This window comes from Crocodylus siamensis, chromosome 5, assembly GCF_052110815.1.
Source record: "Crocodylus siamensis isolate JL-2025a chromosome 5, ASM5211081v1, whole genome shotgun sequence".
Lineage (NCBI taxonomy): Eukaryota > Metazoa > Chordata > Crocodylia > Crocodylidae > Crocodylus > Crocodylus siamensis.
The window spans coordinates 34,474,192-34,546,280 of record NC_143399.1 but is presented as its reverse complement, the minus strand read 5'-3'; positions in this window follow the sequence as shown (position 1 = coordinate 34,546,280).

Below are 72,089 nucleotides of genomic sequence, written 5' to 3'. Positions count from 1 at the left end.
ACTAAATGAGACTTAACACACCATGAATGGATATTAAAGGCTTTGAAAGAGTAGACAATCAGAATAAGTTTGACATAAGGAAAGGGAAGCCAGTACAGGAACCCAAAGAGTGTACTGGTGTAATCAAAGTGATGAACTACAAAAGACTAAGAAAAGGATGACTATCCATAAAAAAAAAAACAAAAAAAAACAAACTGCATTATCAAAACCAAAGGCAAGGATTTTGTAGTAATTGAGATATGCCAATATAAAAGCCTGGACAAAGGTTTTAGCTGTACATATGGAAAAGAAAGGCCAGGTCTTAGAGATGTTGCACAGAAAGAATCTTCAAAATTTAGATGTAGCTTGGATGTGAGGATCAGTCAAGTCAAACATGACATTGAGATCAGGATGCCCAGGAGAGAGCTAAATCAAAGATGATGTCCAGCTTATGAGCCTGAGTGGCTGCCAGAATCATGATGCTGTTCACAGAGATCAGAAAATGAGGTAGCAAGGATGGTTTGGGATGGAGGGGAGAGATCAAGGTTTCTGTTTCAGTCACGCTAAACTTGAGGTGACAGCATGAGGAGATACCAGAGAAACAGGCAAAAATTTTAGTTGGGCAAAAGGAGACAGGTATGGAGTAGAGACACAGATCTGTGAATCATCACCATAGAAACAATAGATTTATTGTTGCAGATGAGATTGATCCAAGATAAGATTCAGAGGTAACAGAGACAGGACAAGACGGAGCCCTGTGGGACTTCTACAGAATATCATGATAACCATGACCTAAGTCCCCTCCAGGGTCCCTACTTTTTAATATACTATCCCTCCGCTGGATGCTGCTCTGTACAGCATAGAAAAACATAATACAGTATTCTAAGAGAAGACAATTTAAGTTTTTCATGAAATCAACCTCCAACAAAAACTATCTTTACTGCCCTGGGCTAATGTGCAAGTTAGCAAAAGATTATGTTTTCATTTCTATAGCAGTTTATGTAGTATGTGACAATCCATAGGGACCTTCCTGTTAGTACTCTACAAATACAAATTGTAATTTTAAACTTCACTTCATCTTGTTAATAGGCTATAAGCTATCTTTCTAAAACCTACAGACTTACTGCTGTCAGCCTAGGAAGACTCAGACAACCTGACTTAATCACCTCCTTCTGACTCACTGCACTATGCCTCATTCTTTTGAACATATATAAATCCTAATTATTTTTTAATCCTTTACTAGAACACTAGTGAAATGACTGCTACACTTTCCGCATACAAATGTGGAAATTTATAGGAGCAGGAGCCTCAATTTCACACTGCTATTCTCTCTCAGGAAACTATGTTGTCAGGAGGAGCTGGCAATAGTTGCCAACATGTTTCCAAGAATAATTTTCTGCTAGACACCCAGATGCTGAAGGGTTATATCATGCATTCCAGTGAATTTTTCATCCTTTGTATTATGAATATATTAATCCTACCTCTTACGTAGACCTTGAAATTTGAAGAAAAACAGTTTTAATGTCCAAACCAATGGACATCTCACATAAACTCCCTTTCTAAAAGATTCTCTTCCCCATGGTTGCTCAGTGATCTGCAATTTATTTCAAGAGAAAATAAAGGCTACCTTCCCCCAGCTCCACCATTTCCTGGTGCATCTCTCTTGGTGGGACATAAACAGGGCATATTCCCTTTTCTCTCTTCCCTCCCTTTGCCATGAGGTGGAGTAGAAAGGCTGCCCTTCTTTTCTTTTCTTTTTTTTGGGGGGGCGGGGGGTGTGGATGGCATTACTCTTCATCTCATTTTTGCCCAAAGGGACTGACTGTCTGTTCCCAACTTTAAGACACATTTCCAGAATTGCCAACTCCATTCATTATAAAGCTCATGAGTCAGGAGCCCAAATCATGATATTAGCCTGAAGTCAGAAGTCATGGGATTTAAATTATATTTTTAGAGGTATTTTTATTTTCCCTTTAGTGTGGTAGGCTTTGTGGGGGAGGGGCATGTTTTAAGTGCTTTTCTCTGCAGCCAACAGGGTTAAAAACTTAATCTGTAAAATTAAAGTTTAAATTAAATGTATGCCGAATGCATGCAATACTATCACAAGGGTAGGCCTTGTTGTTTCATTAATTTAGTGCCTAGTATCCTGCATCTTGTATTATCAGATGGTACAAACAATCAATCAAATAAACCAGCTTAGGTTTAGGCAGCTTAGTTTAAGCCACCTAAATCTAACCCATCTAGCACATGCAGGTGTTTGCTGCTTGCCTGGTGTGGTGTGGGCACCAGAGGTAAGTAACTGAGGGCTGGGGGGAGGCAGGGGAGGAGTAGCTGAAGGGTCCTGGGGTGGAGAGGGAGGGTTGTCAGGTCCAGGAGAGGAAACAGTGAGAGGGCTAAAAATAGCCCAGTCAGGCCTGGGTGGAGCTGGAGTAAAAACAGCCCCATAACCCTGCTGTTAACATGTGCAGGTGCTCACTAGGTCAGGCTAACCCTCCCTAAATTGGATTAACCCTTTATTAAACTAAACTTAATATACCTCTGAGGTGAACTCATTTTAGATCAGGCATACCATTTTATGGCAACTTAAGGCTTTTGAACGTTTGCTTGCTGGGGCATTTAGGTGGACCTAACAAATGCCCTTGGTTACATCAATCTAAATGTAACACTTGTCACCCAGAGAATGCACTTAGTCTGAAAAAGATACCCTAAATATGTAGTTAGATTTTGTTTTTCTATGAATCACACAGTGAGACATTTTCCCACATTTTCAAAGTTCTTTATTTCCTTGGAACAGTGGTCATATTACTACACTTTAAAATATCCCTATCTGTCTGTTTCTCCACTTTCCTCTCTTTCATATATCCCTTTCTTCTGAGCTTAAGATTGAATTTTTTTAATTCTAGAAAGGCAGGTAAGAGAGATTTAATGATGTCAACACCACTGTCTTGGCCAGGAGGAAGAGATGGTGGCTCCTCTCCCTGTCTCATATGCTTTCTGCTTCATTCTGGGCTCACAAAGCAGATGTAGTGGAGACTGTTGGAAAAAGGGAAATGTTGATATCTAGCATCTTGGGTAATACAACATCTCGTAGCAGTTGGAGGTCAACCATTTTTCATATTTAACACAAACACTATTAGCAGGTACACCTTTCTCAGTTCTGAATGCCAGACATACATTACAGTGGCACTAGAGGTAGTCCAAAACCTATAGTTCCAAAACCAGAAGAACTTTGGAAAAGTCTGGAAGCCATATGGTTGTAAAAATACCAAATCACAGTGAGGAAAAGGAACATGGCACTTTACCAAGCATCAGCTGCTGTGTGTGCACGCTTTTACCCTACATGAAATGAATAAGAAGAGTAAACTGGCAAGATTACCTTTCACTTACTGCAGGGCACACAGACAGTTACTGTGAAGCATGTGACATCCTGCAAATTTCCCCCTTGGCTACCTTATAATTTATTCATGTACTTATGCTCTTGGTAGATCTATCAATCAAATCACCTCCTCATCTGTAATCACTGCTAAATGATACTATTTACTTTTTGTCCTGCTACACCTTTCCCATACGCAGGAAATTACGAGGGGGAAGGAAGGGGGGAAGACAAGGTGATAGGAATCCAGTAGCCTTTCAGAGGAAAGATGGTCCACAAACAGCTAACACTCTACTTAAAGACTTTTGGATGTCCACCAGGGAGGTCTCTCTCCTCCTGTCAATAAACTGTTCACATCATAACACACAATTGCATCTGTTATAGGTGTACATACATAATATAATTGTGTCATGCATCCCAAAAGAAAGTAGAGGCACAAAACTGCAGTCTTTGAATGTTGTGTCTTAATAAGAATTAATTGCACAATAGCACCATTGATTTATAAAGTGCTTTGGGACCCTTTGGGAGGTGAACTACTGTTTAAATGTAATACCCTGTATTGTTATGCCTTTACACCTCTGGTCATAAACACAAACTACCGGCATTTCACAGCCCTTTCATTCCAATTCTGTTCTATAATGTGGCTTCTTCTCCTCACATGGAAATAAACCAGAGGCAACTTCTGCTGCCTATTCTAATGTCCCAATTCCCTAGCCTATGGAAAAAATATCTACACTGCAATATATTTCTGTCCAAGACTTTACAGTTAATGTCCCCTGTGGAGTTAGGGATATTGGGGAAGAAGCATTGCAAAAATCAAGCCACTAGCCCTGACTGTTTCACAGTTTGTAGGGAACCAACAAAGCAAATATGGCCTTAGTCATTTCCTAGATTTCAGCAGTAAAATTAAAAACCATTCTTACAAAATGTACTTTAATAAGAAACAAAATCTTTTTAATTTGGATTTTTAAATGTGAGCATGTTATAACTCATAGCTGAACAGTTCTATAAAGATAATTACATGTGGCAAGACAGGAAAACTTCTAAAAAACATTTTCTCTTGAATGTGTGCCTGAATTCATTTACAACTGTTGCTCCTTTAAACACTTCAGGCAGAATAAGTGGATGGCACTAAACAGCTTAGCTGCAATTATTATGGAATGTCTGAGGTATAATTTCCCCTGCGGTTTTGTTAGGCGTACAAAATTCATAATTCTGATTTGTGGCAGGTACTTATTACCCATCACAGGTGGGGATATGCAAATATTATTCTAGTAGGGGTGAACAGCCTTTATTTCAGTATTCAGCTATTAACGAGATTTGTTAGTCTGGTACTCTGGGGCCATTTAATTAATTAGATGGTACAGATAAAATATAAATTGTTTTGTAGGCTACACAATTCCAGTTCTGGGAGATGTAAAATAAGGTTAAATGAACTTACTATGGACTGATTTGTTGTTTCTTGTATAGCTCTCAGTAAAAGTAAAATGCAAATAATTTTTTCTATAATAATCTTATTCAGAATCCTTGCATCATCAGGAATGTGGGAAAAAAAGATGTTAATTATTTGTCAATACTATAACGAATGCCTATCACTTAAGCTCTTTATTGTCTCATAAAAACTGCTGGCATGTATCAAACATGAAAACAATGTGAATAATCTCCAATGCAAATTCAATGTGTGCATGCCGTTTATTTTATGGTCTTACAATGGACTTACAATGAACACACTGGGTTTTGTGGGGCATTTTCTTCCACAGTTCTGACATTTTTTATGTTAAAGAAACTTTTATTATATGTTAAAATCACAGTGAGATGACCAGCTTTTCAAGTACTGTAACATTCCATTTCAAAGTATGATCTACCCCCTGGAGAACATCTAAAAAGTTATTTAATAAATTAGATGAAGAAAGCAGCTTATTCCTAGAGGTGCACCAATATATCTGTGCCATATCAGATCGGCACCAATAAAAGGAAAATTAACATTATTGGCTATCAGCTATTTTTTGATCAGTGTAGTGGATAATGTACTGATAAATATAAGATGCCTTCTGGCCAGGGCCCCCAGACACTGTGTGCATGCATGCAGCCATACACATGAACTGGCCAGAAATGCAGCTAGGCAGCCTCAGCCCTGCAGGTAAGTCTGTGGAGGAGAAGAGGCATGGGGGAGGGAAGGGGCATTGCGGGGAGGCAGATCGAGGACCTCACAGTAAGAGAGGGAGTGGGGCAGGGAAAGAGGCAGGGGCTAGGGCTGGGTGGTGAATGGGACCCTAGGGAAGTGGGATGGAGTTGTAGGCAGCTCGTCCAGGGGATCAGCATCCCAGCACTCAATGGGGGGTGGTACTTGAACTAAAGGTCATAGGATCATCTTTATTTCAAGTGCCTGCACCATCATTTTTAAGCTCTGTGACCTGCTCACTGCAGGCTCAGGGCTCTTCATCCTACTGCCTTTGCCCCAAGATCCACATGCTGGCTGTGCCATGCCCCCTGCCCATCCAGCAGCTAGAAACACAACTCACCATGGCCACTACCACTGGACAGACGGGGGGGAGGTATGGCTCTTGGGGAAAAGGCAGCAGGACAAAGAGCCCCAAGCCCACAGTGGACAACCCACCTCCACTGTTACCCCATTCTGGTTAAAAGCATCCTGGCACTTAAAAATGGTGGTGGTAGTGCTTGAACTAAAGCTCATTCAATGAGCTTCCAGTGCTTTAATTTTTAAGCACTGGAACATGGATCTCCTGAATGTGCCACCAGCGGCTCCATCCCACTCCCCACCCTGACCCTAGGGTCCCATTCACTGCCCTACCCCCACCCCGTCCCACTCCCTTCCTCACTGTTGGGGCCTTGATCTGCGCCTGCCCACCACACTCATTCCTCTGCACAGACTTACCTGCAGGGCACTGATCTCCAAGCTGCCTGGCTGCATTCCTATAAATCAGTTATTGGATCAGTATAAGCTGATATGCATGGTGAATAATTGGCTATTGGTATCAGCCAAGAAAATCTTTATCAGTACAGCCCTCCTTATTAGGCCCATGTGAATAGGGAAGTATTCGATTTGGATTTGGCCGATTCAGAAGACAGTGATTTGATTCAGTGATTCGAATCACCATCCCCATTTGATTCAGACAAATCAGAATCAGAGATTCAATGCTGATTCATCGCTAAATCAGAGATTTGGATTGGCCAGGGAGAGGCAGGGACAGTTGGGGGGCTGCAGGTTCTCCCACAGCTTCTCTGGCTGTGCCTGCCTCTCCCTGGGTGTAGGGAGCCATGGGAGAAGCCCCCATGGCTGCCCTGCCCAGCTGTGGCAGTGGGATCAGGGCCTCTGAGGGCTCATGACAGAGCCCCTCCATGCAGTGGGGAGCAGCAGGGCTTGCCAACCCCCACCTGGCACCTGCACAGTAGCTGCCTCATGGCATGGGTGCAGTGTGGCTCAGCAGGGTGCTACACACTGCCTGGGGGCTGGGTCCACTGTGGTTGAGTAGTGACAAGCTCTGGCTCACTGCTGAATCTGCCCCAGCTCCCAGAAAGTACATGGTGCCCTGCCAAGCTGCACTATACCTGCACAATGCAACAGCTGCCATGCAGGTGCCAGGTGGGACATGATCCCCACTGACCCCACTGCCCCATCCTGTGTAAGGGGGCTCTGCCACAAGCCCTCAGAGGCCCTTATGACTGCTGCCAGAGCCAGTGAGTGCAGGACTTTTTTTATTTTATTTTTTTTAAGTGCTGAGAGATGGGACCAGGCAGGGCAGCCATGGGGGCTTCTCCCATGGCTCCCCCCACCCAGGGAGAGGCAGGCACAGACAGAGGAGCCACAGGAGAACCTGCAGCCACTCAGTTGTGCCTGCCTTTCACCAGCCAATCTGAATCTCTGAATCTGACTGAATCTTTTCTAAATCAATTCAGAAGCTTCGGATTTGATTTGGACCTTTTAATGGGTCTCCTGATTCAATTGAGATCTGGAGATTCAGCTACCAAATTGGGCTGAATCTCCTCTGAATCAAATTGGCAACCAAAGTTTCTCACAGCCTTACTACTTATTCCCCAAAGTAATACCTACAGTAGTCCCAACAAAAAAGTCAACATGTATGAAGGGTTACCACATGCATTAGAGTGGGGAACTACAGTTATTTTTCTATTCCTTATCTAGGGGAAATATGAAACGCCAGAGCGGAAACTTTTTGCAAATGTTAACAACAAACATTGAACGGTAAATTAGATTAAAATTATGGGTACATTGCTATATTATACAATTATAGTACTCTAAAAACTTTCAATGAAAATCAGTTACTTTGACTAAAGAAACAGTATAACCAACAGCCACTACTATTGGGTTTTTTAACATATTTTGGGTCCGTTCAAGTTGTCCTTATTAGCTGTAATGCAAATGAATTTTTACACTACTAGTTTGCTAAGCACTGATAGCTGTAGTACTGTAAATAAACCCCACCGGTTTGTGTCTTCTGGGTATTTACTGACAAGAATGATAAAAGGTACATAAAGTGAATAACAATGCAAAATCAACACAGTGTTGATTTTACACTAGAAAGCTAAAACTAGAAAGGAAAATTATACTGCAAATACAATGTCTTAAAACATATTATATGTTTTGTACAAGACAGCTTACACACACAAGTTCAAAATGACATGTATATCAAAATTCATTAAAGTACATTCTCATGCTTTGGGGAAATTACAGTGACAGTAAGGACCTATCATAGTTGGCACAGTAAACGGTAATTTTTCAAACACAAATGCATACCTTAATGACACCTGGGTATGAATGCAGGAAGTGGACCAGTCAAAATGGCAATGCTGGTCCCCCTTCAGGTGCTGCATTAGAAGCTTCAGTCTATACATAAAACAGTGCCAGAATTTATTTGTAGTCAATGAAGCTTTGGTCACCAGTTCAATTCAGAGGAGATTTGGCCCGATTCAGCAGCTGAATCTCCGAATCTGAATCAAATCAGGACACCCATTAAAAGGTCCAAAGGAATAAAGGAATAAATCTCCCCGTGAAACAGGTGAACATTGTTATCAGCTTCTGAATATCTTGATCACATTATTTTTTCCTGGACTGAGTATGACAGCAGTTACCAAACTATACTCAGTGCCCCTTTCCCAGTGCTGCAAATAGCTGAAGAGCCACATGACAAGTGGCTTAGGAAGAACAAAAGTAAAGTGGTCATGAGGTAAAGTGTATAAGCAGTACAGAATCATAGAATCAATGAGTCGGAAGGAACCTAGACAGATCATCTAGTCCGACCCCCTGCCATGAGCAGGAGGGAGCACTGGGAGTGGCAGGGATCATAAGACCCCAGCCAGGTGCCTATCCAGTCTCCTCTTGAAGATTTCCAGGGAAGGTGAGAGCACCACCTCTCTGGGAAGCCTATTCCAGGCTCTGGCCACCCTTACAGTGAAGTAGTTCTTCCCAATATCTAACCTAAACCTACCCTCCCTCAGCTTGTGACCATTGTTCCTGGTGACTCCAAGGGGAGCCCTGGTGAACAGACTTTCCCCGAGTCCCTGCTGCTGGCCCCTGATAAGGTTGTAGGCAGCCACAAGATTCCCCCCTCAGTCTCCTCTTGCAGAGACTGAAGAGATTCAGGTCCCTCAGCCTCTCCTCATAGGGCTGGCCATGGAGGCCCTCAACCATATGAGTGGCCTCCTCTGGACCCTCTCCAGGTTCTCCATGTCCTTCTTGAAGTGCAGCACCCAGAACTGGACACAGTACTCCAGCTGCGGCCTGACCAGCACCGCAAAGAGGGGAAGCAAGACCTCTCTGGACCTGTTAGTGATGCCTCTGTTGATGTATGACAGGGTGCGGTTGGCTCTGCCTATTGCTTCATCGCATTGGTGACGATAGGCATTCATATTCATCCTGGAGTCAATCCTGACTCCAAGATCCCTCTCTGCCTCTGTGCTGCTGAGAGGGTCAGCCCCTAACCTATAACCATAATGGTGGTTCCCTCTCCCCAGGTGCAGCACCCTGCACTTGTCCTTGTTGAACCGCATCCTGTTTAGATCCGCCCACTTCGCCAACCTATCCAGGTCTGCCTGGATGCAGTCCCTGCCTGCTGGTGTATTCACTTTACCCCACAGCTTGGTGTCATCAGCAAACTTGAACAGGGTGCTCTCCACACCCTCGTCCAGGTGGCTAATGAAGACGTTGAACAGCACAGGCCCAAGGACTGAGCCCTGTGGGACTCCGCTGCCCACACCCTCCAGGGCAAAATCAACCCATCCACCACCACCCTTTAGGTGCACCCCTGGAGCCAGTTTGCCACCCATGTGACTGTGCATTCGTCAATGCTACAGTCCCTCAGCTTGCCCATATCTCTAGTAAGGGATATTAAAAACAATGTGAAAGAGTTCTACAAATGTCACAGATGTCAAACTCACCTTGGACCATAAGTCAGATCTGGGAAACAGGGAAAAATAGAGCCTAGAGAATTACAGACAAGTTAGTCTTACTTCAATACCTGGGAAATTATTCAAACAAACTATAAAATAATCAATCTAGAAACACCTAGAGAAGGAAAGAGTGTTCACTAACAGCCAACATAGATTTTTTAAGAATAAATCATGCCAGACCAATTTGATTTCTTTCCTTCATTTTGGTAACTCGTTTGGTAAATGAAGGAAATATAGTGGACATAATATGCCATATTTACCTGCATGCTTTATGTACCTTTCCCCAAAAAATTTGTCCTCCAAAATTGGGGTGTCTTAAATGGGGAAAACGATTTTCTGCTCAAAAGTAGAAGCACAGTGATACTGTACAATGACTACTGCTTATTTTCTTTCCCTTCCCTCCAGCAGGTGCTGAAGGTAGGGGGAGTCCAGGAGAGACAAATCCAGGGAGTGTAGTCACATTTCCTTTGATTCCTGCTGTACCCAAAGTTCAAAACCAACTGCCAGGCAGCAAGTGGCATTTCTAATCTGTTAGCTACTCTGGTCTGTCCTTTTATTTCACAGTCCTTCAGACTATTTTTAACTCTTTTCAAAATCCTCCACCCATACATGGAGTCCAGTCTTGGAAACTAAGTGCAGTAGCCCTTTAAGTATTCTTAAAGGGGAAGTTACTCTGAGACATTAGAATAGAAACGTATCCTAAGAGCACAGTTTCCTATGGAACATTTTTGAAAAACCTCTAGCTTCTGCACCCCCAAGATTTCAGCGAATGATGTTAAAACTACAAAAGCACCATTTTAAAGTGAAATGTAAGCAAGGAAGAGAAATTCCTGGAGCAGGATATTCTCTTGTTTAATTTTTTAAGATGACAAAGAGCAAGAGGAGTAAAAATTGTAGAAATAGATACCCATGATATTACAACTTCAAATAAGTACTCAGAAATAATCAGAGAATTTTTTAATGTAAACGATAAGGCAAACATGACCTGCAGAAAAATAAGTTCCCTTAGCTATCAAAGACCTTTAAAATGAAAAAGAGAGTTGACAGTGGATACAGAATAGCGTTGAAAGTGGTGAAAATAGTAATTCCAAAGAGGATGTGTTCAGATATTATGAAAAAGATTCATGTGGAATCAAGTCTAGTCTCGTCTAGTATAATTGAGAAGTTAGACAACATGCTTCATTGGCCCAATACCAATGCACAAATAGAAAAGATAGCAAGAGATAGTTGTATTTGTGTAAAGTGCCGTAGACAGGAATACAAATAACCTATGACAATTTGTGGAACACCTAAGCAGTGGGGGCTTCAGCTGGCAATTAACCTATTTGAACAGACAGGAAACCACTGCCCATGTTAGTTGATTATTACAGTTATATATTTGAAGTAATTAAAGTAACCAAAGCAGTATTGGCTCACCCCAAGACAATGTTTACCAAACTTAACATTTCTATTGAGTTAATTACAGATAAAGAACAACTAACCCCTGAGGAATTTTGAGGAACTGCAAAGGCATGGGTAGATCTAGGATTTTGAAAAAGGTGGTGGGAGATGGTGTGGTACATCACCAAATATAGCATATACATGTTTTAATCCAGTTAAAGAGAAGTGGGCAGTGTGGCAGCAAGAAGCCCCCACAGGCTCCGTGGGGACCCAGAGAAAATCCAGGAGCCCCAACACAGGGTAGACAAACCCCCCAACCCAGGAAAACTTACCTGCAGGCGTGCGGCTGAAGCAGGAACTGGCACCACAGCCACACAAGCCAGCACTTCGCTGGCTTTTCAGACAGCTACTCCCTGGGCAGGGGAGCACTGAGCTAATGGTGGGAGCAGGAGATGCCACCACAGGAAGGTTTAAAATCCCTGTCAGAAGCTGGCAGAGGAGGAAGGAGAGAGAGAGAGCCAGCAGGAAGCATACCAGGTGTGGGGTGACTCCGGCTGCTGGCAGGGACATTGCTGCACGTGCAGAGCCTGACTCAGGAGCTGGGGAGTTAGCGTCACTGCATTAGGCTGGGGGGGAGAGGTCCCGGTAAGAGAGAATGGTACGATACTCATCACGCTCACCAAAGTTGCCACAATGGTGCATTGACCAGGAACAGGCAGCTTCTGCATTAGCAGATCAGGGATCCCGACCCAGGTGAAGCACACATGCAGGCACCAGCAGTAGCTCACGTGGAGCTTCTGATGCAAGTTATTCAGGCAATAGGGCAGGTGTTGGAGATACAGCAGCTGCAGAGGGCCCACCAGCAGGAGTGGATGCAATGAAAAGCTGCCCTGTTTCAGATGCCATGAATGAGGTGCGACAATGATTCTGAGGCCTACATAGAGGCATTTGAGCAAACAGCTCTTCAGACGAGGCTGAATTGCACCCATTGGGTCCACCAGTTAGGTGCTCTGGTGATAAATCAGGCCCAAGCTACCTATCAGGCCTTGTCGAGGGAGGACACACGAAATTATGACATGGTGAAGGCTGCAATTCTCTACCGGCTGGATACTTCTCCAGAGAACCACAGGCAGGCATTTCGAGCCCAAAACTCCTGAGAAGTCTCGTCAAGGGGCCAGCATTCTGCTACAATACCTGCAAGACACTCTCCATAAGTGGCTTCCTGCAGGCCAGTTCAACCAAGAGGGGGTCATAAACCAGGTCCTGCTGGAGCAAACCCTCAGGGTCTTGGAGGAAGACACCCAGGTGTGGGTAAGGAGGCACCAACCCTGGTCCACTGAGAAGGCCCTCCGCCTTGCAGAGGCCTTTGCCAGCTTGGAGAATGAGTGAGGTTGAGGACGAGGCCTCCATTCCCTGATAAAGGGTATAGATAGAGAAGAAGAGAGGCAGATAGGTTCACAGAAGAGCACTCCAAGGCGTGTAGTCTATTACAGCTGCAGTAGAGTCAGGCATATTGCAAAGGGATGTGGACTCAGCTTTAGCGAACTTAGTCATGGTATGGCTACCTCCGCCCTGTGGGGGAGTGAAGGAGGGGAACTAAGGGGAGCCCATGGACTGCAAGTTTTGGTTTGGCCACATATGAGGGAGGCTGAGACCACCCGTTCATGACAGCCTGGATTGGAGATTGGGTGGTTAAGGTGACCCTAGACCTTAGGATGCTCACAGTCCCTCCTCTGCACAGACCTGGAATAAAAGAAGCTGGAATATTGGTAATGACATGCATCCTGGGGGCGAGATGTGCCTTCAGAGCTGCTACCTCTCTTTAAAGGTAATGGAGTTCAGAGGCGAACTACGGGTTGGCTTGACTCCAGCACTGGCCTGCAAAATGATCTTGGGCCGAGAATGGGGACCATTTTGCATGGTGCTGGTGCATGTGCGAGTGACAGAAGAGGAGAAGAAGTGACTTAGAAGAGTGGAAAGCTGGGCTGGGGAAACCGCCCCCCCACAAAGGGAAGCTGTCCAAGACCACATTAATATGGAGCAGGTGGCCAGTGCTGCTCAATTCCACCATGCTCAATGGGAAGACCCAGAGCTCCAATGACTAGGGACAGATGACCCAGGAGAGGGGACATCCAGTAGCCACTCCAGCTTTGAGGTAATAGGAGAGCTACTATACCGGGTCCAGTAGGGTCAGGAGGGGATGGCAGAAAGGCAGCAGCCAGTGGTTCTGTCCACGCTTCACCGACAACTTTGGGAATTGGCACATGCCACCCCACTAGGCAGGCATTTAGGGCGTAAACCTGGGCGAGACTAGTCCGGGACTTCTTTTGGCCTCACCTGCAAGAAGATATAGAGAGATGGGGAGCGGCCTGCCGAGAATGCCAGAAGGCCCAAGAATGGAGACCACCGAGGGCACCCTTGCAACCCATGCCCATAATCAAGACACCGTTCTCTCGTGTAGCGCTCAACATTGTGGGTCCCCTACCAAGGTCTCATGGAGGATACCAGTATGTGTTAGTCCTAGTGGATTATGCCACAAGGTTCGTGGAGGCAGTTCCACTTCAGTCTATTACTGCCACTCACGTGGCAGAAGAACTCCTAAAGTGGATTGCTAGGGTAGGAATCCCACGCGAAATACTGACCAGGGAACCAATTTTATGTTGGGCGTGATGAAAGCTCTCTATAACACTTACAGCATCACCCACCTGAAAATGTCGATTTATCACCCCCAAGTGAACAGCTTAGTTGAAAGGCTAAATGGGACCATAAAAAGGATGCTCAGGTGGTGTGCACAGGAGGACCCCCATAGGTGGGATACCCTGTTGATCCCGCTACTGTTTGCCCTAAGAGATGCAACACTCAATTCAACCCAGTTTTCACCCTTCCAGTTAGTATATGGGCATCGGCCCGTGGGTCTGTTGCAGATCGTCTGGGAGGAATGGGAGCCACTGGTGGGACCTGGAGTAGTAGCTGAAAGATAGCAGCAGGAGCTTCAAGACCAGATCAACAAGGCCCAGCAGATCATTTGTCAGAATCTGCGAGTCACTCAAGCACAACAGAAGACCCAGTACAATAGAAAAGCAAAACCCCACACGTTCCAACCACGGGACATGGTCTTAGTTTCACTTCCTGCATCAGCGAGCAAACACCTTGTGATGTGGCAAGGTCCATTTAAGGTGATCCACCAGGTAGGACCAGTAGATTACAAAGTGCTTAATACTGGACACCATAACGAGCTTCAAATTTACCATGTAAACCTTCTGAAAGAATGGAAGGCCCCATCAGGTTGGCTGGTGCAAAAAGAGGAGACATGAGAGGAGCTGAGACCTCACTGCCTAGAGTTAGGGGGATCCATACTAAAGGGGCAAGTGCAACTAGGGGACGGTTTGGAGCCCGATCAATGACAGGAACTGGAGGAGGTGATAAAAGCCTTCCAGTAGGTGTTCCAAGAAACCCCAGGGCAAGCACAGAGAATCAAGCATGAGATCAGGACACCACCCGGTGCACTAGTCAGGGAGAGATGGAGGCCTATACCCTGGAACAGGAAGTACATCAAGAGATTGAAAAGGTGTGGAAGCAGGGAATCATTCAGCCATCTCGCAGCCCATGGCACAGTCTAGTCGTACCAGTGGCTAAACTGGATGGATCACTCTGATTGTGCATTGACTTTCAAAAGTTAAATGCATTGGCGACCTTCGATCTATTCCCCATGCCTCACGTTGCCCACCTCATCGAGAGAATTGGGTAAGCCAGATACATATCCACCATCGACCTAGCTGAGGGGTACTGGCAAATCCCAATGTGACCCATGGACTATGCCAAAACCACTTTTGGAACCCCTTGGGGCCTGTTCGAATTCATATGAATGCCTTTCGGACTGAATGGAGTGGTGGCCACCTTTCAGAGGCTCATGGACACCCTGTTGGCACCCCATGCAGCATATGTGGCAGCTTATATCAGTGATATCAACATCTTCACCTCACATTGGCCCCAACATCTTAAGGTCCTGAGAACGGTTTTGAGAGAACTTCAAACAGCAGAGTTGACTGCCGATCCAAAAAAATGTAAGCTGGAAGGTACAGAAACTAAGTACTTGGGGTTTCGGGGTTTCGCATAGGACAGGGAACCATCTGACCCCTGGTGGACAAGGTGGAGGTAATACGCTCGTTTTCAAGAACGATGCAACCGTTGGCAACTCCATGCCTTCTTGGGGCTTATCAACTATTATCAGAAGTTTGTACTGCACTTTGCAGAACTCGCTGCACCCCTCACAGATGCACTTAAAGGGAGATCATCAAGAACCCTGAAGTGGACAGCTGAGATGACAGGAAGCTTCAAGGGTCTGAAGGAGGTGATGTGCCGCAACGTAGTACATACTCCTGACTTCTCTGCCCCTTTTGTTTTGCAGACCGATGCATCTGGCAATGTCCTAGGGGCTGTGCTACTGCAAAGATGCGGGGGAAGATGAGCATCTGGTCACCTTCACAAGCCGCAAACTCAGCCAAGCTGAAACCAGGTACACCACAATAGAGAGAGAGAGCCTAGTGATACACTGGGCAATAGAATATTTTAAATATTACCTGATGGGCTGGGAGTTCATGGTGGTGATGGACCATGCCCCACTGCAGTGGCTAACCAAAAAACAGAGTGAAAATACCCACCTTACTCACTGGACACTGGCTCTTCAACTATTCAAATTCACAGTAATGCACCACCCCAGCAAGGATAATCTTGTGGCGGATTTTCTTTCTAGATGTTTCAGCCCAGAGGAGCCCACCAAGAAGGCACGTCAAGCACATGACAAGAAACATCAGGCCATTCAGGAGGCCATGCAAGAGGTCCAGACATGACAAGGCAGCTTAAGGGGGGAGGTCTGTGGCAGCAAGAAGCCCCACAGGCTCTACAGGGGCCTGGGGAAACCCCAGGAGCCCCAGCACAGGGTAAACAAACCGCCCAACCCAAGGAAAACTTACCTGCAGGCACACGGCTGGAGCAGAAATCAGTGCCACGGCCATGGCTGCGGCCGCATGAGCCGGCTTTTCAAACAGCTGGAGCACCCTGGGCGGGGGAGCACTAAGCCAATGGTGGCAGCAGGAGACACCACTGTGAGAAGGTTTAAAAACCCCATCAGAAGCCGGCAGAGGAGAGAGGAAGGAGAGAGAGCCAGCAGGGAGCACACCAGGTGTAGGGTGACTCCGGCTGCTGGCAGGGACGTTGCTGCAAGCGCAGAGCCTGACTCTGGAGCTGGGGAATTAGCATCCCTGCATTAGGCTGGCAGGGGGAAGAGGTCCCGATAAGAGAGGCCAGTACGATAACTCATCACACTCACTAAAGTTGCCACAAGCAGTTTTATTAATATGTCAGAATCCTAGAATTATATTTTTCAGTTTAAAATAAAAGCAAAAACAAATATGAGGTTATTGAAATGTGCACAACTTTGCTTGATTATATATTCAGTGTAAAAATACAAGAAACTGGGCAAAAATGGTCAAAATAATTATTAGTCCTGTAGTCATCATAATCAAATGTACATCTCTTATTCAGATTTGTAAAACAAAATCAAGCCTTCTTGAGCCTCTTGACAGTGCCTCCTGACAGTGCCTCCTGACCATCTTGACAGTGCCTGAGTTAACATGACCACACTTGGGTTAAGGTTTTTAACTAGAGTTAATGTAGTCTGAAAAATATGAGAGATTTCCAGGGATGGCTAACAGATGGCAACATTACATAAGAAAGGAAAAAGTTTGAATAGTGGAACATCAAAATCATTAAAGCAGAGAGTCATTAAAACTTACGGCATGAAAAGAGATTAGCAGGAATCAAGTAAATTATAATGAGCCTTTAAATCAATTGAGTCACTCAGGGTTTTCTGAATAGAAATGCCACTGCCCCTCCCAGGTAGTTGGTTTTAAAGTTTGGGTGCATCAAGAATCAAAAGGGGATGCAAATGCACCACAGCAAACCCTCTGGATAGACCCCTGTGTAAAGGACTGAGGTTTCAAGCATATAACTAGCAGTTCGTATTCTCACTATCCAATGGAAGCTAGGTGAGTTACATGAATAAATAATCAAGTAGACACTGGCGAAGGCAAATGAAGACAATCAAGTCCCTCACACTTTAATAAACTACTGAAATACACCCATGGAATCAGGAGCTCTACTTGCATTATTAACTCTAATAAGCAGAAGGCTCAAATAAGTACTCCCTATGAAAGAATCTCCCCTAATATGGAGAGATGCAAAACATGACAAAATGAAGCACAGCTGGGCAATAGATGAAAGAAGTCATAAATCTCACTATAATAAAAATGCAGAACAATGAAACCTTTGACAAGAAACTCCAATTCTGTTATAATAAAGGGCTTAGTCTGTCTGTCTGTCTGTTCGTAATGCTTTTGGCCAACTGAGGATACACCACTGAGAGGGTGGGCAACAATTGGCTGCATGGGAGGAGCCTGTGTGGACCCAACTTTGCGCCACTGCCAGGGAATTTTGTGGTGGCAGCAAACACGCCCCAGCTTCCTGAGCAGCAGGCCTTCCCCCCAGCTCCCTGCCTGTGGGCAAAGTGGGGGTTCACCATGGTGACCGCCTCGCCACCTGTCCCCAATGCCCCCTGGAACAGCCAGCAGGAGAGGGAGGTGCCAGGCAAGGAGGAAGGGCGGAAAGTGTGGAGGCAAAATGGGGGATCACAGTAGTGGCTGCTGTCAGGGCTGCTCTGGAAGAGGAGGCGTGGGCAGGTGAGGGAGGGAGCCACCACACCAGAGGCTGGAAGAGGAGGTAGCGGAGGGACTATTTATATAGCTAGCCCTGAAGGATGAGCAGGAGGTGCGGGGTGGCCTTTAAACACTCCCTGAAACACTCCATCATTCATGAAAGGCAATTGGTTAGTACAACAATATGAATCCCACGTGATCAACAGCACCCGGCGACGATAACTGACCAAGTAGAACAACCCCAGTCATATGTAATACAGACAGATATTCGACAGTTATTTAAGCAAAATCCCACACCTTTGAAGACCGTAACTACCAGTGTAACCACACTAAATAATGAAAATACAACCTGTGATGCTTAAACAATAGGTGAGTAGAACACTAACTGCCATTACAACCAGCTACTCAGCGAAGAGTAGTAACAACTCAGTAAAACCAACACACACACAATCACTAGGTACACTATGACGCTGCTGGCATGTATGAGAAGCAACACTGACTCCTAACATGGCAGAAGATGCAGACCCAAAGACCAGAATTACACATCCTAAAGCTGTTAAATAGAAACACTAGCTAGCAAATTTCCATAACTTCTTTGGTTTATAGGAGGATGGGTGGTGCACGTGCATAGTTAGATAATGGGTATGCTATCCCTGTAAGAGAGGCACAAGAAATAATTGTAGAATACTGCTGCATGCTCTGTGTGTGCAGGTTGAGAGGAACTGCTAAGGGGCAGAATATGTTTGAAAAGCCCTATTATGAATAAAAAGTCTATATACTCTATATAGAACTTTGTTCTTTGGGAACAAGTTCAATCAAGACAAAAACAACCACTGTCAAGCAGTTTGCCAATGGCATTCCCTGTTTTCCTGGTATACCTTATTGAATTGTCAGCAATACTCAGTGGGCTAGATTCTCAGCTGGTTTAAATCATAGTAGCTTCACTGACTTCAGTGAATGGGACAGCTGTACAGAGGACTTCAATGGAGTTATGTCAATATTTACCAGTTGAGGCTCTAGCACTATATATTCAGAGCACTTTCCAAAAATTAATCCAATGAATGTACTAATTAACCATTTCACCTAGACAGAGTAAATGATTGTTTATTGCATAATGATGTTATTTATAAAACATGTGCCTAGAACTACATCCTGTTTTCATATGCACTCCCACCTCCCATTGTCCTGAAGTTAATATCAATTATACATAAGGAATTGTGAATAGAATTTTGGAGCTCATCTTCCCTTTCATGATTCAAATGTTGAACAAATAAAGGTTCGTTCCCCAAGTAAAAAGGTCCTTAAAGAACTGCATAAGTAGAGCAGAAATGCATAAATAGAGCAGAATGTTTGGCCCTTGATTATTAGCATTGAATTACAATATATAAGAAACATTTGGGACTGGAAAGATCCACTAGATGGATTTTTTTTCTAATCTCTTTATGGTCATAATAAAACTGTGGAGCAGGTGGAGGGCAAAGTCTGTTTTTTGAAAACCTGGCTAATATCATGTAGTTAGGTCCAGACTGCAAAGATTTTATACAGAAAACCTGATTTTTGCTGTCTATGATTTCTGAACATCATTTTTATTCTTGACAAACACAGGGAATCTGCCTGAAAGTCATATGAATAGTTTCAGGCCTGAATATAAATTTTATGGAAACTTTAAGGATGCTTGAGAGACATTCTCATTAAAGCAGATGCTTTCATTTTACTTTTTAAACATCTTTCCCTAATTTTTTTGTTCACAGTAATTCAAGAGTAAAGGATACAGTGAACTCCATATAAGGGTCTTGTTACACATTAACTTTAGGAGGCTCTTGGTGCTCTTAACCCCTGGATTGTCCACACATTAACACCTGAAACTAGTTTTAAGCACGCATTAGGTGACTAGAAGTTACTCCACTCCAGGGCAGGTTTATTTCTCATCTGTCTTACCCAGCTCCTATTCCATTAATATGTGGCCACTCCCCACAGATGATAAGCACAAGTTGCAGTCCTCCAGCATCCCAGTATTCAGTGCCCCATTCTTCACCCTCCTGTTCTATGTGGACAAACTTTCCACTCCCCCAAACTCTACTGGCCAGGAGGCAGTCCTGGCACTAAGATAACTCCCCTTCCCACGTCCAAGAGTGCAACCCTTTCCAAACAGCCTGCAGAGCACATGCCAGCTAACCTGGTCACAGGGTATGCGTGAGTCCAGGAGTATAGTCTGGGGAGGCGGGGGAAGAACACAGTAGGAGGCCGAATCACATCTCCATAAGCTGGGGCTTCCTTCCCAGGGCAGAGGCAGTAGCTCCCCCAAAAGTGCCTGCCCTCACTGCTCTCACCTCCAAGCCACCTCAGGAAGCATGACCAGAACCCCACACACTTCAATCCCAAAAACCATTTTGGGATAAAAGTATGAGTCCTTCCTTAATTTACTTCCTCTTTACCTCTTTTAATTTTATTCTTCATTGGCTGACATCCTTCATTTCACCACACTTCCCCCACCACCATTTCCTTTCCACCTCCCATTTCATTACCCACCTGCATCCCATTAACTCTCTGCTTCCCAGCTTCATGATCTTGCCCCCCTCAACCCATCTCTCACACACTCCCATCTAGAATAGGTGGAATGTGAATGCAATCTGTGTAACAGCAGATGGAATCAGGGGGCAGTCTGTGGAGCTGTGCTGACTATTAATTTGGACTACAACTCCCAGAAACCCAGGGGCAAGGAGGGAGTTGGGTAGAAAAAGGAAGAGAAAGCTTGAAGCTGCAGTAAGGGGAAGTATGCACATGGAAAGCCCTACACACACTAGTGCACACTGGAGCTGGAGATCTCACTGGCTTGGTCAGCCAGGACTGTGGATTGAAGCAGCTGGACTCAGACTTGGGATCAACTGCAGGCTGCTGTTTGAGCACTCTAGGGACTAAAGACTTGTTTGGAGACACCTCCAGATATGTGTGTGGGGGGGGAAATTAAGGTGCTGAGTTTATGTTACAACAATGTTAATGTTTCTTTACCTTCTACCCATTCCCTTCCTTTGACCAGTTGGCTCATGACCCTAACCCCTATGATTTTCTGTTAAAAGTGGAAACTCCCCCTTACTTCTGGTTCCAGTTTCTAGGACAGCAGAAACAGGCTTCCAATATAGGACTGGTGAGCCAGGACAGGCTTCTATCCCTTTGTGCCAACTCACAACTGCAGCTCCTCTAGTGACAAATCACAGCTGTGCAGATTGGCAACAGCCAGAGCAGGTGTGGCAGAGACAACAAGGAGGAGGAGAGAAACGTCCTGCTCATACCCCCTCTGTTACCCACACCACATTCGGCGGCTCACCTGGATGGTGAGATTCTCTCAGAGCTGAGAGAACTGGGGCAGAGCCACCACACACTCCCAGCCATGCTGGAAATACTCGCTGGGCCAGGGGCTGACAATGGAGATGTGTGCCAGTGATGCAAAAAGCCGTTCGTTTCTTTGGAGGCTTGCAAAGAATCTCAGACACACACTTATTAGCAACACAAAAGATGTATTTGCAAATAGGGTCAGAGCAGAGTCAAAGACTCAGATTACTCTGAACCCCTGAGGAATTTATCCTTTCCCTCCTGGGCACGTGTGCAGAAACAGGAACTCTTACAGCTCATTTCCGTTTCATACAAACATGTGTGTGGTTACGTTACTACATCCATCGCATGTACATTATAATTAACTACTTAAGTATGCAGGGCGGAGAAGTAAATATGCATCAGCTAATTGCACATGCTCAGAAAGTTCTTTAGGTCACTAAGAGTTTAAATCCCACCCCCTTTCAAGGACACAGTCAGTTGAATTCCAGCTTCTGTAATCTGCATGAGAAAAGCTAGGGGGAGGCTGGGGGAGTGTGTGATTTAGTATAAGAAGAACTGTGGCAAGGCTGGCCAAGGAAAAAAGTCCTTGGCAGTGTTTTTTTTGCTTATCAGGTACGAGATGCAAACTGTGCATTTCTAACAACACTCCATTTCTAACACCAGCACAATCAGGATTCCAGATTGTGGGTGGGACCAGAGCCGCGCACCAGCTGTGCCAGCTTGATGGTTAATCAGGGCTCAGTCATTCCCTCAGCGGGGATCATGAGCCCCCACTGTGTGGCACAAGCAGCTCCTTACTGGAGCAGAGAATCACCAGGCAGCCTCCAGAAGCCCTAGGAACTGAGGCACAGTGGTAAGCAGATGACAGAATGAGCTGAGCACTGGATGGGAGAAGATGGGACTGCCTGAGCTGGGTGCCTGTGGGTGGGTGCCATCCAGAGGGAAGCACCAGCACCCCCCTCCCTGCAGCTCAGGGACTGCCCTGCCCACTAGCAGTTCACCCTCCCCTCTCCACCAGAGAGGCAGGTAAATCAGTTGGGTGTGTACATGACACAGGGGGTTAATCAGCCCAAACTGAAGTGGCATTTTTTTAAACCCACCAATTCAATTTAGGGCCCCCGTTTCATCTACATACGCTCATAGTCTACAAGATGACCAGCTATTCTCTACTGTTCATATTCCCTAAAGTCCTTCACTGAGGATGACAGATCCTATAAAGTTTAGAAAATCTATCCCAACTCCCAAAACTTTATACAAACTCAGTATAACTATCATATATACCTTAAAAACACCACGTTATAACATGCTTTTCAAAAGTTTTTTTAAAGCTCCAAGTCACAGGATCAGCCATCCTCAGTCACGACATTTTGACAACATCCAGAGAAAAGGTAAACCCCACTAGAAGTAAGAGTCACCCTGCATCCCTCTCAATTCTAGCAGTGGATTTTGAACAAGGGATTATACAGACTTTTCAAGGATATAGCCCACAACTTCAGGAGGAAACCATCTTATTGAGAACTTTTTCTTAATGTTTACTTTAAACTTCCTTTGCGTTTGCCTTACTCTTTTGTTGGAGTCCCTATCTGAGACTGAATAAGTCCTTTTTCCCCCCACACCGTTAGTATCTTGGAGTATCCTGTTCCCTAATCCTTGCTTTTCTAGACCCTACATCTCTTTGTACCACTGCATCATCCAGGTATTGTTTCTGCTGTTTGTTTAGAGCAGTGATCTCCAAACTTTTTTGATTGTGCACCCCTATCAGTAAAAAATTTTTGAGCATGCACCCCCAATATATGTATATTTATATTCCCGCACCCCTATCGTAAAAACATTTTGAGCACACACCCCCAATATATGTATATTTATATAAATAGAAATAAAAATAGAAGTTCTAATATTTTCTTGCTGCACCCCAATGGATTGTCTTGCGCACCCCACTTTGGAGACCACTGGTTTAGAGTACCACTACTACTTTTTAAGGACACCAGAAATCTAAGTGCAAGGCAACAGAGAGAGCCACTAATTTATGCTAAGTATTATTGATGTGTTAGTGGATGGGTCTGTATCTATTTATGTTGCGTATTATTTCTATGGTACCTCTCAGAACCTGGCTGCTTAACTACCATGCAAATTCCATATATACCTATGCATAAGGGTTTTAAGCAGTCCACATCTTTGTCAGCTCATGCTAACTATTCTAAGGAGTGATCAGTTTGTATTGGAGATCTTGATGCCTCCTCTGAACCCACTGATAATTTCACTAATAAAAATCAATTTGTCAAAAAAGGAAACAAAATTACCATCCCCTTTTTCAGGAGAATTTATAATAGAGCTGATCTGCATTTAGTATTCCACTTGCTCATCCCTTAGCAACAGTATTTCTGAAGCTCCATTATATTTTATTTATATAATGGATGTAAAAAACCTGCAAGGAATGTTATAGACTAATAATTATTTATTTTCTTCTTTTTTCTGCAACCTCCAGGCTTCTCCTCTTAAAATTTATTTGATACATCCTTTAGACTTGAAAAAGAAGGCTTTATTTGAGTTTCATCATAAATCTTGTTGGGAGAATGGTTTTCATCATTTCCTTCCTGCTCTGACATACCCTCTACCCTCAGTACAATCAAAATCCTTCCCACCTCACTCTTCTTTCACCTCCGGCTTCTCCAATACAGAACATGTTTGTATGAGAGAAGAGGATGGAGACAGATGAAAGACAGGATTACATTCTCTTCTGATCTTTTTTCTCTTATTACCTTATGAAAAGCTTATCATTTTTCTAAGCATTAAGGTGGTACAGAATATCTTCAGAGGCCAGAGGTAATACTTATCACTATTTCAGTTCAGCTGGTATACTTTTATGCACCTCTTAGCATTTTCTATATAGTATCTTCTATGCCATGAATAACACCTAGGATAACGTCAGAAAGCAGACCTCTTTAACGAATACTTTGTATCAGTGTTCCTACATGCAAGTGGTGGTCACCCGCCTGGTCAGATACTGGACAGATGCGGGGGTGGGGGCAATTGCCAACCAATAGCTAGTATCAAACTGTTCAGGGAGCACTTAGAGCAGCTGAATGTCTTCAGGTCGGCAGGACCAGATAGAGTATACCCAAGACTACTGAGACAACTGGCTAGAGTCATTGCAGGACCATTGGCAAAAGTATTTGAAGACATGTCATGCTTCAGGATATCCCAGAAAACTGGAAAAAGGCCAATGTGATTCTAGTCTTTTAGAAGGGGAGGTGGGAGGATCTGGGAAACTATAGGCTGGTCAGTTTGACCTCAATACTGGGTAAAATTTTGGAAAAAAATATCAAGAAGTCCATTTGTGAGAGACTAGCAGAAGGCATGATCCTGAAGGATAGTCAACATGGTTTCATTGAAGATAGGTCATGTTGACCAACGTTGTCAACCTTGTCTCCTTCTATGATCAAGTAATGAACTGCTTAGATGTGGAAGACATAGTTGATGTCATATACTTGGATTTTAAAAAGGCCTTCAATATGGTCTCCCATGATGCTCTTATAAAAAAAAATGGGGGACTGTGGGCTGGCAGGGTCCATGGTCAGGTGGATTGAGAACTGGCTAAAGGGTCAAACCCAGAGTGTGTTAGTGGGTGGGTCTGTATCATCTTGGAGGGACATGGCCAATGTGGTGCCTATCTTTAAGAAAGGGAGGAAAGTGGATCCGGCTAACTATAGGCCCATCAGCCTGACTTCTATCCCAGGGAAGATCTTAGAGAAGTTTATTAAAAAGGCCATCCTTAATGGACTGGCCGACGCCAATATCCTGAGGGATAGCCAACACGGGTTTGTTGTGGGTAGGTCGTGCTTGACCAATCTCATTTCCTTCTATGACCAGGTGATCCCTCACCTGGACAAAGGAGAAGACATTGATGTCATATATCTTGACTTCAAAAAACCCTTTGATCTGGTATCCCATGATCACCTCATGGCAGAACTGGCCAATTGTGGCCTTGTGTCCACCATGATCCACTGGCTGGGAAATTGGCTCCATAATCAGACTCAGAGGGTAGTAATTGATGGAATTCAATCATCATGGTGTCCTGTGACCAGTGGGGTCCCCCAAGGCTCTGTCCTTGGACCCATATTGTTCAACATCCTCATTAATGATGTGGACACTGGAGTCAGAAGCGGACTGGCCAAGTTTGCTGATGACACCAAACTTTGGGGCAAAGCATCCACACCAGAAGACAGGCGGGTGATCCAGGCTGACCTGGACAGGCTCAGCAAATGGGCAGACAAAAACCTGATGGTGTTTAACACCAAAAAATGCAAGGTTCTCCACCTTGGGAGGAAAAACCTGCAGGATCCTTAGAGGCTCAGCAGTGGTACACTGGCTAGCACTACAGAAGAAAGAGACTTGGGGGTCATCATCGACTACAAGATGAAGATGATCCTGCAGTGCGATGCTGCGGCTACTAAAGTGACCAAAATGCTGGCTTACATCCATAGATGCTTCTCAGGACATCATTTTCCCCTTATACTCAGCCTTGTTGAGGCCGCAGCTGGAGTACTGCATCCAGTTTTGGGCTCCACAATTCAAAAAGGATGTGGAGAAGCTTGAGAGAGTCCAGAGAAGAGCCACACGCATGATCAGAGGTCAGGAAAACAGATCTTACAACAACAGGCTGAGAGCCATGGGGCTCTTCAGCCTGGAAAAGCACAGGCTCAGGGGTGATCTGATGGCCATCTATAAGTTTATCGGGGTAACCACTAGTTTCTGGGGGAACACTTGTTCACCAGAGCACCCTGAGGGATGATGAAGTTGAATAAACTACTGCAAGACTGTTTCAGGCTGGACATAAGGAAGAATTTCTTTACTGTCCCAGCCCCCAAGGTCTGGAACAGCCTGCCATCGGAGGTGGTTAAAGCACCTATATTGAACACCTTCAGGAGTAAATTGGATGCTTATCTTGCTTGGATCCTATGAACCCAGCTGACTCCCTGTCCTTCAGGTGGGGGGCTGGACTTGATGATCTTCTGAGGTCCCTTCCAGCCTTAATGTCTATGAAATCTATGAAATCTTTATCAGTGACTTAGACGAGGATGTGGAAAGGATGCTGGCCAAGTCTGCAGACAATACTATGTTATGGGTAAAAGTCGCACTAAGGGATAGGATGCAGATCCAAGCAGACCTGGACAAGCTGGAAAGGTGGGCAGAGTGGAATTGGATGCAGTTCAATAAGGATAAATGCAGAGTGCTTCATCTGGGGAGAAGTAACCAGCAACATTAATATAGGTTAGGAGATGTAGTATGATAGCAGAAAGGGACCTCGGGGCTATGGTTGATCACAGGATGAACATGAGCCGACTGTGTGATGCCGAGGTCAACATAGCTAATTGCATACTGGGATGCATTAGCCAATGAGTCATGAGCAAGGCTCACAGCTGGGGCAGTGTGTTCAGTTCTAGGTGCCTATGATGACTGTAGGTATTATAGGGCTTGCTAGCACTGCCTTGAGCTCATCTGCCTACAGGTAGCAACAGGGTGGCCCTTTGCCCTGCACCACCTGGTCTGCCAGGAAGTGGATCTTATGTTTTCTCGCCTGCCCATGACTTTGATGACATATATATTCCACACTGATCCTGCCTGGTCTTGATCCCTGTTTCTTCTATGGGGCTCCAAAACCTCTCCTTTATCCCAGCCTAACCTCTTCAGATGGTATTCACAATTTTCTTCCACAGCCAAGTCGCACTGCTGCCTGTTGCGGCCTTATTTTGTCCCTCTACCCCAGCGTGTCCTTGGGCCTCTTTGGGTACACCCTTCCAGGGTCCAGTCTTGGTCTGTGCTCAAGAAAATCAGAAGAAACAGTAAAAAAAAAAACACAGAAAAACCCGGCTGTTTCTCAGCCTTCTTGTCAGGCTCTGGCAATGTCCCTGTTACTCATAATCAGGTGCTCAACATCCCAATCACCATAATCCTGACAAAAAAAAATCCCTTAGTCCATTCTTTGCTATGTGCTAGTCTACCCTGCACCCCTATGAACATTCACAGTCTCTTTGGGGTCTCTTCATGTGCACAAAGGCTCTACTTGTGGTTGTAGTTTGTTTTTCCTCAGGTCCGCCTCCAGATCCTCTGTCAAAAGACTCCACTCCTGAGATTCTCTCAGGCCTTGTGGACTCCCTTGCTCTGGATACTCAGCTGCAGCTCCACTCCAGAGATTACCACCAGCCATGTGTATGCAGGCCTCCGCCTGCCTCAGGGTCACTCCCACAGTGTTCCTTGGGCATGTTCTGCAGTCTTTGCCTGCCGGGATGCTCAGCCACTCATCTCTCCCTGCAGCCTGCAGGGAACTGACCCTTCTCTGAGGCTAGAAATACCTTTGGGCAGCCTCCCTCCTCCAATCCTGAGTGAGAAGCTGCTCTGGAAGTTGGCTTGGTATTTTCCTTCCTTTCCAGTCTCCATCTGCAGCCCTGCCAGCCCTCCATGTTGTGAGTTTTGTCTCACTCCTTCACAGTGCCACACTTCAAAAAAGTTGTGGAGAATCTTGAAAGGGTCCAGAGAATTCCCACAAGAATGATAAAGGCCTGGAGGACAAACTTTATTAGGAAAGACTAAAGGATCTGGAAGTGTTCAACCTGGGGAAGCGAAGACTGAGGGGGGACTTGGTGTCCATCTATAAGTATATAAGGACTGAATATTAGCAGCTGAGGGAAAAAAACTTCACTAGGAGAGGACAAGGAGCAATGGCCATAAACTGCTAGAGGATGGTTTCAGGTTGGGTGTAAGGAAGAACTTCTTTACAGTAAGGGTGACCAGAATCTGGAATAGACTTCCCAAGTAGGTAGTACAGTCCCCAACTTTGGAAGTCTTCAAGAGGAGACTGGACAGACACCTTGCTGGGATCATTTGATCTCAGCAGTATTCCTACCCAGAGCAGAAGGGCTGGACTTGATCCTTTGAGGTCCCCTTCCACCCCTTAATTTCTAGGATTCTATGATACACAGTAAACAGAAGATTATTTTGATACCTAATATTTTGCACACTAAACAACTTTTCATCAATATTATCCTGTGTTGCATATGTTGTTCCTTAAAGAAAGTGCTTCAGTTATAGCCTCATGATTAGGTCTTGCTGGAGTGACTTGCCAAAACAGTAATTGAATTGAATTAAGATTGGAAAGTATTATTTCCTTTCAGTACTAATTTGGCAGCTGTTTACTATGCTACTGAAAATACTGAATATGCGTCTTCCTCCTCCATAACATGTTCCTGCATACAACCAAAACTTAGAATTGCAAGAGAGTTTTAGTACAGTAAAAGTTCTGTTATCTGGCATGTTATAAACTGGCATGCTCCACTAACTGGCATGCCGGCTTGTAAGATGAAGTGAAACTGGAAGTACCCACTGTGGCACTTCTGGTTTCTCCAAGCCCCCATGGCTTGTGGCAAAGCTGAGATGAGTAATGTACCTCATACATGGCATCCTAGTAACAAAACATGCTTTTTAGGGTGTGCCTGTTTGGCTTCAAATGCCTGTTTGTGTGCCACCTTGGTCCAGGTGGTAGAGCGTGTACACTCTCTAGCATCGTGGGTTCCCCAAGGTGAGCTTCGGTGTCCCTCTGGCCTTCCCTGAACTCTCCTGCCATGTCTTTGAATGTTATATCAGTGTGGGGTTCAGCCTCTAAGTTCCCCTCAGGGATTTCATAGATTTTCATAGACATTAGGACTTGAAGGGACCTCGGGAGATCATCGAGTCCAGCCCCCTGCCCAAAGGGCAGGAAGTCAGCTGGGGTCATAGGATCCCAGCAAGATAAGCAGCCAATTTACTCCTGAAGGTGTTCAATGTAGGTGCTTGAACCACCTCCGCTGGCAGACTGTTCCAGACCTTGGGGGCTCAGACAGTAAAAAAATTCTTCCTTATGTCCAGCCTGAAACGGTCTTGCAGGAGTTTGTGACCGTTCGACCTCGTCATCCCATGGGGCGCTCTGGTGAACAGACGTTCCCCCAGATCCTGGTGGTCACCCCTGATAAACTTGTAGGTGGCCATCAGATCACCCCTGAGCCTACGCTTTTCCAGGCTAAAGAGTCCCATGGCTCTCAGCCTGTCATCGTAAGATCTGCTTTCCTGACCTCTGATCATGTGCGTGGCTCTCCTCTGGACTCCCTCAAGCTTCTCCACATCCTTTTTGAATTGTGGAGCCCAAAACTGGACGCAGTACTCCAGCTGCGGCCTCACCAAGGCCGAGTACAAGGGGAGAATGACGTCCCGGGATTTGCTCGAGAAGCATCTATGGATGCAAGCCAGTGTTTTGGTCGCTTTACTAGCCGCAGCATTGCATTGCAGGCTCATGTTCATCTTGTGGTCAATGATGACCCCCAAGTCTCTTTCTTCTGTAGTGCTAACCAATGTAGCACTGCCGAGCCTATAAGGGTGCTGCAGGTTTTTCCTCCCAAGGTGGAGATCCTTGCATTTTTCAGTGTTAAACACCATCAGGTTTTTGTCTGCCCATTTGCTGAGCTTGTCCAGGTCAGCCTGGATCACCCGCCTATCTTCTGGCATGGATGCTTTGCCCCAAAGTTTAGTGTCATTGGCGAACTTGGCCAGTCCAATCCTGACTCCAATGTCCACATCATTAATGAAGATGTTGAACAGGATGGGTCCCAGGACAGAGCCTTGAGGGACCCCACTGGTCACAGGGCACCACGATGAGTGACTGCCATCAATTACAACCCTCTGGGTCCGACCACGGAGCCAGTTTCCCAGACAGCAGATCGTGGTGGAGCCAAGGCCACAACTGGGCAGTTTGGCCAAGAGGTGATCATGGGATACCAGATCAAAAGCTTTTTTGAAGTCAAGATATATGACATCAATCTCTTCTCCCTTGTCCAGGTGATAGGTCACCTGGTCATAGAAAGAAATGAGATTGGTCAAACAAGACCTACCCGCAACAAACCCGTGCTGGCTATCCCTTAGAATGTTAGCCTGGGCCAGTCCCTCAAGGATGGCCTCCTTAATAAACTTTTCTAAGATCTTCCCCAGGATAGAAGTCAGGCTAATGGGCCTGTAGTTAGCCAGATCCACTCTCCTCCCTTTCTTGAAGATCGGCACCACATTGGCCTTCTTCCAGTCTTCAGGCACTACACCAGAGCGCCAGGAGTTTTCAAAGATCCGTGCCAGGGGCTGGGCTATGACGCCCACCAGCTCCTTGAGTACCCTGGGGTGCAGATTGTCAGGGCCGGCTGACTTGAAGGTATCCAGCTTCTCAAGGTGTTCTTTCACGAGGTCAGCATTTATGGAGGGTAGGGGATCCCCATCACCTGGATCTCCCTGTCCCATAGCAGGCATGGGCATCCCGTGTGACCGATGAAAGACTGACGCAAAGTACCTATTTAATAGATTGGCTTTTTCCTGGGCGTCAGTTGTCAGTTGCCCCATCTGGTTTAGCAGGGGTCCAACATTGCCCTTGCTTTTCCTCCGGCTCCCCACATATCTGAAAAAGGACTTTTTGTTGTCCTTGATGCTTGAAGCTAGTTGGAGTTCAGTTGCAGCCTTGGCTTTCCTGGTTTGCTCCCTGCAGGACCGGACCAGCGCAGAATAATTCTCCTTGGAGGTGAATCCCGCCCTCCATCCTTTGTAGGCTTTCCTTTTTAGCCGCAGGAGGTCCGCTAGGTCTCTGGAGAGCCAGTGGGGCTGCTGTGCCTTCTTGTTGCCTTTCCTCCGTGTTGGAATAGATTTAGCTTGTGCATTGAGGATCACTTCCTTGAGAAGCAACCACTCTTCTTGAACTCCCATCTCCCTGGGGTCATGGTCCCTGAGGGCCTGACCGACAAGCCTCTTGAGCTTGTCAAAGTCGGCTTTTCTGAAGTCAAGGACTTCTGTGTTGCTGACTGACTTGCCAGCTTTACGGTGGATGGTGAAGGTGATCAGCTCATGGTCGCTGTCACCCAGCTTCCCATTGATCACTAGGTCATCAATTAGGTCATCCCCTGTAGCCAGTACCAGGTCGAGCAGTTCTTTGCCTCTCATTGGCCCATAGACTTCTTGAGTCAGGTAGAGGTCATCCACGCATGAGAGAAAGCTTTGCGACTGCTCGGATTTAGCTGAGTGATCTTCCCAGGAGTTGTCCGGGTAATTGAAGTCGCCCATGACAACCAAGGTCCTGGAGCAAGCGGCCTCAGTCAGTTCCCAGGCGAACTCCTGGTCAAGCTCAGGACTTTGAGTGGGAAGTCTGTAGTAGACTCCCACCACTGTGTCCCCTGTGCCGTTTTTCCCACGAATTTTTACCCAGAGGGTCTCTAGCTGTCCATGCCAGTCGCCAACATCAGCTTGCAGGGACATGTAGCTTTCCTTCACATAGAGAGCTACACCCCCTCCCCTTTTGTCAACACGATCCCTCCTGTACAGGGTATAGCCCTCTATACCTGTGGTCCAGTCATGGGTGGAGTCCCACCAGGTCTCCGTTATCCCAATGACGTCATAATTCTTTGCACTGAGCAGGAGGACGAGCTCCTCCTGCTTGTTACCCAGGCTCCTGGATGACCACTCCACTTGCGGGATGTTTGTGGGGCTCCACCTTCCCTACACCCCAGCCTTACACCAACCTCTGGTGGGGCGCCAGACCTTGACATTGCTGCCTCTCCAGTGTAGATGTTCCTCATGCCTTATCGTACAGTACAGTAGAGTATCTCCTCTATTGTTGAGGAAGGATAATTAGCTGGCCTGGGTTCTAAGCCTGCAATCCCCTTGAGCCGGTCTGCTCTCTTCTTGGGGTCCGAGGGTGCCCCTGTCAAGCAGGGGTAAAGGAATAAAATGAAGAAAATAAACCAAAAGAAGGGACCCAAAAAGGTCTCCCTATCCAGTGCCCTACCAGTTGGCTTTCTCAGCCCTCCTTCCTGAACTTGGCAGTGCTCCCCCGATGCTGGTCCCGCAGCGTTCCTTTCTCCACTCCACCCCTAGCCCAGCTCCCTGACCTGGTACCTGGGAACAGTCAAGTGGGGACACCTTCATTTCCCCAAGGTTGGCTTCAGCCTCTCCCTTGATGGCACTGTCCTGTTTGTGCCATTGCTTGGTGTTTCCCTCAATGCACCTCCTTGGCAGCACTAGGGAGAAGTCCCTCCCAGCACTCTGACTCTTCTGGGGCTCAATCTCAGTGCCCCTGGCATGAGGAGCTCTTGGTGCTTCTCCAGCTGCCCATCGCCTGGATGTTTCAAATTCGTGCCAGCTCCACGTACTACCAGCACAGAGAACCTCCGCCTGCTCACTGGCTTTCCCCTCCCTACTGCCAGTGGCCATTTTTATTCCTGCCAGCTGGTGTGTCCTTGAGATGTCACCCACCAGCCTTAATTGCATAAAGGCATGGCTTGTAAACCGCACTGGCTTTTCTTTTAGGTTTTCTAGCACCTCTCCTCCTGCAGGTAAGTAACTGTTTTGTATTTCTTTCTCTATTTTACTGTTTCTTCCTGCATTGAGTCCTGCAGGTGGAGCTTCCCGGCCCCTCCTCTCACTATCCCTGGGACATAGGGGATCTTAATATCTTTGTTTTTAGGGTTGCTTTTTTTCATCGACTTATTTGGGTTCTTGGTGGAATTTGTGCTGGCTTGGCAGTCTCCTCTGAAGTCAGACAGTGTTTCTGGAATGTTGATGCGACTCACTGCCTGGAATAGCCATGTACACAATTGTCATGAAAACCCTAAATGGCTAAAAAAAAGTCACTACCCACTCTCAACGCTCTGACAGAAATTGCTCAGTCTTCTGCAGCTGCCTTAATATTACTAGCATGCATTGTAAATGTTGAGCAGAAGTCATAGTGATAATATCCTATCTCCTAGCATCTAGAGTTTATCTGTCTTCTTCCCTTGGTAGCTCGGTAGAATTTGCCAAGTTCCTTAGGAATAAAACTGAGCCAATTTCCTGTTAATAGCACAAATTTAGCTGATGTCATCACTTGCATAGTTCCATAGTTGCACAAAGATATGGAGTCAGATATTGCCACATCTAGACTTATCCATAAAACAAGATCTACATGTCCCCTTGACCTTTAAATCTAGCTCAAGAAAATGTAAATGATCCAACCCCATTCATTACTCATATTACTAGCTTTTCTTTAAGCACTGGCCTCCATCTGTCCCCACTTCTGCCTGACCTGTATGGATATTCTTCTTCAAGCTTTTGATTCATCCCATTTAGATTATTGTAATGCCCTATAACTGTTCTCCCTGCATAAAAAGTTAACATCAAGGACTATCACTGGTGCAAAATGCTAAACCATTCCCTGTTCCTTATAATAATAGGATTGCCTTTTTTCCCTTGAGCAACCCAGAACATTATAGTGAAGTTAATGTAAGCCATAACATTTGAAAACACAATTTTGAAGTATTATATTATAGCATTTTTAAAATAAGTTTTCCTATTCAAATATTCTTTTTGCCAGCTACCACCTGATCATATAGAAAATGAAGTAAGTTTAAAAGTTTGGCTGAAAATGCCAACTTTACACATGGACCAGGAGAAAAACTCACAGCGTGGCTGCCAGATAATTACACAGTATAAATATGATATTAATGTTAATATATCAATAATACTATAGCAATGCACCATAAATACTTAAAATATGTTGTTATAATAAAACCAAGAAACAATCAAACATCATTATATAAATTAAATTGTAACATTGTGGCTCAGACATAGCACTAAAATAGCAGTAGAAATTACCTTTTTCTTGATTTAAGATATGCTTGCTTTCAACTGAAATGAAACCTATCAAAAGTTCACAACTACTACCTATTGCAAGCCTGTAATTACTTTGTGGGGCTGATGTGTCCCAAGCAATATCCCCAAAACACTCATTATTTTTTGATGTAAATGTGTTAGAGCTCAAAGAATCTGATATACTAAAAGCAAGTTCCTGTTAGTGATTGGTATGATATGGGATAAAAATTCTGACGCTGGATCCCTATCCACTTCGTCCTTAGGAGACAATTATTTTCTCTATCTACAACGTACTAAACTCTCTGCCTCTGTTTTAAACTAAATGTAGGGCAAAGTTACCATAAGAAGGCTGCCTTTTTATTTTTAATATTCAAATTCACACATCAAACCACATCAGAGAATGATTTAAGTGGATGGACAAATTTGAGCTAAATTCTATGAGTAGGGTCAGCGATGTGACCTTAGAATCATAAGCGATTCATCAGTATAATTTGATATAACCAGGATCACTCTATGTGGGAAGCATCCAGGAGCTCGCTTGTTATAATGTACAGATTCAGCTTCTACCTACCAATAAACCTGCTCAGTACCCTGATGAATATGCATTGTCATACCAGAAGAAAGGTTTGGTCTAAGAACATGAGGCAGTCCCATCCAATATCATTCTGATGAAGTATTTAAGGTGACCTTGTTAAAGTTGTCAGATAAAATATTTATTCTTTCCCCATCTTAAAAAAATCTACAAACCAGCTTATAACTATGTATTTAATTTAATGAATTATTATAGGCAAGTGAGAATTACCAAAGCATCTGTAGATCTATTATTTTATTACAGCCTGTAAAACTGTTTACTCACTGTAGTCAACTCATATAGGCTAGACTGGTGCACAGAAAGTTTAGTTATCAAACCCAGTGTCATATCTCTATTTATAGATTCATATTGTTGTTCAAGTAACACTCTTTTACTATAATTACTTATGCTGCAACTGAGGTTACCATAGGTTGCTCTCTGCTGAAATTGCAAAAATAGTGTTGGCATAGAAAATTCACGTTAAACAAATGGCCAGCTGTGAGTTATTCAATTTTCATTTTAGCATAAAGTAGTAATTCCTTTTGTCACTCAGCTAAGCCTCAAATACGGATCAACACTGGCATCACATACATATTATACCTTCCATAGAAGTACTGCGCTTCTTTTAAAAAATACTTTGTTAAAAGATGATGGGTTCCACAAAATGTTGTATTTTTGTAACTAGAATAGCTTTGATATTTCATTTCTCTTTTAGCTGAAGTGTCATCTTTTGACAACAGCAACTGTCAGCCTACCTGTGAAAAATTTTGGCATCTTTTGCCTTTTTGTCTTTGTGCAACAATTTAGTTTCTCTGAAGTTTCCATTTTTTTTTCACTGATACCAAATTATGTTATCAACCATAGAACGTACATGTAGTACCAGAGCAGAAAAAATTACAGACAATATTCCTGGGTCACTTGTTACTAATGAACACTGAGGCTACTTCCACACATGCAGGCATGTGTACTTGCAGCAGCTCAAATAGCATGGGCACAAATTTGTGCCAGAGATTTTTGCCGCAGCACATGTGCCTAAACATGCACTTTGGTGTGGGGCAAATTGTGCCACTTGGGGCAAACTGACCCTGCCCAGCTCCTCCCAGATCTGCAGCCAGGGAAAACTGAAGGCTTGGGCTAGGACCTGTGCTGGCCCCAACAGTATAAAAGCTGCAAGTAGCTCAGGACTACTTGCCCTCAGGAGCTTCTGAGGCCTGGCCAGTTGATCTATAAGGACACTAACCCCCTGTGCCAGCTGAACTGCTGCAGCAGCCCTGACCTTGAGTGGTCCCCACATCCTCTACCCACTGTAGTAGTCTGGCAGTGGGGACTGCTGCCACCTGTGACAGCATCCAGTCCCTTGGACCTACAGCCCCATGTCTGCATACCTGCCAGACCTGGATAGGGACTGCATGACTGCCTGAGCTGTGGCCTGGGCACTGTAGCAGAGCCACCTGCACCTCTGGACCAGCTGCAAGTGGGCTGTGGCTGCACAGTTGGCCTTCATGCAGCACCTGCTACCATGTGCCCCCTGCTCTGCCATCTGGGCAGCTATCACCAGAAGATGTGCTTATTGTGGTGGCCCACTTTGAACTGTTGAAGCATGTCCTCCTAGCCCCAAATGGCCTGGAAGTCAGCCACCTCATTTTCCCTCCAGGTGGGTCCCCTGTGCCAGACCAGGGCAGGCTCCTCTGCCTGGGTCCCGCCACTTGCCTCACTAGCAGGAATTCTGGTTTTCTCTGTTTAAAAATTTCAAATTCTCTGATAAAGAACCCCAAATTCACTCATTAAAATACCCCGAAAACCATGCTTTTCCATGATTAGGATAAAACACCGCTCGCTCGCTCTCTCTCGCTCTCTCTCTCTCTCTCTATACATATACATATACATACACACACACACACACACGTTTGTGTGTAGTGGGGGAAGACAGAGAGAGAGAGAGATCAGTCAGGCAGTGTTTTATTGATATATTTACAATTTTAAAGGAACTTGGAAGCCTATTAGTGCCTCTGTCATTATAATAAAATAAATTCTAAATATCTGCTTGGTGTTTGCTTATGGTTTTTGTTATAGAAAAATCAGAGCTCCCCCTGACCCCTTTGCTAACCAGGATGTGAAGACAGTTGCCCCTGCAACCACAGCTCCCACCAGCAGGTCCCATCCTGTCTGAAGGCTGGGCATACAGGGTGTGAGATGTGGAGGGGGGGTGTGGGATTTGCAGGATGGGGGAAAGAAGGGGTGTGGCAGGGGTTTGTGGGTGGATAGTGAGGGTTGTGGGGTTGTGGGGTTTGTGGGTGGCTGTGTGGGATTTGTGGGGGAGTTGTGGGTATGGGGTTTGTGGGGCAGTTGAGGGGGGTGCCACATGCCCAGACTACACCCCTCTGTAGCACACTGCCCCTGACACTGGCAGCAGCAGTCAGCCGGGCCATCAGGGCACTCATGGCCCACTGCAAGGACAGCCCCCTGGTGGCGTGGTGCCACCTTGGACCTGGAGGCTGCACATGATGAATGGAGCTGGCCCAGCCTAGCCTGCTGGCACTTACCTTCAAACAAGGACAGCTCCTGCCACCACCCGTGGCTCCTGGGTGCAGTGTCTGGAGCTGTGGGTGGTGGCAGGACCCATCCTGGTCCTGTCTGAAGGTGTGCGCCAGCTGACCAGGTAAAGCCGGCTCTGTGTGCCATGTTCAGCCCCCCAGGTCTAAGGTGGAACCATGCCACCAGGGGGCTGTGCCTGCAATGGGCCATGAATATCCTGACAGCCTGGCTGGCTGGCTGACTTCTGGTGCCAGGGGCTGTGTGATGCAGTGCGTGGTGAGTGGGCATGTGGTGGCCCCCCTTATCCTCTACCACAAACCCCATACCCACAACCTCCCAAATACTCACCCATAAACACCACAGACCTCACATCCCCCCACACCCACCCACAAACCCTACACCCACAAACCCCATCGTCCTCCCACTCCCACATCCCTACTTACCCAGGACAGAACCTGGGTTCAAGTTTCTGGTGCAGCCTTGCCCTGCTTCTATTTGTTCCAGCACACTGAGGCAGCATGCTGAAACAGCAGGGGCATGCAGCAGCCATAGAGACACTCTGGAGGATGCTAGAATGTCTCCTAGGAGGACCAAGAATCTGGTTGCTTCATGCCTGAAGCATGCCCTGTGCCACTTATTTCCAGGATGATTTTTTTTTTTTTTTGATACCAGGATTTCCCAGTATCAAATCTAGAGTCTCCACTGGGAACATTTTTTCATTCATGGGATGCCTCCTGCAGTGTCTCAAACTGCTTTGAGATGCCATAACAGGCACATGCTTGCTTGTCTGCATGCAGCCTGAGTTGCTTTTCAAGGATTTTATAGGAATTTAAAGTGATCCAGATCAAGAGAGTGGCATATTTGAAATATTTTTGTGAATGGCTAAATAGAAGACATCTACCTGGTATCTACCTTCTTGTCCCAGCAACAGACACCAGCATTATAAAAATAACTGTGAGGAACCGTTAGAATGATCTGTCTAAAACACTCATTATTCTCCGGTTAAAGACCCTAGGAGGTAAAACATTGTCTTTAACAGCATAGGGCTTGCCTCTCAGGAGCATCTTTGGATGTGCAAGATTCTGCCACAAGCACTGTTGAAAGGTTGAAGAGGGATGAGGCATAACATGTATCATAGAAAAACAGTAAAATAAACACATAGACCTGGGTTGGCAGAGCTATTTTTGCTCCCTTCCATGTAGTCATAAAAATCCCTTCAGTGATTCACTGATTGCTGATCTGTAATAATGGCACACTTTTTCACAACTGACACTTTTGTCAGCATTCCTATTCAAATTCCAGATTTCAAGATCTTGGCTATTTAATGACATTTCTCAGAAGCTCAGTACACAGATGGTCTGTCTGCATATGGATGTTTTTATATCTGTTAATCCTGTTCTGTGCAACCAAGCAGTAAAAAAGAATGAATTCTCTTTCAAAAGCACTTCTTTTTATCAAGCTCAGCAGGGGGAGCCTAAAAATGAGTTTTCAGAAGTGAAATTTTTACAGGTATGGTAGGTACATGTTCAGCTCTCCCATAGAATATAACAGAGCAAATGTTTCAGATTATTTAAGAGATTTTAGTTTGAAAATGTTCAGGTATATGTTTGCAATAAACTTGTTTTAAAATATGTTAGCATTGAAATGAGTACACCATTTACACTTCTTATTGCTGAGATACTATGCCATTGCTACAGATTCCTTATATGGAGTTTGTTAACAAAGATGCATAAACATGGTGTGTGTTGTGAATCTACATCCAAAATCTACACCATAAATCACACAAGGCATTCTAGCAACCACATTATACCACTACATAGGAGTAAATGGGATGACAATAGGCCTCTGATCCATGCCTCATGCAAAAGCCAAGAGTAATCACTATCTTTGTATGCAGAAGAATTTTCTGCACGCAACAAGGTCACAAGAGAGTACTGAGATGAGCTGAGGATGAGCTATCATCCAGATAGCTGGGCCTGGGGTGAGAAAGCACGGTGCATCTTTCACAATCCCTCATAGTACTTTGTAGCTGGGAAAGTCCCAGATTTCCCAGAGCTCTTCATGGGCCAAGAAAGCTTCACACAACCACCTACTCTAGGCATGGGTAATCACCATGATTTAGTCCTAGGAAGTCTGGGGTCTGGCTATTAGGCTGGTGTCAAACAGCTAGTATTAGCTTCGGATTCGGATTCAGCTCATTTGGGATACAGTGATTCGATTAAGAGAAGCTTCAATAGTAGTTTTAGCTTATCTTTTTTAATTGCTTAATAATTTGGGAAATCTGGTTCATTTGGTTTTTAAAAAGCAGAGGATTTTGCATGCTGGTTCTCAGCAAATATTATCTGTAATAGTAAAGGGGGGAGGAGATATTTTGAAAATATAATCATGCTCTTTTACCATCCTTTTTGAATGTCAGCACATGGCCCACTGGCAGGCTTCATGAATTTAGGAACTACCAGATGGTTAGATAATAACAGGGATGCCCAAAATATATTTTAGCAATTAAAGAATCACAGTAAGAGTCACTGAGTGGCTAGAAACAAGACAGTAACATCATCATCTTCTTCCATTCATTGCTTTTATGTTCTCAATAAATAGATATGGTGAGAATATCGTGTGAAAGACAGTGCCTGCCATGATACATGTACTTCAATATACTATGATACAAAAGGATACACAGCAAACATAAGATGAAACATCAAAAATTAGTACCAATTTTTAGCACATGAAGGAGATTTTGATCTAAGGATACTTCTCTTGCAGCATCTGCCATTGTGAATGTTTTATCTCCAAGTACAATGTCCTTTTGGATTCTGAGATTTCAGTGTAGCTTTCTTTTTTTAAATTATGCATTTCAACAACCCCCTGCCAAATCTATATTATGCTGCTTTTATAGTTAACATTTTTACATTATTCAGTAACTTTCCCACTAAAAACAACATTAAAAGGAGGGTTCTCAGTTACTGGTGAGAGGAACAGTAGTTAAGGACAAGCAGATAATAAATTATCCATAGTTTCAAATTTTTCTCCATCTAGTTTATAGCTACTGTACACAATCTTGCTTGACAGTGATTTTTTCTTTTTTTTTTATGAAAGCTTAACTACTGTCTGCAGGTCTGCAATACATTATTGATTTAGGAGATGTCCTGAGAGAGAATATTTATATTCTGAATTTCTGAGAAAAAAAAGTCTTAGGTATGAAAATTATATGGGACAAAATGAAAGATTCTTTGTGGGAGGGGAGAAGCATAAAAAATAGTCAAGTCCCACAGTTTTTACATGAAAAAAGGGAATTTATTTGAAGAAGTGTGAACAGCAGGGCACTGTATGCTGAGAAAGGCAAGAGTATAGCTTTCGTGTTGGTGAACAGGACAGTGTTAAATTCTGAAGACATTCAAGGGCATGGTACGGAAGTGCATGTTTACAAGAGGATCTCAAGGTTGTGAACAGCAGGGCATTAAACATACAGACAAGAGTTCATGTTCCTAAGAAGTCTATACAGAATAAAATGTCCCAGTTTTAAACATAAGGCCCCTTCATTGCAGTCTTTCTAAAATTATTCAGACATAGCCATTGTTCCAGTTAATAATGGGGATAAAAGCATTTGAGGGCACCCCTTGTCAGTATGAGGACCAGTACAATTTTTCACATCAGTTAAGCTGAACTGAAATTCTGAAAAGGCCAAAATGTACTTTTATTTTACTTTAAATTTTGCTAGAAAAATACTAATATTTTTATAATATTTAATATTTGAGGGTAGATTCAGACTAGACATCAGGAGGTGCTACTTCACTGTTAGGGCAGCTAGGATCTGGAACCAACTTCCAAGCAAAGTGGTGCTGGCCCCTACCCTGGGGGTCTTTAAGACAAGGGTAGACAAACACCTTGCCGGGGTCATTTGACCCCAATACTCTTTCCTGCCATGACAGAGGGTCGGACTTGATGATCTGCTCAGGTCCCTTCCTACTAACTATGAAACTATGACCGATCATATTTTTTTCCATTACACTAAAATCATCAAAAAACACTTTTACTCCCAATGTGTCATCCAAGCCATTATATCCAGTAAGCAACTTGAATAAACAAGAACTGAGACACCAAAAGAGACAGGCAGCAGTAAATGTGTCATCTGTACAGTATAGAAGATATGGTAACATTCATATAAGAAATAACATGTATGGGAAGAAAATAAAAACCCAGAAGACCCAAAATCTCAAAAAAACAAGTGAATCTCCAACTAAGGGAAAAATCAATCAGAAATCATGCCTAAGCATTTGTAAGCTAGTTATTAGACTGATCACAAATGCTAACTAGTCAATAGCTTGCTATATCTGATTGTAAAAAGTATTTTGGGGGGAATTTATCTCCTTAAAACCCATATATGGATACTTTGTAACCAAGAGAGGCCTATTAATGCAGTAGTGACACTTAAATGAAACCTTGTGTTCTAACGACAAGTGTTAACTTGTACATTTGAGCAGTTTTTGTGTTATATAATGGTATTTTTGTGAATCATAGAGGTACATGGTTTCCAATCCATTTGCCATTTACAACCTAGCTCAGAATGTAAAACCTATTGTGTCAGTAATTATACATACCTCCTATGCCCAAGAAATGCACAGGATGATAGAATATGAAGCCCATTATATCCCAAAATCAGGACTTGTTTCTAGGAAGTTAATAGCATCCTGTAATTCGAAGAAAATTAGACTATCCTATTAGTAAATATACTATTATAATTTTCAAAAGAATACTTTGCACTGTAGTGTCAACTCTGTCCTGTCAGTTTATCTCACTTTTAGCTTTAAAATTCCAAAGTAATTTGGATTCCACCATTTTCCATGGGAGGCTATTGCACACACTACTATGCTGTCATCCTGTGACTCCTGGAATTATATTAGATTTTTCCAAGTGTATGTTATGTAGTTTACCCTACTAAACAACATACCACATGAAGCAGAGATAGGTTATGAGTTTCCAAGTATTTGAATATTTGAGTGATATATTGTCTTCCTCAAGCTAGATCTTAGCCGAGTTATATTTACTGCTGTCACTTTTAAAGGAAATCAACCCTAGCCAATAGCTAGCTAGCAGTGTGAAATACTGAAGATTTTTTCCCTATATTTAGAGTATGAAATACTCAAGGAAATTATGCATCCAATTATATTGCATGCATTGGCAAATGCTGTCATTTTCAGGACTGACCACGGTATCATTTTAATTTCTTCCTGTTGATCTTTTCCTTTATCCTCATACAATTTAATTGCCCCTTCCTGAGCCCCATTTTGTTTTCTACTCTAAGCTGGTAATGTGGTATCCAAAAGTAAGTACAATATTTATAGGTGCAGTCACATTTGAAGCATACATTGAGGCATGGCTAGCACATTTCTCCAAAATGCCTCTGTGCAGGGGTGCTTGCTCCCTGGCCCATGAGCCAGACCCAGCACACAGGTCTCCTTCCTCACAGGTCTGCACATTTGGTGGTGGAGGAGCAGTGGCAATTAATACTGCTGCTGCTCTGCCACCAGTTTCCAAACCCCATGCTGCAGGACCGGCCTCAGCCAAGCCAGCCCTTCAGGCTCCTTTCCTGCGTGGCTGGGTCAAGCTGTGACCTAATGCAGCTGTGCAGAAATGACTTGGCTGGGACCCAGTGTCACTTACACAGCCCTCAGCTGGGGCCCAATGCAGCTGCTGGGGGCCAAGGTCAGGCCAGGCCCAAGCAAGTCATTCTCGAGCAGCTGCATCAAGCCCCAGGTAGGCAAGCATTGTGCACCAGCTCAGACCTACAGACCTGCAGACAGACCTGGTATTACCCCTCTGACCCACAAGCTGAAATCATCATGCGTCACTGCCTCTGTGCATTCAACTGAACACTTTTCTGGCCATACTGTATTGTGAAATCCTGGTTTATTTGCTGTCCAGTTTTAGCTGTGGGTATCTGTCAGCACCACTGCTTCCCAGGGTTCTCCTTCATCTTGAAGGTCTCTCAGGTTATTTCTCCCCAGTGTTCTATCTTAATATTTTCCAAATTAATCTCATTTTATTTTTTGCCCATGTTTCCATTTTCTCTAGACCCCATTGTATTTCCCTGTTCTAGCTGGTAATTGCAGCACCTCTCAATTTATTATATCACCTTAGTGTCATGTCACCTTAATAACTTTCTGAGATGACACATACCTACTGATTAGGTCTGCATCAGGCAGTTCTGGGAGAACAAGATTATTCAAGATGATTAACATTTCAATAGGTCAGTGACAATTACAGTTTGGGTTGAAGCCACTGAATTCAATGGAGCTATGCTGTTTACAACACTAGGAGGATTCTAGCCCATTGTGTTTACATGAAAACACAAAATGAATGATGCCTGGATTAAGATTAGACATTTGACATGAATTGTTATAACAGTGAAGCCTCTTCCAAGTATCTGCTGTACTCTGTGTGCGCATGTGTGTAATATTCTTTAAAATATTGATAGTATATCATTCCAGAAATCGTATCCTATTGCAGGCAACACTAAAAATATAGATATAGAAATAAGATGAACCAGTGTTATGGTTTATTTACGTTTAGTGTTAGCCATAATATTTACCAAAAAAAAAGCATAGGCCTAGAAGAGACATTCATTTTTACCAGTAGAAATTTCTGAGAAATTCTCATTCATGGAAATCTTTTCAGGAGAGAAAACATGTAGGCAGGCATTCATATCCCACTGCAACCATCCTCTCTCCCCTGATCTCCACAACTTCCTGAGACTTTATTGACCTAGTATAGGGAATGCGCCACTCCTCCCAGTCCCCAGGGACTAGCTGCTCGGGTGGGATAAAGCAATGGGGAAAGACCCCATCCCCTACTGCCTTCCACCAGCCAGGCCATAGTGAACAGGCAGGAAGCAGCCTCCTCCAGGCGTGGAACTGAGTGAACAATGGGGCAAAGCCCTCAGGTCCTTCTCCAAACTGGGCAACACCTGATAAATAATGCCTTGCATTTGAAAGTTAGTCTAACTTTATCCTAACCAGGCATTTAATCCAATAAAAGATATCACCCCCCAAACACCCTTGCCTCTCGCATCATTCCTGGACCCTTGCAGCTACAACGTCCCTTTAACACTAGTAAAATAACGTAATTTTTTAACATAGTAATCTTGCCCAACAAGGAGAAATATTTAAAGTGTTGGCAGATTCTGGCAAGGTTATAAAATTGTTATATCAATGGATTGGAATATTCAGATTGAAGAAAATACCTACAGTGGATGTCCCAGTAATTACTTATCTGGATTCTCTGATATACTACTTGACATTTTTATTTAATTGGCAAATTATTCTGTGTACCACTTTGGTCAGCATCACGCTTACACTGTTGATCAAGCATAACCTCTCACTTCCAAGTCTACCACAACTACATGCAGGAGCACATAAAGCAACTTCCACACTGATGGGCCTGAGACAGAGATCCCCAACCTGGGTGCTACAGCATTCAATGTTAGTATTTTAAAGTGTGCAAACGTGATTCACAAGAGATTTCAAATAGGAAACTATTTAGTGTTAAAAACTTTCTGACTTGTTGTGGTCTTTCTGAGATCTTTGCAAAAGAAAAAAATTGTTCTATTATTTTTCTGTAGTCAAAGAATGAGTGAAAACTAAAAGCTGGCATTTTCCAAGGTATGCCTTGAGTCTAAAAATGTTGAGAACCACTGGCCTAAGGCAAGAGACAGCTGGGAGACATTATCATTTCTGTAGATGTCTCCCATGAAGCCCCTAATATAGGACAATTGCTGTGTTCTTAAGCCAGGGCTAGGTAACACAATAAAAACAAACTCCCTTGTTTGAAAACTAATTGTTTCACCACATTAAGACAATTAGGGGGATAATAATAATAGGCTCTATTATAAGACCTTCAGAAAACAACATTTATGGGCACCTCTAAAATACTGAGGAAGACAATAACACTATAATCTTATTGATGTCTTGGTGTAACTTAGAATCATTCACAACTGTGTTGCCCCAATATCCCATATGATGATAAATAATAATAAAGCAGCAGTAACATTGAATTTGCATTTTTGAAGAGGCAAAGAAGGCTTACCTCAAACACTATGAGCAAGATCTAAATTTAGACTTCACCATTTTTAAGTGAATTCTAAAGTAGTAAAGTGAGTTCTCCCCCACCCCATTCCTGTTTACAGTCTCTTACACTGGGCTCCCACACTACCAGTGTCGCAAAGGATGTCATTTTTTTCTTGGCAAGTAAGTACATGTGAAAGAAAAAGCATCACATTTATAATGATAGCAACTAGACTTGGCAACATGGTTCCTAGCAGGTTTTAAAAGGACAGCTTTGGAGTTCTGAAGCACAGTGCAATGTCTTATATTTGCATATTAACATTTTTCTCCTTGTTGGGCAAGGTTTAAAATGCAGAAACATCATAATCCAACATGAGACTACTCCACAAGTCCATGCATTTTCAAAATAAAAGAACAACGTTATATCTACTATGAAATAAATCATATCAGTAGGTTTAAAATTAAATTAAACATAAAAAGGAAAACTGTAAGCCCCACAGTAACGAGAATGTCTTTTCTTTCTTTTGGGGGGATTTCTTTTAATGTGGCTTCAGTTACTTGCCATACTATGGTATCTCCCCACACTACAAACTGCCAGTTGCAGGGAGTTAGGATCTGGCACTGATTCATGGGGTCCAGAAGACAAAACATGCCTGGACAGTATCAATTTACTGGGAGTTATGACATTTACTAATGATGGGGAAACCTTCAGCACTCTCAAGGCACAGAATATATGCGTATTTTTATGGTGATTTTCTTTAAGGCTTGCCCTGTTTTATTACCTGCCTTTTCAAACATCCTTTATACATATAGCTGACTCTCATAACCCCCAGAATTCACATTTCTGATATTTTAAGCATTATTCATTTACTTTTGGTTCTCCCAGACTCTTCTCTACCCTTGTTTGAACCTCTTCCTCTCCATGCCCTTAACTCAGCAGCTTTTATTTGAAATAATTTCTCCTCAGATATAATCTATAATGATTGATGGTCAATAGTTGTTTGGCTTCTAATGCTGACTTCAGATAGGCAGGCAGACCTAGGGTTGCTATAGAACCCATGAGTCAGGAGTTTCACTTTAGAAAAATTAAAACCATTGTGCACACACAGCTGAATTTGGTAAGTAGCCCACCATGCTCAGAAATGAATTAAGGAAATTCATATGAGTAAGTAGGATCTTTTTCTTTTTTTCAGACAAGGAGAAATTTTTGACTGCTCCTTACTTGGCCAGCTCTCTAAACAATCCTGGTGCTGAAGCTTCAGAAAGAATGTATTATTCCCCATTCTTCTGTACAAGAGTTAATCCTGTAAACAACTACTGAGAGCTAAAGAAAGAAAATATGTCAAAATAGGAAAGAGGGAAAATATTAAAGGGAAATCTAAGGAAACAAAACTTGTATCTAAAAGGAACAAAGGGTTATTGCTACTACACGATAGGAATAATACCCTGAACATTTCCCATTTCTATAATAGCAGCTAAATTCTCATAGAACTTAATGTTTACGCTCACAAAAATCAATTCTTTCTCTTTTATTAAAAAATTATGTACAGTAAATTGTAGCTACAACACAATCTACATGGCTTAACATACCCTGCTTTGATTTACTGTTCCATTCATAATCTGTTGATGATTAAGCTTCTCAGAAACAATCCACTAGCTATTCTAAGTGATATCAAGTTGTTTGTTTTTAATCTGCCTAAAATCATTCTGTAGACAGACGCATTATTGAAGAATTACATTTTAATTTATTTTCATGCAGTGCTTGTGATGGGCATTTGGATTAACAGAGTATGATAATGCTTCTTTATGCCTGCATCTATTCAAATCAAAAATTACCTGCATACACAGTCTCTGATGGTGGTCAGAAATCATACAAAGAACTGAGAATAGAGCTTCTTAATATCACACAGCCCTGCTGCTCATCAATGAGTCTTTTTTTTTCCTGTTCTAATGCTTTTGTCATGTATATGAAAGTCATTATGTAGTTTAGAAAACAGGAGATGAAGTGAAAGAGGAAGATCAGGGACCTGGGATACATTAATATTCTACCAGCGTCAAAGATATTTCCCTCGAGGGGCTCCTACAGGCCACACTGTTATTACAGTGCCTATCCATTATCTTCTGCTGTACTTGGTATTAAGACAATAATGGAGAGAATAGGATTATGTGTAGATGATAGGAAATGCGAAGGCAATTCAGCAAGATAGGAAATGAATGGAGACATGATTCTTTCATCGAAGCCAGGGACGGTTTAGCATAGGGTAAGAGAGAAGATAAATGAAGCAAAATGAAATCTTTACAGGTTAGCTGGGGTAAAATGAATGTTTACATATAATCCTATGAGTTTAACCTTTTGGATACAGACTATCACAGCATCTTTCTTTAATACACAGGTGTATGTGCCTTAGGAGACAAGCTGTTTTGTTCGAAAAACTCACTTGATGCACAGAAGGGAAGTGACCAGTGCTAATTTGACAAAAGTGGCCTTAAGTAGTGGATAACCTTTAACTCATGCTAAGAAAGAATAAATTCTGATTGTAATTCAATATTTCTGCATTTCAACTACAGGCCAAGAAAACTACTGTCTTGCTTTTTAATGAAATGGGGCAGAACAACCAAATAACAATAAAAGCTGCATGACAGGAGGATCCAGCATAACTACAAGTAAAAAATTATTCTTGTGTTTAAGTGCTTCTATTCTTTCTTTTAATAGTATAGAACTTAAAGCTGTGGGCTGGTTCTCAGAAAAATCCTGCTGATACTGAGTGACTAAGGCTAATAATTTTGGAAGGCCATCGTTACATTAGTAGTAGTGATAGCAGTGAACAAAGACAGGACCAGATTGTGTCATTTACAGACATTGCTCTGGCTTATGTCTTTCATTTTTTTAATTAGGAAAAAGTGCACACATCTACTTGCAATAGTACAATGCCAAACAGAGACTTTCCATTCCCAAAAGCAGAGCTAGATTTTCATCATGTTAAATAGCGCTCATCTTGACTTCAATTAAATTAAAATCCAACAAAACTGATCCACATTACACTAGATCCACATTACACTAGGACCCTGAAAACAAAACAGATACCAAAGAGAGGCCAGATAAACGACAGCACAAAAATACCAATGTATGTACTGTGTATGGAGATGGAGAAATGGATGGTGCTTGTGGAATGCTAATGTATGTATGATGTATAGAATCTAAATGAAGCCAAACACATTTATTACATATTCAGTGTCCTCACATCACTGTTCTCAGCTGACAAAAAAAATCCTTGAACAAAATTCTGCTCTAGGCTTTGAAGAGAAAGACAAACACACATGATATTTTCTTGCAATACTGGCTCCGCTGCCTATAAAGGTTAGAGAAAAACAGACATGAAGAGGGCAGGAAATCAGGACCTCCATCAGCATATGGGCCTCTATGTTATTCCTTGGGCTGCACAGGCTTTGTCATCTGGCCTCCTGTGTCAAAGATGGCTCCATACTGCTCTCTACTGTTTTGTCTAGTAGCCTCTGAGTTGATTTTCCTTTTATAGTTTTTCCTTTGTCCTAGGTCCTGTTGTTCATCCATGATGGGTTAGATATTTGTTTCTTTGGCCAGTACTTTAAGTTAAGGCATATGATTTATTGATCCTAGTTGCTAATTCTGTTTTGTGACTGAATTCCTTCCCTAGATTTGCTGTTACTCCTGGCACATATAATTCTCTCTTAGCCTCTGACTTTTAAAACTTTGTGCGTTTAAAAAAGGATACTTTCCCAAGCTTTCTGCTTTCATCACATCTCTTTCAGAAATTTTGTAACAGTAAGACATTTTCTGGTTGAAAAATGTCTTATATTGAAAGATTATAGGTCAGACTCTGAACTGACATAAATTACCATATGTCTAGCAAAGCGAATGCCAATTTACACCTGGTAGGACCCAGGACAAAAGCCAATTACTATAACAGCACCCAATAAGCTATTGCATAATAATTCAAGAGGCAAATCATCCACTAGTGTTAACAGCCACAGCTCCCCTGAAGTGAATGGAGCTACACCTATAGAAAACACATAGAATGGCCCCAAGAATTTATTTTTAAATCACAAGCATTAAATATGCATGTCCAAGTTACAGACTAGAATTTAGGCTCTCTCCTATATTTCCCCACATGCTGTACTGTCAGGATATAAGTAAGGTTTATTTTATCACCTTTTTTTCATTTTATCTTCTGTCTTTTAATTATGTCCCCTCCCTCTCCTCCTCTGCATCCCTGTTTCTCTCTTTCTTTCACCTGATTCTTCCTTTCATCATTTTCCTTCTGTGGAAAATGATGATTTTTATAAATGCCATCTGCCCCTTAGACTGATTTTATCCAGCCTGACTTTATAGGAATTAAATCAAAGGGGGGAAAGCAAACAGGGAATAATGTAATGACAGAAATAATGACATGATTCTCAGTGGTGGAAGATAACAAAACAAGGAGCAACTGTCTCAAGTTGCAGCAAGGGAAGTTTAGTTAGATATTAGGAAAAACTCTCTCACCAGAAGGGTAGTAAAACACTGGAACAGGTTACCCAGAGAAGTTGTGGAATCTCCATCCTTAGAGGTTTTTAAGACCCAGGTAGATAAAGTCTTGGTTGGGATTTGGGGGTGGTCCAGCTTTGAGCTGGGAGTTGGACTACATGACTTCCTGAGGTCCCTTCCAACCCTAATTTTCTATGATTGTATAAGGCTCCTTAAGGGAAAGATGGAAACATTCTTAAATAGAGACTGGCCCTGTTTGGCACCATCCAGGCTAACAAAGTTATTCTTCCCAGGCCTGAGTCTGGGATCAAAAATGATTTTTAAAGTGATACTAAATCTTTAAAATGATCCCAGGCCCAAAAAAAGAATGTGAGGTTGAGTATGTTTGTCAGGACTGAAGTTTTAGTAAGCTCTCTCCCCCCCCACCCCAAAATAGAGGTAAGTGGACTAAATAAAGGTTACCAAAGCTTAAAAGAAAAGATTACAGTTTAATTATGGGAATGCACATAAGGCTTTTTTGTTTTATCCCTTTTCTCTCTGTGCTATACCTTTGGGGTGAATAAACAATAATTTGTTTGGAAGAAGCCATATTTGACTGTTCACATCTCTTTAGTGTTCCTGGAATATCATGGCAGTGGGGACAAACCTACTGGGATATTGTTGAGGGAAATCAAGGGACCATCAACTATAGTCCCATTCAGACCATAAATAAAACTCAGGCAGAACAGCAAGCTCAGGTTCATAAGGGAACATGAAAGCTGCACATAAAAAAAACATAATGTGCTCATACTAGGGCCACCTGCCATAAGCAGGCTTTGCATACAGCCATCTATAGTGTGGTTCCAGCACCAGTGAACCCCACTTGCAAGGCGCTAGCACAAGAAGTCTAGTCTCCCTCTCAGGTAACCACCAACACCAGTTGTGCGGTTTATGTGTAGTAGCAAAATTAGGGCAGGGTGAGGAGGGCACCAGCACCAAGCACCAGCTTCAAGGGGAGAATTGGGACAGCCCCCACACTCCGAGAAGTCTTTCTATGGTAGAGACAGCCATGCACAGCCTAGCCATAGGAGACCAGGCAAATGTAGTCCCATGCCCTGCAGTGGGGGAAGGGGGTGAATAAGGCAAGTAGTATGAAGTCCCTCCCACAAAAGCATTGCGGGGGGTAAGTGAATGGGGCACCATGAGCAGCCCCATGGAGTCCAAACCAGCTGGGCTGCAGCACCAGCATGTAGCAAGCCTACTTCTCCACTACTGCAGCTGCCCCCCAAGCTCAGGGAGCAGGGGCCGGTCAGATTCTGCTCACCCCTCTTCCCCCCTGCTCTCCAGTGGTCAGCATCCTGTCCCATCCCCACATACTCCCTCCCAACCGCTCTGGCCTGAGCACTGAAATATCTTGCTACAACTCTGTTTATATTCCCTAACACAGTCATCTTAAGGTGCATATTTATCCTGCCTAGTTAGCTTAATTAGCTAGTGTAATAAGCTCCAGGAGAAAATGGACTGCCAGGTCTTAATCATGGCCGAATCTTTCACACTAACATGATTGGGAAACAGTGGGCTGCAGCCCAGAATCTCTGCTCAGTGTGCAGCAGAACTATGTAGTTCTACCCAAAAAGGTGTCCAGGTGGCACAAGATCCTGCAAAGGGGTGTACTATAGAGAGAGTGAGCAAGTTCTAAAGAAAAGTTCACTCTGTACCCACAGAATCTTCATTCTTTCTTCACAATATTTCTTCTCACTTTCTAATGTATAGGGGCTAAGTCCTGTCCCTACTTAGCCCTATGCAACTCTACTGAATTAAGTGGGGCAAATGTAGACAAATGAAGCCTTGTGCAGCACAGCTGTAGCTGTGTTAAAATCTTTCCCTGTACAATACTACCCAGTCTACTGAGTCAGCCATTCTAGAGGTCTGTTCAGTGACTGACAGGAAGATTTACTGTAGGTGGTACTGAATCAGCCAACTGTAGGATAGATGCATTGGTTGTGATAGCGATAAATACGGAAGGAAGATATTAAATAGCACTCATAAAATGGAGTATAAGGCATGTTCGTTCTTTTACATAGGAACATGGGAACTGCCATGCAAATCAGAGTACTGCTTCTTACAGTCCAGTGTCCAAGTTCTTGCAGTGGCCAGTACCACATACTTCAAAGGAAGATGTAGGAAAGACATACCTAGAAAAATCTGCCCAGAAAGGAGCTGCTTTCTTAACTACAATAATACCTCAGTTAATGAATCCTCTGGGAACAAAGCTCCTTTATAATGAAGTTGGCTGTATTTTTGCAAAAAAAAATTTTTAATTGAGACAAATGTAGATTTCTCATTTTACCAGATAAACCCATAGATTTTGCAATGAGCTCCCTGCAGGCTGGCAGAGTACCAACCTGCAGGGAACCAGGAGGGAGTGGGAGGAAGGCAGTGAAACAGGGGGTGCCGCATACATGTACAGTACATGACCCTAGGCAGCCTGCAGAGCAGCTCCAGCAGGTATGTGGGGGGTGGGGGGGTGAGGGGGATTGAGGGCCGTATAGGGAAGGAGCTGGGCATGGCTGGGACTGCAGCCCAGCTGGGCAGTGATTGGAGCTTGGAGCCCGGGGCCACAAGCATGGTTGCAGGGCCCTAGCAGGAAGAAGGATGGGGCAGCAGGTGGCTCGTCTGGGGGGAGGCCTGCTCCCCACTGCCACATGCATTTCTGGGGGGTAGGGAGGACCTGTGCCCCTCAGCTCTGTATGCCCAGCAGACACAGGCTGTAAGCTTGGGTCCCACCCTGCTTCCCCCGCCCCAGGGCCTCCGCTGCCTAGTGGGCACAACCCAGCACAGCACGGAGCAGCAGGGCCATGTGAGGATTTCCTTGCCACTGTGAGCTCTACGCTGCTCTGGTGACATACCCCCTGCACCTGCTGCTGCTTTGAGGGGCGCAACCCCATGCTCTCACTGCAGCCCTATGCACAGGAGGTGTGTCACCAGGACAGCTTAGAGATCGCAGCAGTAAGCAGCTTCTCCACACAGGCCTGCTGTTCCCTGCCACCCTGCTTCCCTCCCCCAGGACCTCTGCAGCCCAGCAGGTGCCACCCAGTGCAGCAGGGAGTAGCTGAGCCACATGGAAAGCTGCTCGCTGCTGCTCACACTGCGCTGCCCTGGCGATACACCTCCTGCATGCAGGGCTGCAGTGAGAGCAGCCATGCAGGGTTGTGCCCCTCAAAGCAGGGGCACACACAGAAGGTGCACCATTAGGGCAGCACAGAGCTCCCAATGGCAAGGAGATCCCCAGGCAGCACCGCTTCTCTCTGTCACACCGAGTCATACCCTCTGGGCTGCAGAGGCCTTGGGGGAGGGAAGCAGGATGGGAGCCCGAGCCCACAGCCTATGCCTGCCCTGCATACAAATCTGGGGGGCACGAGTCAACCCTGCCCCCCAGCAGTGCATGTGGCGGTGGGGAGCTGCCCCACCTGAGTGCACAGCAGGCAGCAGGTGGGAGCAGAGGCAGGGGGTTGAGGACCCCAGTCCATTGCCCTGGCAGCTGGGTATCTTTGTAAATATTTATCACTTATCTTTGTGAGTATTTAATGATATTTTCCTACTGTACACCCCCCCCAACACACCTTCTCTGAAGTCCTGGAATGTCTAATCATATTTTGACTTGGCCACAATAATGGACGCAATGGGCACATCTACATGAGATGCTTTACTCAAGATTAGAGCTAATTACTGCTCAGTAAGCATACACATGTAGATGCTTAGTGTGCAGTAATTTGCTCTAATTCCGAGTAAATTTGCCACCTGTAAATACAAGTAACAAATTTACTGGAGCAAATGTGGTCCCAGTCAGCAGTGGGTAGGAGATTGCTACCTTACCTCAGGAGCTGCTTCCTGCCAGGGCAGGCTCCACCACCACAGTCCAGGCAGGGACAATGTCTCCCTGCCCCAGCAGCAGGGAGCTCCCAGCCCCCACTCTGTGATCTCAGAGTGAGGGTGGGAGATTCTGATCTCCTAGTCTTGGTTCCGAGACCACTGTGCCAGGGCTGGGAGATTCTCTCTCTGAGCCTCAGCTCCACAGCCTTAGAGCTGAAGCTGGGAAAGAAGAGTCTCCAAGTCTTGTCTCCAGTCATGACCATGGACCATGGGCTAGGAACTCCCAATGCCAGAGTAGGGGGACATTGTCCCCACCTAGGCTCCAGTGGTGGAGCCTGCCCCAGCAGCAGGCAGCCTGTCCCAGCCCTGGCCAGCTGCCTCCTGGCTCCATGCTGCCTACCAGCCCCTGGGATAGCACCAAAGGGGAGCCTAGAACTCCCACTGGCTGCTGCAGTGGGCCAGTGCAGGCTCAGTGGGGGCAGGAGCAGGTTGCTGCCATGAGCAGCAAATGTGTTCCCACTTCACCACATGTGTAGACACCTGCCCAGGGTGGGCTTACTCTAGAGTTAATTACTGTATGGTATACCCACCCTGGAGCATCTGCATATGTAGATATACCCAATGATTATCATTCACTATGGCAATGAGTTTTACAGAATAATTATGTAATGTATCCTTTTACTACATTTTTAAAAATTCCCTTTTAATTTTATTAAATATTCTTAGTTTTTTACTATAAAAAGAGTAAATGAGAGTGTTCCAGTTAATAACTCTGCCACTTATTATTTTGTACACTGCTATAATATCTCTGTTTGTTTCCTTTTTCAGTTAAGAATCTAATTTTTTCTCCAATCTCTTCTCATATGTTCCTCTTTCCATGCCTCGAGTCATTTTCATCACTTCTTTTTGAACCCACTGTATTTCTCAATTTGGAAAGAGGTGATTAGTACTGGATACAGTACCTCAGGTGAGAGTGAACAACTCTTTTTTTTTTTAATGATGTTATAAAATACAAGCAACCCCCGCTTAAGCTGATTTCAGTTAGCCCTATTTCACTATAGCGCTCTTTTAAAATTGATACCCAATTTTACTGAGAGTGCAGCCAGTTTCAGTATAGCACTCAGTGGAATCAGTAAGCTTCATCAGATGAGTGGGGAGAAGCAGCGGCAGCAAATGGGAGGAGTGGCAGCGAGTGGAGGGTGAGTGTGAGCGCAAGGGGGTGGGGAGAAGCAGCAGAAGCAGAAAGGAATACAGGGCCCCCACTAGTGCCTGGGGCCAGGATGGTGGGGGCCCACATCCAGGGTGGGGCAGCAGGAGCACCAGTGCCTGGGGCAAGGGCCGGCAGGGGCCTATGCCCAGAGCAGGGTGGCAGGAATGCCAGTGCCCAGGCTGGCACATGGGGCTGGATGGGCTGGCAGGTGGGTGGGTGGGCAGTGGGGAGAGAGGCAGCGCCAGTGAGAAGCGATGTGTGTGGGGGAGCAAACATGAACACGGGGCCTGCACCAGTGCCCAGAGCCAGAACAGGTGGAGGCCCAGGGCTGGGCAGCAGGAGCGTAGGTCTGGACTGGCATGTTGGGCTGGAGAAGTGGCAGCAGTGAGAAATGGCAGTAACCAATTATCTCCATTTACATTCATTCCTATGGGGAAGTGGGTTTCGCTTAGCGCAGTTCTGCTTAACTCTCGGTTCTTCTGGAACCAATTAAGAGCACTAAGTGGGGGTTGCCTGTAGTCTGGCTTCCCTATATTGCTACTCAATACAGAATAAAAGATAGCCACATTGTATGTAAAGAGTTTTTTAGTTATTATTTATCTTTCATGTACAGAATTGTCTAAGTACTCTCTGCACACTTTATTTTGCCCAAAGTTCATGAAGTTCTTAATGACATTGCCACATCTGTAACAATGTCATCTGCAAAATATTTCATATTTGATTAATTTTCCTTTAAACTCAATCTGCTAGTACTCTAGTGAAAGCCATTTACAATTGCTGAACAAAGCAAAAAGTTTCCACCTACATCAGAAAATTCTGTAAGGTTCCTTTTTTTAATTCAACATATCAAATGCAAGTTACTTCTCTTTGGGAATTTAAAGCTCAGATTTGAGTGGAACACAAAATAATTTATTTGAAAATATAAATTCCACCAATATAAAAGAAGATTCAACACCAGAGTGAGCAATCAACCAACAAACAAAACCTTCCAAATATGGGACAACTAAACACTCCCAATGTTTTTAAATATCTCATAGTGTTCCCAAGAATACATATGAGAATGCAGAAAGAATGGAATAGAAAATTATACTCATTATAGGCAACCCCTGCTTAGCGCACTTAATTGGTTCCAGAAAAACCAAGCGTTAAGTGGGACCATGCTAAGCAAAACCCATTTCCCCATAGGAATGAATGTAAATAGAGATAATTGGTTACTACCACCACCACTGCCTCTCTAGTCCCACATGCCAGACTGGACCTGTGCTCCTGCTGCCCTGCCCTGGGCCTCCACTGGCCCTGGCTCCGGGCACTGACATGGGCCCCACATTCATATCTGCCCCCCCACACTCACTGCTTCTCATCGCCACTGCCTCTCACGTCCCCTCCCACCCCCACAACCAACCACTCCATGTGCCAGCTCAGGCACTGGCACTCCTGCCGCCCTGCTCTGGGTGTGGGCCTCTGCTGGTCCTGGCCCCAGACACTGGTTCTCCTGCTGCCCTGGATGTGGGTCCCCACGGGCCCTGGCCCCTGGCCCCAGGCACTGGCATGAGCCCTGCACTCCTCACCACTGCTTCCTCCCGTTCCCCATGCTCATGCCCACCTGCCCACGCGCTGCCACTCACTCCACTTGCTGCCACTGCCATCGCTGCTTCTCCCCACCAAAACTCACCGATTCCACTGAGCACTATAGCAAAATTCGCTGAGCACTCAGTGAAATTGGATATCAAGTTTAAATGAGCGCTATAGCAAAATAGCACTAACCAAAACCGTGTTAGGCAGGTGTTGCTTGTATGTTCAATGAGATATTACAGAAACAAGATGAAACTGTATGATCTCCACAGGTATTCTGAAGAAAGTTCGGATATTAAAGAGCTAGAAATATTGTGTTTCTTTTGTAACCTGAATCTAACTAAGGGACAGGCTTCCTAAACACCACATAATGGTATGTCTGACTTCAATCATAGAAGTGATTGCAGTATAGTATAGATATGCCCAAGTTAGAAATTGATGGTGGGCTTACTTAGTTTGTCTGTATGAGAAGCTGCAGATAATAAAATCAACTACCCTCCATGTGTGGATTCCATTTTAATCCTGAACTTTAGATATTGCACATTTCTAGAGTCAAGATTCAGTATCAAAAAAAAGGAAGGTCATTTGTCAATAAAGCCACTGCTAAAACACCCTTCAGGGATTTGGTACTGAGTATTTCTAATCTTATTAGGATATAATACTTGATTGGACAAATTTCTGACAATTTCTCCAGTTCACCAAGTCTAAGTGATCACTAAGGTTTTTGTATAAAATAACAGAAACTCTTCCTAGAAACTTCAGGAAATGCCAGTTTTCAGCCCATGTTCCTATGCTAAATGTGTTTTACTCAAGGCCTGATATTAAACTAATCAAAGTCCATTGAAGAAGTCCCAGCTGTATTCAACAGACTTTTGACCAGGCTCTTGGTGCAGGGCTTCAGTGTCACGACAAATTTAGATGCAATGAATTTATCCCAACTGCCAGTCTGGATTATCTGCTCTAAATTGAGAATAGTCAATTTAAAAGGGCTGTTAAAACAGAACCAAAGTTTTCAAATCTTCCATGACTGGGTAAAGGGAACCAGATAATCCAAAATGGCAGCTGGCCAATAGGGTCAAAGTAACACTTCAATTTCTTCTAGTTTCTCTTACAAGTTCAACACTGATTTGAAGTTTGCTGCTGTCACTAGATCAGAAGCTTTGCAGTAAAGAGGGTTATTTCTTTTTCCAGAAATATCTGGAATCCTAATGAACTGTTCCATTTACTCATTTTTTCCATTAATGCATATTTTTTCCTACTTATCTTTCAAGGACCAAATGAGTAAGAGGGATAAAATAGCATTTGGCCTACAAATTAACTATGGTTATCACCATCCCTCTGCAAACGCCTAATAAATTCCAAATCACTGTGGCAATGGTCCTTTAGGAGTAGACCAGCCTATTTGTATAGTCTGTTGTCCTGTTTCTGCGTAATGTGAAACTAACTTTTCCTGAGATGTAAGAGTAACGAGTCTTTAAAAGTATGAGGCAAACCACAGTAATGCATTTCTTTTGCTGACTTGTAATTCAAAGAGGAAAGACTATTCACTAAGGTACTTTACACAAGCAGAATTTTGTTTGTAAACAGAAAGAATTCAGAGCACCATATATGGATGTAGCATAATGCCGAAGGAAACCATTTTCTTAATCACTATCTCCATGCTCAGACTACACAATAGACTCAGGTGACTTCCTCATCTTAGGTTCTAAATAAAGTGCAAAGATGTTTATAAAAAACACAGAAGAGGAATCAAAATTGATATCTGACTAATAGAAATCGCATTAACTTTTCTCTAAGATATCCAGTCAATGCTCAGTCACATAGGGTTGTCCTGGAAAACACCATTACTTCTGGTTCTAATGAAATAATTTCAGCATTTCTGTTTGTCCAACTAATGATGGTAGAACTACCCATAATGGATGACCTCTATGGCATCTAAAAATATGTTCAAACAATGTGATCCCTCAAGCATAAAATACATTCAAAGAGAATGATAGTATTACATTTATTCAAACTGCTTCCAAGGAAAAAGCCATGGAACAGAGAAAACATAAAACCAAAATAGAGCACAGTGCCTTACGTTACTGAAAAGAAACTAGGACATTTTTCATGCTAGTAAGAAGCCTGGTTTACTAAAAAAATATTTAAAAGTTTGATATATCTGAATAGCAGGCCCAAATATTTTAACCACTCTTTCCATGGTAAGATGAGCAGAGGCAAGTTTATTGGTTTGATCCAATGATATGCTGGAATCTTTTATAACATGAATAAAATGCATTTATCATTGACTTGTAATAAGTATTGACATCCCTAAGAACCTCACAGAATTGGGCCTTGTAGGAGTGTCCCAGAAGAACATTAGATCAGACTTAAATTATAGTTGATGTCACTGAGCCCTTCTAAAACATATTTTCTTTTTTACTGTATGTTAAGAAGGACCTCCTTGTATTCTTCAGTAGATGCAACTAATAAGAAACATCTAGATAATTAACAACCCTTCTAAAACTGCACAATACCTATACTAAACCTTCTTCAGCTTTAATGTTACCCAAGGTGGTTAAAAAGTCAAATTGCATCCCAAGCTGAAAAAGCTGTTTTCAGTCTAATACAAAAATGGAATTGGGAGGGGGGAGCAGGTAGGGGGAGGGGGAGGAATGGAACAGACCCATCACTTAATGCCTCAGAAATATGGCATGTATTTAGCAAGGTTGCATTTGTTAATATTTGCTTTATGTAATTCTGTAAATATTTAAAAAATGGCTTTAGTCTTGCTCTCTAAGGGTGTTGTTATACATTAACCTGAATACATATTCGGGGTACTTAAATGAGGAGTATTCAAACGTTACGGCAGGGAAACACATGCTAAGGGCTCTCTGAGAAGCTAAGAGATAATCCTCTTCCATTGAGGATTATCTCTAACTGGTTTTAGGCAGCTCCTGTTGCACTCACATGTGACTGTTCCACATGCCCAAAACCAGTTGGGAGTGATCCTTCAGCATCCCAGAAGGCACCCCTCCCAGCCAGTCTATCTTCCCCCACAGTGACAGCAGTGGAGCACCTAAAGGTAAGAATTCCCTCTTCCTTCTCATGCTGGGCTCTTCCCAGCCCCTTGGTCACCCTTCATCATCCATGCCCACCACGCTTGCCTCCAGGGCTCCTCCCATACCTCTTGGGACTCCCCTTCTGTTCTTTCCCACTGGGAATCCCCTTCAGCCCCTGCCCCCCACCCTGGCTCACCTGTGGCTGCCAGTACTGACCTGGAGGAACAAGCAAGGAAGGGGAACAGTCTGGGCCACCTAACCTTCTTCTGAAAGCAGGAAAGTTAGGCAGCTACAAACCCTCTAAAGGCAGGTCAGAGCAGTGCATATTACAGGGAAAATTAACCCTTAACATGTGACTGCTCAAAACACATGCTAATTTTAACACCAATTAAAATTAGGATGTGCTAAGTGTTATATGTAATGAGGCTCTAAGTTATAGAACTCTCAGAGATCATAACAAGACTAGTAAGGCATTGTTCTTGAATTGATTTAATAAAAATTGGATTTCTAACAACAATTTCATTTCTGTGTACTTTTGGAGTCTGCAGTTCCTTACCATCATGGATGTAGACATATTGATATAAAATGTTTTAGAAAAAGAAAAAAGATTATGATAAAGGGCAAGATAAAATCATATAAAAAGATACACTACTATATAGTTAGATTGGTTACCTCTATAGAGATAGCACACTATCAGAGAGACTATCACATATACACAAATATACTCACTAAACAGAAAATTATTCATAAGTTCTGTCATACTTCTAATTTCAAATCTTCATAAAGTTAGTTTTCAATCTATCCTAAAATCTTCACTGATTTTACTGCTTATTCCTAATGTTTAGTAGACAATTCATCATGCACATGCAACGTTACCAAAGTCATGAATTTTATGAGAATAAGCAGCAACAAAGGTAGACATTACAAGTTAGATTAACCAATCTAAATTCTTGAAATAATGAGATAAAACTATATCTACAATTAAATGTAGACTCTGGGATAGATGAGTAAACAAGTGTTTTGTTTTTCTTAAAAAGATTATCTGAACACTGACAAGGCAATTTGTATATTCAGTTGTAGAATGAGACAAGACATTTAACCAAAAGAGTATGCCTTTGAAAAGAACATCTGTTTTAGAAATAGAAGCAGAGTCACCACCTGCATATACCAGTTTTTTTGTGAATTTTGTATTCAGCTTGGGATCAGAAACTATATTATTTTATGATTACTGAAAATACTAAGGGCTTGTCTACACTTCAGAGGTGTGGAGAGTCTACTTTAATTATTTTGTACTAAAAAGTCTTATATCCAAAACATTTTCTTTTTTGCTGATGTGAATTTTCTACCCTTTAAACATATTTTCTTAAGCCTGCATTGGGAGTGGATTTACTGAAATGGGGGATGAACTTATCTGCAACGCTGTACATGTGGAAACATTTCCATTCCATAGAAAATGCTATGCATCTGCTAACTTCTCCAGTTGGTAATCCACCCTGTTTTGATTTATTCCTGGGATGTCTCTGTTCATGTATGTGCTACCTTTTTTGCTACAGGCTTTTCCTGAGTGGACTACAGTATAAATGCTGGTACACAGGCACACTTAGTCTGTCCTTTGTGGTTCCAACCTGCAAAGATTTCAGACCCTTGTATCATGTTCCTTGTTACTGAGCAGTGCCTTGGGTACTGAACAGCACAGCTGCATGCTCAGGTCCTTGACTTCATTACCTCCTGAGAACAAAAGCAAGTATAGGCTTACATGGATTTTGGTCAGCACAATGCACAAATATACCAGAGGTTAGCAAGCTGAAATGAGGAAGATACATCTGGGATCAAATCCAAAGCCACAGTAAAGGAAAGTAGTAGTAAAAGTGGGAAGGACAGAAGGGAAGGACTTTCAAGAAAAGTGGGAAGGACAGAAGGGAAGGACTTTCAAGAAAGCTCATGGGACCTGCAGCTAGTCTAAAGGACTTGACTATATATTTGGGACAGATCTTAGTGCTGAATTACTGCATTTTGTGGACAACCTTCAGAAAACCCCACCAAGGTGAGCTGAGTGTGACCTTAGTGTGAACCTCTAGATCTCTGAGCTCCAAGAAAACTATATGGGTCCAGGGACTCCTGTCTGGCCAAATGAAGGCCAAATGATCCAACTCTGTCACAAGGAGAGACTTAAGCTATGTTGGGAACCACTTTCAGCAAGTGCTATAGGATAACTTAATAAAACTTTTTGGCAAAGGAAAAGGTTTAGCAACTTTGCTTTAGGTCATGTGGGGCTGAGCCATATTCATCTAGTCTCCCTACATCCGCAGGTTTTACATCTCTTCCCATTATCCATCTGTCAAAACACAGCTGAAGTGCAAGGGAATCAATTTCCTCCCCCCCACCCCCCCCCCACACACAGCCACCACTATCCATGACATTTCCCACATCCTCCTACTACAGTGTTTTCTATCATCTAACCTAATAGTTTTTCCTTCAACCCATGCCTTTCTCTCCTCAGGATGGCAGCACTGCAAAGGTTAACAAAAGAAATTTTAAGTAAAGATACTTTTTCCTGTGGTAGCAATTACAAGGGGAAAAGAAATGAAATCTTTTATGTGGCTCAGTTTCATTAATGCCCTTCAGTTTTACCCAACTTGAGTTGTTACAAGGTAACTTGGAAAAGGCATGATAGAAAAAACCTGCAAAAATGAAAGAAAATATAAAGCACAAGGAGGATTTAACTGATCACATACAGGAAAAAAAAGCAAAAATATTGTTTCCAGTTCGCAGTTCCATTAATGCTCTCAAGATTTCAGCCTATGTGAGTTTAAGGTAAACTTCCCAAGTAATTCACAAAGGTATTTCCAATCCTCTCTCCAGCTTTCCCTTCCCTCTAAAAGGGAGATCACAGGAAATGCCAAGGAACTACAAGGAATTCGTTGTCCCTCTTGTGCTACTGCAGAACTCTGTTGATGTTGCAGGATGTACTTCACACTGATCCTGGGACACCAAAAAAGAGAGAACTTATAACAAATAACATGCTAATTTTGAAAAGAGGTTATATCACAATGCAGCTCTCTTAGCACTGTCTGTATACTTTGTGGATCTTTTCCACATAAGCAGCTGCTTGCGGGGACATCATCCTGTTAAATGGCAGCACAACATATTATCTTTGTCTGAACACTATTTTTTTTAAAGAGTCCACCTTTTCTTTCTGAGGGTAAGGCAACATCCATCTAAGTAAGGATGGCCTGCAGAAATGAACATTACATTACTGGCTGCTGCCTTCTGCTCTCATCACCCTTGTGTCTTTTCCCTTTCTATTGGCAGTGCTGCACATTTTATTTATTTTCTCCTTTACAATATTATGAAAAAGTGACTCTTTGTGACCCTTCTCACCATATGGCCCAAGATCTTACACAAAGGGGGAATATTTTGAAAATATCTTCAAGATCATCCAAGACTCAGAAGACCCCATGGGAATGGAAGTCCAAAAAATGAGGACAAAGCAACACTGTATCACTGTTGTCAAGGAGACAACACTTTGCACAATAATTAGTTATCCTTCCTTCTTTCCCCCCCTCCCCCCTTCTCATATCTGCCAAGATGTTGCAGAGACCAAAGACAATCAGAAGCCTATTCAATCTACCGTGAAGAAAGAGAAGATCTGAAGATGACACGTTTAAAGAACTCCTGAGCTTATCCAATAAGAGGGACAGGAACACAAGTTGGTGTGTAGGGAAAGGACAGGGAGAGGAAAGAAAAGGGTAGAGAATTAGTAAAGGCTTCACAGACACAACTGATAGGTACAAACTGGAGGCAAACCCCATCCCTAGAAAGACTCTGTGGCCTTGTGGTCAAGGGCTGTTGTGCGCATCCAACAGTTCTTTGTCTTTGAAACATTGTCATTGTGTAACACACCTTTCAGTGCAACACTACCAGAATCATAGACAAATATGGCTGGAAGGACCCTCAGAAGGACATCCAGTCCCACTGCCTGCCCAAAGCAGGAGCACCCTGTCTAAAATATCCCACATAAATGTCTGTCTAACCTATATGCAAACACCAGCAATGGTGACCCTATGACCTCTTTAGGATAATCACTGCCAGTGCTTAATCACCCTATAGTGAGAAAGTTCCTAATAACTTCCTCATAACTTTAGGAAATATATTTAGGTTCCTAATAACCCAAATCTCCCTTGCTGCAATTTAAGTCCATGACATCTTGTCCTGTCCTCTGTGGACACAGTTTTATTTCTGACCTTCCCTCATATCATGTTTTTTCTAGACTTCTAATTCTTTCTATTGATCTCTGGATTCTTTCCACTTTATTCAGGTGTTTCTTGTGGACAATATTCTGGGTATTCATCATTGATAAGAACTCAGACTAAAAGAATCACTTCCCATGAGTAGTATTGAACACTTCTGTTAATGTATCCCAGCATGCTATTAGCTTTTTTGCAACTGTTTTATATTAGTGACTCATATTCAAACTGTAATCCACTGTAACACCCAGATCCTTTTCTACAGTGCTGCAGCCCAGCCATTCATTCATCATTTTGTATTGTTCTTCCTAAGTGTAACATTTTGAATTATTGGATTGCATCCCACTTAATTCAGATCATTTTTCCAATTTATCATAGTAATTTTGAATCTTAATCCTGCCCTTTAAACTGTCTGTTACCCCACCCAGTTAGGTGTCATCAACACATTTATTAAATGTACATTCAGGTCTACTGTCTAAATGATCATAAATGAAGATATTGAACAGTATTGTACCCAGGAAAGGCCCTGAAGAATCCCATTTAATACCTCCTCCCACTATGACATTGACACATTGATGGCTTTGAGCATGATAACTTAACCAATTATATACCTACCTTACAGTAGTTTCTTTGATATAGCATATTTCCTTGGCTTACAGATAAGAATGTGATGGGTAATAGCACCAAAAGCCTTAATAAAGTCAAGTTACTGTTTCTCTTATCCTTGTCTAAAAAATTAACCAGTATCGAGATTAGAATATCACACCAGTATCATAATTTAACTATCTAGTATGTAATTTCCTGGGGGTTTCCCCCTCCCCCCCACCCCAGCTTTTTGAAAAGTTGGGCACTATATTTGCTATTTTCCAGCCTTCTAGGTTCTTTCCTGCCCTCCTCGAGTTATCAAAGATACCACCAATGGATCTGCAATTACTTCAGCTAATTCTTTCAAGTACTCCAGGATGAATTTTGTCAGACTTGACTGATTTGGAAACATCAGTGCTGAGTATCATAACTTCCTGTCCTTGATATTAGTGTGCTTAGCATCTGACAGTTGACTTTTTTAGTGAAGAATGAAGCAAAGAAAATGTTAAATGTTTCAGGTGTCTTCATTTCCCTGTTATTAGGTCCCCTTCAATAACGGCCCTTCCTTTCCTTTTTCTTCTTCTTTAATATATTTATAGAATGCTTTATTGCCATCTCTTATATCTCCCACTAGTTCCATGTCAATTTGTGACCTGGCCTTTCTGATTGTGTCTTTACATGTTCTTATTCTCATCCTTAACAATGTGGCTAAATTTCTACTTTTTGTAAGATTCCTTTTTTAAGGTGCAAGTCATTGGAAGTTTACAGTTTATCCAAGCAAGTTTCTTTGCTACATTTCCTATCTATCCTTCATACTACTATTATGGCCTTAAAATTGTCTCTGGATACAAACAGATGTCACATTTATTTCAGGTCCAGAGGTCCCTGTGTTTGTCCCAGCTCCAAAAAGTTATGGGATTGGAATGTACACATATTGCCCTCCCAATCAGAACGGAGTAGCTGAATGCATTGCAGCTTCTCTGCCAGCAGAGGGTGCATGACAGCATGCTTCCCAGCATGCTTCCAAGTGGTCAAGTGTCCAGTGCTCCACAAAGGACCCATTGAATATTCAACCAGGTGGGAGCAGCTGGTAAAATTTTTTGAGAAGGATTTTAGTGGCAGTCACTATGCAACTCCCACTTCGGACTGCCTAGCTTTTCCACTGCTATCACTGTGAATGCTGGCCTGGAAACTACAGGGACAGAGGTCTGTTAGGCCTCTAGTGTGCCAGGGGTCTATGATTTGCTTGCACCTGAAAGGCTTAACCCCTCAGAGTATTGGCCTGCAGCCCAGCCCCACCCTGAAGCCCACTACTATTAATAAATACAAACACCAAAGTAAGGGTTAATAAGCAATCTATGTTACAAGCCAAAAATAACAATAATCATAGCAATATGAACTAGTTAACAAGCACTTAACAGCACTGGTCAGGCCGCAGCTGGAGTACTGCATCCAGTTCTGGGCGCCACACTTCAAGAGGGACGTGGACGATATGGAAAGAGTCCAGAGGAGGGCCACTCATATGATCAGGGGGCAGCAGGGCAGGCCTTATGAGGAGAGGCTACGGGACCTGAACCTGTTTAGCCTCCACAAGAGAAGGTTAAGGGGGGACCTTGTGGCCTGCTACAAACTGGTCAGGGGGGATCAGCAGGTATTGGGGGAGTCCCTGTTCCCCCATGTGCTGCCAGGAATGACCAGGAATAACGCTCACAAGCTGGCGGAGGGTAGGTTTAGATTAGATATTAGGAGGCGCTACTTCACAGTCAGGGCGGCTAGGGCCTGGAACCGGCTTCCAGGGGAAGTGGTGCAGGCTCCTAGCCTGGGGATTTTTAAAAGGAAGTTAGATGAGCACCTTGCTGGGGTCATCTGACCCTGGTGCTCTTTCCTGCCAAGGCAGGGGGTCTGACTAGATGATCTACCTAGGTCCCTTCCGACTCTAGCTACTATGAAACTATGAAACTATGAAATATATACAGAGAGCCATACCAGCCTGTCACCAGCAGTGGCAGCCAAGAGCACGGACACCCAGGCTGCAGGGCCTACTGTCAGATCCCTGTCAGGCAGAAGATTTCTGCCCTTTCCTCCACAAGCGGAGTACTTGGAGACCTCAAAAGGGAAGGGCGATACTTTACCCGTCCTATGGGGAAATGAAGGTGAGCATCTCCAGTGAGAATTCCGGTGTCCCCGCACACACCGCTCAGCACCCGCACGCCCAACCTTCCCAGCCTCCCACAGGTTCAGCACCAGGCAAAACTCTCAGGCTCTCAGACTCAGCTCACACAGCTTCTCGGCGCACACACTCTTCACCACATACGCAGACACGCACGCACACATGCATGCTCCTGCACACTCATGCATGTGCATACACACACACATACCCCGAGATGGTGCCTCACACTGGCTTTTGTGGTGGCCACCTCATGCTACCTGCCAATCATACCATGGTTCAATTACTGCTTGCACATCTCAGTCAATCAATGTCACTCAACAGTATCATTTTCTTGGACCACTCATATTCATTATCACTTCATAACTTATTAACATAAAGTTCCCACTCTTTGGTTATATAACAAGGTTTCAACTGCACATGCCTCAGTTTCCTAAGTAGGTCATAGCATCATCAAGGTCAGAAGTTTAGATGTTTCCAGAGACTTCTAACCTCTAGCCATCCTACACATGCATAATTAATATTACGACTAGGCCAGGACTCACCTTTACAACTGCTAGATGCAAATACCACTGTGTACCCACCTGACTTCATGGAGCCTCTTCCTTGCAGCCCTAGACTGTGCGCTAGGGGTCTGCTTCACGGGTGCTTCTGATTGCCATGGTGTGGTGTCATGTTCTCCATTGGGAATACCCTGGTACTCAGCTGCCATTTTTTGGGTGTTCTGTTCAGTAGTAGGGATTCCTTCTGTTGTGGGAAACGTGCTGGGTGTTGTCACTAGCAGGCTTTCCTGGGGCTCCATGTCCTCTACACCCCAGCCATGTGCCAGCCTATCAGTGCTGCTGAATGATGGGTGATTTGGCCCTGCCTTGATGTGGTTTCCTCCTCCCTCTCTTCCCCTCTGGCCCTCGGGGCTTGCAACAGTTTTTCTTCCCACCACCTGGGTTTGCCCAGGACAGGGTGATGGCCTCATTAATGGGCCTAGCCTCTCTGCATTGGGCTCTTCTGAGCAGCCCCAGCCTGCTCGCTGTCGGCATCTGCCTTATGGCCTCCCCTCTAACCCTGGAGGTGGTGTGTGGGATAACTAAAGTTTAACTAAAGAACCAGAATTTTGGGGGGGGGGGGTCTCTTCCCACTCATGCATCCTGCATCTATCAGTCTCACTGTCCTCCCCCTGGCTGACTCCCTTGCTGTCCAGGGTGGCATGGCCCTTTAAATCCAGCCTTGGACCCTCCAGCTGAGTCCCTCTTCAGCCTCTCCTTGACCATTTCTGGGGCCTCCATCTGTCCCAGTGAGGCAGTCCCACAGTTGCTCCCCTGCTGTGCTCCTCCCGCTGCCTTCCTACCGCTGGCTTTTATCCCTGCTGGCTGGTATTCCCCAGTGACATCATAGGTGCATGCTGGCCCCAGCCACAGAGAAAAGCAGCTGGTGAACCACGCCGGTGTTCCATCCCTCTGGGGCTCATCCAGCCTGGCTCTGCCTGCAGGTGATAAGTTTGCCCTATTCTCAGGGCTTTTCTTCTCAGCATCGTGGTGAGTTGTCTCCACCACAACCTGTGCTGGGGGTGGGGTCTCCTGCCCCCTTCTTATCATTCCCCTGGGACACACTGACACCCACGGCTATCAACCAGTTTGCAGAAAGGATCCATATGAGGGCCTTGCCTTGTAGAACATACTGGTACAGCATTGCACTTGAGAGTACATGGAAAAGGCACTGTAGGCAGACTCTAGTGTAAAGCTTGATTACAATCTTTTGTTCAAAGACTAAGAAGGACAACTTGCAGGGGAGAAATTCATGCAATTTCAGGTGCTGCCTTGAGGATGTGCTGGCTACAGCTCTGCACAATGTGCCTGGGCTGAAGTGAGAGCATCTCCAAACTGTGGAGTAGCATTTCTGATGTAAGTAGACAAACAATAATTTGTGGAAACAGATCATCGTGGACAAGTACTAGTGGCAATTGAACCTCCACATGTCCAAGGGGCACCTTCATGGACATCTGAATCAAACTGTCAGAGTACCAGAATGAGGGTTGCAGCTGTACAGTTCTGTATAGTAGGGCCTGCAAGCAGTGCCTTTTCCATGTAATCTCAAGTGCAAACTCATAATGCTGTACCAGTATGGCCTGCAAGTGAGAAACACATCATTATCACAATATGAAAGATTGCTGCCTCCAGTCCATGGCAAACTATTTCACTGTTGACAAGTCCACAGAGGGAAAGGAAGTCTGAGAGGTATGCCTGGCAATCCAATGGGTAATGAGTGCTTGGGTCAGATGACCCAGCCAGGTGTATGTCTAGCCTCCCTGAAGGTAAGGAAGGTGGTACTCACCCCTACTTTGGGGGTCCTTAAGAGGAGGCTAGACATACACCTGGATGGGGTCATCTGGCCCCAGCACTCTTCCCTGCCCAGGGCAGGGGGTCAGACTCAATGATCTGCTAAGGTCCCTTCTGACCCAAACATCTATGAATCTATGGATGAACTAATCAATGATATGTCTTGCTGATTCACAGGAGGTTGTGGATGGTTTTGCCAGCCTGTGGTTCTCAAATTGTATCAGAGCTATCAATGGCACACATTACTATCCTTTCCCCTGTGCACCATGATCATGATTTCATGAATCGCCAGGTGCTTCATCTCAGTCATGATGTAGGCAGTCTTGAGCCACCATGATCATTTCACACATGTAAATTCTGGCTGATCAGATAGCATGCATAATGCCAGGATATTTAAGAGCACCACTCTCCTACAGCTGATGCAGTGGAGAGAGTTTGCCCCTGGTACACCTGGTATTGAGGTGGAGGAAGTGACTATTCCCACTGCTAACTGGAAACACTGCCTTCTCATTACAGCCCTGGCTGATTCCTGTAAGGACATCAACAGCTGCTAAATGGCTGTGGAATATTCATTTGGGTTCATCAAGGCCTGCTGAAGGTGCCTGAGGACATGTCTAGATGCAAGGGACTGCAAAATGCCTGTGTCCTACACAGCACTGTGAGGCCAAGGGGAAACCTATTCTTAAGTAACTGCCAGTCTAAGCTGCACTTGTTCACAAACCATTACATAGAAGCCAATTGCCAGGCAGTGCAAAACTGGTGAAACTTCCTAGATGATTGACCAGGCTTTGCAGAACTATGGAACCTTCTCCATTGTAAGGATAAAAATCAGCAAAATCTGGCATGCACCAGCATACGTTACTAAAACTTGGTGGCAGAGATTAGGCAAATGTAAGGCCTCAGGACCCTCCAGCACCCATGGCTGAAACTTGTCAACAGAAGAGGAGCTCCTCCTAATGTGTTGAGCAGGCATGAATGAAACTTGGCAACAGGCTGAGCAGACAGGGATCAGCATCTCTAGAAAACAATAACTAAAAGCCACAGAACTAAGATATCAATTTGGCATTTGATTGGTGCATGTCAAGATCAAGAAAGGGTATAAAAATCAAAGGATTGCATTGGGACCTTGAACCTCTATGCAATACCTGCCAAACCATCTGGAGGAGCCTTGCTGATGATGACTGAAAGCCCGGCCAGCTTTGCTTCATGGTAGTCAAGACCCGTCCTGTAAGATTATGCTTCACTATTAATCTTGAGTTGTCCATTCTCTCTCTCTCTCTCTATATATATATATATATATATATAAATAAAGGGCTCAGTCTATCTTTCTGTGTGTCTTTAGTGTTCTTGGGGGGCACATCTCCCAGTGGGGTGTGGCTCCAGCCACTGCTGCATCAAGAATGCCTATCAAGAATGACAGGCAGGGTGTAGCTCTAGTGAAGCAAGCCAAGCAGAGTGAACAAGGCTAACATGGAGTGGAGAGGGGTGGTGCAGGGCCATGGGGCCGGATATAAAGCGGGGGGGAGGGTGGGATGCAGAGTTGGGGGGATGGCATAGGGCCAGATGCAGAGCAGCAGGGGGTGCTATGATAGACCTCTGTGTCTGGCATAGAGCCAGACACAGAGGCAGGGGGGAGTGCACAGCCAAATGCAGAGGGAAAGCCACCCCCACTGGGGGGGTTCATGCTGAGTGGGGGTTGGGGAGGCACAGAGCCAGATACAGAGCAGAGGGATGTCACAGGGCCAGATGCAGAGCAGGAGTGGTGCATGGCCAGACACAGAGCTACAGCAGCAGGGGACAGTGGGTGGCAGCAGTACCACTGCATGCAAGCTTCCCCTTCCCCCCCGCCCCCCCGGGAGGCAGCAGCAGTGTGGGATGGTGGGTGGTGATGCTCCATCTCCACCTGCCCCCCACCCCCATCATTATTGACAGGCAATTCATTAGTTAATCAATAAACTTCTCACATTGGTTGGAATGACCCAAGGATCTATTTGAGATTTTCACCCATGCACCCTGTTTAAAGCTTCTTAACACCATTGAAACTTTAAAATTGCATTCTGTTGCTGAACTACAAGGCCTGCTGAGGGAATCAAAGACACTTGTATCCCACCCATAACCCCCATACCATTTTGTAACCCAAATTATGCAAACCTATCAATAAGCTTCTGCTAAAAAATGGCTATAGCTCATAGAACAAGACGAAGTTGATAGGTTGGAACAAGAGTAACCATGGGTTTGATCTTAAACCCAATAATTCTACTGCCTGCCAGTAGAAATCCCACAATGTGAAGCACAAAATTTTCCCAGAATGTATACAGAAAAGCCACGAGCAATGCACGGTGGCATATCAAGCTAAATATTCAGCACTTATTATGAAACACTTCAAACACTGCTATGCTGCCTGGCCACTTATATAAAAGACAACAGCAACTTAATCATGGAATGTGCACTGGTTAGACAACAGTTTTTGCAGATTATTTCATTATATAACAAAATCTCCACCAAATCTGAAGTATAGGCCATTAGAAAAACGTGTACCTCCATTGATGGGAGACTGACTCAGACATCCCATGCTTAAAGATTCACTTTGGAGAGGGAAGAATCACTTAAAGCTCAGAAATTAATGCATCTAAGTTAAAGTGCAGTCACAGGTAAAGTAGTCTTAGCTCTCTGTGGGAAGAGGATTAAGCTAGTCAGCTAGGGCCATATTAATTCTGAATGAGAACATTCACACAGCAATTCAATGTGCTTGATGTGCATTGACTTCACACCTTCAGAAGATGCGTCTTAACTTTCCTGGTGTTCCCATGTAGACAAAACCCAAAGATGGAAGAATCTCTGGTTGAAACAGAATCTCCCCTGCTGCACTTCAGGTGAAATTAAAATTAAGTTATTTGAGTGGTTTACAGATTTTGCATTTCTAAATTTGCTGTTTCTGCTGAAGCCAGCTTGATAATAGACAGAGGGCCTTGCTGCACAGGACACTTTGCATGGCTACCTCAATGGAATGTTGTGCAGTATTTAAGTTAGAATGTGGTCTGAACAGGTGCACAATAATGTTTACTACAAACCATAACATACACATTTCATCTTCTTCTACTAGAGAGCTGGTGAGTAGGCATCCCTACAAGCCATGCTGGAGTGACTTTCTCTCAATTTTCTGACACTAATCAAAAACAACTGAACATAGAGAAAAGTAGTGATTGGTCCACTGTCTCACTGAGGATGTGAATTCCAAAACTTCCTAGACCTGTCCTGGGACCTTGAATCCCTCTTTGACCAATTGTCCCAGTTGGGATTGAATCTCCAAGGATTACCAGGAAATGACCAGTGGTAGAACCAAGTAAATCTTTGCCCTGTGCACTCTAATCCACAGGCATTCTGTAGATTGGCAGCATGAGCTCCTGGCCCTGGTGAAACCCTACTTTAGGACCATGATGTTACCATGGATATCATGCTGGCCAGTTTACAGGAGACATAGCATGCCACACAACCAGGGCACTGCTGGCCCAACATTACATGCC